General features: G+C 47.5%; 4 protein-coding genes across 5 annotated transcripts in view; 2 read left to right on the top strand and 2 right to left on the bottom strand.

Moving 5' to 3' along the window:
• The window catches only part of LOC134037565 (dexamethasone-induced Ras-related protein 1-like), a 1,112-nt gene extending 509 nt beyond the window's left edge, over positions 1-603 (top strand). The window contains exon 2 of the mRNA XM_062482930.1: positions 1-603. This exon is cut by the window's left edge and continues 13 nt beyond it. Coding sequence (XP_062338914.1) covers positions 1-514 — 514 coding nt within the window. The 3' untranslated portion in view covers positions 515-603.
• A 571-nt stretch (positions 604-1,174) lies between these two features.
• On the bottom strand, positions 1,175-2,005 carry LOC134037559 (mediator of RNA polymerase II transcription subunit 9-like). The gene is made up of 2 exons (XM_062482918.1): positions 1,889-2,005; positions 1,175-1,650 (listed from the first exon to the last, which is right to left on the bottom strand). The coding sequence occupies exons 1-2, from the start codon at positions 1,987-1,989 to the stop codon at positions 1,431-1,433; spliced, it is 321 nt and encodes a 106-aa protein (XP_062338902.1). The 5' UTR covers positions 1,990-2,005; the 3' UTR covers positions 1,175-1,430.
• Positions 2,006-16,239: 14,234 nt separating this feature from the next.
• LOC134008483 (ubiquitin carboxyl-terminal hydrolase 22) lies at positions 16,240-40,945 on the top strand. 2 transcript variants are annotated; one of them, XM_062447881.1, is made up of 14 exons: positions 16,240-16,666; positions 17,668-17,700; positions 29,240-29,372; positions 31,076-31,189; positions 31,305-31,406; positions 32,214-32,380; positions 34,082-34,241; positions 34,973-35,078; positions 36,090-36,248; positions 37,512-37,638; positions 38,331-38,422; positions 38,870-38,932; positions 39,345-39,494; positions 39,863-40,945. In XM_062447881.1, the coding sequence occupies exons 1-14, from the start codon at positions 16,547-16,549 to the stop codon at positions 39,903-39,905; spliced, it is 1,569 nt and encodes a 522-aa protein (XP_062303865.1). In that variant the 5' UTR covers positions 16,240-16,546; the 3' UTR covers positions 39,906-40,945. The 2 variants fall into 2 exon arrangements, with proteins under 2 accessions (XP_062303865.1, XP_062303872.1); XM_062447888.1 differs by lacking the exon at positions 17,668-17,700.
• A 4,105-nt stretch (positions 40,946-45,050) lies between these two features.
• LOC134008477 (somatostatin receptor type 2-like) lies at positions 45,051-48,837 on the bottom strand. Its single transcript, XM_062447870.1, has 2 exons — positions 48,341-48,837; positions 45,051-46,589 (listed from the first exon to the last, which is right to left on the bottom strand). Exon 2 carries the CDS (start codon positions 46,467-46,469, stop codon positions 45,366-45,368), a length of 1,104 nt encoding a protein of 367 aa, XP_062303854.1. The 5' UTR covers positions 46,470-46,589; positions 48,341-48,837; the 3' UTR covers positions 45,051-45,365.
• Positions 48,838-70,699: the final 21,862 nt, after the last annotated feature.

Raw genomic sequence — 70,699 nt, 5'->3', positions numbered from 1 at the left:
TCTGGTGTTCAGTCTGGACAACAGAGATTCATTCCAGGAGGTGCAGCGCCTGAAGCGACAAATATACGAGACCAAGTCATGCCTCAAAAACAAGACCAAGGAAAATGTGGACGTCCCGCTGGTCATCTGCGGCAATAAGTGTGACCGGGACTTCTACCGAGAGGTTCAGGCAGAGGAGATTGACCAGTTGGTGGCCGGCGATAAGCAGTGCGCCTACTTCGAGATATCCGCTAAACGGAACTCTAACGTCGACCAAATGTTTCAAACTCTCTTCACCATGGCCAAACTGCCCAACGAGATGAGCCCAGACCGTCACCGCAAAGTGTCCTTGCAGTATAGTGAAGTGCTGCACAGAAAGTCGTTCAGAAGCAAGAAGTTCAAAGATGGGGATGCTTACGGGATTGTGGCACCTTTTGCACGGCGACCAAGCGTGCACAGTGACTTGATGTACATAAAAGAGAAAGCTATTGGTGGAAGTCAAGCCAAAGAGAAAGACAGGTGTACTATCTGTTGAGGACTGTGCAAATATAAGCACTTGAGAAATAGACTGAAAATGAGACGCAACACGCGCACGAAGCCTTTAGTGTTCAAAGTACGGGAATTATCTTCCTCAAACTTTGTAAGTGCTCAAACTCTGAAGGCGAAGTCTGAACAGGGACAGACAGTCATTCGTTTGTCCCGATGAAGCTAGCGCGCTAGTACACTTCAGCAACATAGGCCTACTGAATCTACATCTGCCTAATGAATGAAGAAGTGACACTTTATTGACAATCGTTTACATTTTTTACAATTTTCTAAACCGGACTGAACTTGAATGTTTGTTGCCTAATGAACAAATTAGATTCTGAATGTATATTTATTCTTATGCGTTTACTTTTTCAAAAAAGAATTGATGGAAAAAATAAAATATGAAAATCTAAACACGTTTGTGCTCATTGGTCACAAATATGAAAGCAATGCAAAGCACAAACACAATGAATTTGCTCAGTCATACAGATACGCCTACAAGGCTACTACATCCCAATCCCTAGTCTCGTAAAACATTTAGCCTCAATGTAACCATGACGTGTTGTTGATTTGTGAATTAACAGTAGATTACGTTGCTTCAGTTCCTCAATATATTTTACATTGACAAAATACAAGACCGGAATAAAAGACACAGAATAGCTTATCTCTGGACATATTCGTTTATTGTATAGACACAAAGTATAAAATAACATTGTAAAAAAAAAAGATTGGTGGTGCAAAGAAAATATTGCCCATTAATAAACCCATTGCACATAATTTAGTTGTGTGTGTGTGTGTGTGTGTGTTTTCTTCAGGAATCGTTCCGTTTCGGTCATTAATCAAAACCTGTCTTCGTAGACAACTGGAGATCCACACTGCTCCACCCTGCTTGTCCGCGAGCGTCTTGATGCAAGTCTTGTAAGTCACGACGCTTTGGGTACGTCAAACATACACAGGCTCTTGTACTTCTGTAATAACTGGTTCTTGGTGTGAACCTGCTCCCTTAGTGTGGCCAGCTGCTGTTGCTGCTCTGCTGGACTTTTTTCAATTCCGTGCATGGTTGAGATTTGCTCGCGCGCCTCCTGGATCTTTGCTTTTAGTTTGGCCAGTTCTTGATGCACATCCTGGCTATCTTTATCCATGCTTTATCCAACATAGAAACAAGGAAAATATAGATTAATATAATTTAGTAATATAGGACACATGACTGTAAAAATGTAAACAGTCGGAACCAACGATGACACTGTAGCATGTGGTTTGCCAGATGAGAGTCTACCAAGCTACTAAATCATGTTTGCTAAAGCGTTCAACTAATCGCCCTGTCAATTACATTACGGATACTGAACATATTTTACATGTACATTATTTGCGTGAAACGTACCATTTTATAATTGCATGGACTAAAGGCAATACAGAACAATCTTCGTTATCTTTCTCTCTCTTTGTCTGAGCCACCGCCATCATTGTCGCTGTACGTAGCATGGCGCGTACGATACACGTCATCAATTAAGAATGGGGGAGGTGTGGAAAGAGATTACAAAAACACCTTTAGATAATTGTTTTAAATCTTTTTTTTTACATTTTATAACAATACAAAAAAACTGCTAAGTGACTAGTGTGTGAACAAGGGTTTGTGACACTAAATGTAGTTGCAGGTTTTTGCAATTATGAACTTGACCTTTTGAAGGGTAGCCTCCTGATAGCCTGCTCCTTATAACAGTCCCTAGCAACTGTCAGTAGTCTTATCCAAACAGCTATGTGCTGGTGTGAAACGCCACAATCTGCAATCATGCGGATTGATAAACCATCCTAGCCTGTGCAAACACAAGATGAGTAAAATGTGTAGGATGAGCATAGATATAGGTCAATTCTGTTCAACCATCCAATAATGTTTACAGTTTAGAATAGATTGCTGCCAAAGTTGTATTGAGGTCATGGATGTGAAGATTTGCTCAGGCCTTGTGAGCTCATGACTAAACCTGAATACTTCAAACCTGAATACATGAAATCAGGAAGTAAGTGACTAAATGTAAAATGACAAAATTTAAGTAAGGAAGTTCCGAAACAGGTATGTTAATCAGTGCATGTCTGTGTTTATGGCAAATGTGGAAGTCTTACATTCAATATTTTATTAATTTAGCAGATACTTTCATCTAAAATGAAATACAAATTGTGCATATAGTAAAAGCAGCAGATAATCAAGCACCAGAAGTGCACAGTTCTACAAGTAGTTTAGTGGAATTATTCTGTGGGAAGCCTAGTTTTCCTCAAATTTGAGCAGAAAAGGTGGCCCATTTTCAGGGGCAGAAGTCAGGTGTTATTGCTGCCCTCCTGTGTCATAGTCACCCTTATCTATGCGTGTCAATGTCTCTGGTGATCATTACCCTATCAAGGGCCACCTATCTTAACCTAGTGCACTGGGCTTTCAAGTCACATTGACCCGATTCTTTTCTTTGTGCCCGTTCGAAGAGGATTGAATAATGTCAAGATAATGTGTTTGAAGAATGATAACCATTTTGATAGTATTTCGGTATGAGCTGATTTGTTGGCTAATGGCTACCAATTTGGTGATGTAGTTGTGTCTTGCAAAAAGGATGTTACACAAATACACAAAGATACCTGGCCATGTCCTTGTTCCCTAGGTGACCAGTGTTTCCTAGAGGGTTGGTGGGATCTCCTGTGTCTTGTGTCTTACCTGACCCACATTTGATCTGGTGCCTGTTCTAATTACCCAGGGAAAGAATCCAATGGTGAAGCTAGCCAGCATGATGTCCAAATCAAATCAAATCAAATTTATTTGTATAGCCCTTTTTACACGCAAGCATGTCACAGAGGGCTTCACATATGCCCATAGAACTTCCCCTCAACCAACCTAAACCCTCAAGGAAGACAAGGAAAAACTCCCAAAAAACTCTCAACAGGAGAAAATAAAATGGAAGAAACCTTGGGAGGAGCAATTCAGAGAGGGATCCCCTCCTCCAGAGACGGTTGGTGGGAGAGAGGAGCAGAACACAGGCTAAACATAGTCATACAGTGTCGATGGGTTTTTAAAACACCAAAATCCATTATTCAACTTTATAGATGTAGGACAGGACCGGGAGACTCGCGACCAGGTCCAGCGTTGGCTGACCGACGACCAGGCAGGTGCTGACAACTCAAACCCCCCACACCACAAGGGATGTGTGTGGGGGGGGACAGAGAGAGGAGAGCAGGGATTAGAGAATGCCAGGAGCAGCTAACAGTTACAGTCATAATAGAATGAGATCCCCACCGGTCAAGTGTGGACTGGTGCAGCAATTTAACAGAGCAAAAAAGGGGAATTTGATGCAACCCCACACACCAAGACAGCGACAGCCCCCCTCATTTGGAACATGAAATCTGTTCCAGGGGAAGAGAACTCTAAAATAAGTTATACTTAAAGAATAAGGATGGAAACAACCCGTCCCCCGTTGCCTCCAACTAGTAACATACTTACCTTTAACAGTCGTAGAATTGACTAAACAATAACGTTTTTAACCTAATTTTAAACGTCGAAACAGTATCAGACTCCCTAATTGAGACAGGTAGTTTATTGTCCACACATTCACTCACACACCTGATGAGGTTCAGAAGGTGAAAAAAGAAGGGAGAAGGTCATATAATATCTCTTTGCTGAGACCACCCTTACTGGTTTGGTGAGTTATATAAGGAATATACTGTAAATATTGAATGTTTGTCATCTTTTTGTGTGATTCAGACTGGGGCAGGATAGACTCTCATATGTAATACCTAATGGTGACATATTTTACAAATTAGAAATGGACTGTTGTAATTACCCACAGAATGGATCCAGCGGTGAAGCCAGCCTACAAACACACATGCACGCACACACTCACACTCGCACACATACATCTCATACAGCTGGCAGAGATGGAAACCACAGGTTGTGTGAACCAGATGTGATAGACTATGGCATTATGCTTTTCCAGAAGCATTTAGCTGATCAAAGTTATGGTCAATTCTTACACTTCATTCGTCCAAAAACTGGGTCACAGTATGCAATCCCCGCCCGCGCCTCAGTCCCTCCAAAGGTCATTTAGTTGCTGTTTGGACGTATGATTTGTAGAGAACTAAAAGGATTTATATCATGCTGAATATGGCCTGAACCTGGTGTGTAATGACCTACTTCTGTGTCATTGAATAGGAACAGGATGTGTTGATTCAGGTCAAGAGACAGAATAAGATTAATCCAAAGAGTGAAAATAAGATTTCATATTACATATTTCATTTATCTCCTTCCAAATCCAGGCATGAAAATCTAATCAAAAGCCCTATCATTGTATTCTGCAAAAGTAGCCGTGCTCACAAGAATAACATAAGACATGACAGTATGTAAGACAGTTTGACAGTAATTTTGGAGTGTTTTTGATGTGTAATTCTATTTTTGTAGTGGTCAGTTCATGGACAGCTATCAGACACTCTGTAAGTCTCTTTGTTGTTGTAAATCAGTGACCATAACTCAGGAACATCCTCCTGGGTAGTGTTATGGGGCCCTTCTGTGTTTGTGCTCTGACTGAATGGACTTTATAGTACATGCTGACTATAGTATTAAAATTTAACAATGACCATGTTTTTGTGAAACTCAGTTAATGGTTCAGGAAATTATAGTTACAACATCACCCATGAATAGCAACATATAACAAGCGGATGTTTTTCTAGGAATGTTTGGTAACACTTTATATAAAGTCCATATGCTAATAAAGAGTTACCGAATGTTTTTCCATACATTCTGCTGAGAGTAGAGGGCCTTTCAGATTATATAAAATATATACATATAAAATATAATCTGATGCAATTTCTAGTTTACCAGTATTCAATTACGTGTAGGAAGTTTAAAGGATTGTGCCAATTGATGACTCACCTCTACTAAAACACACAATGAGTTCACAAGGAATGTTGAAACTTCTGGGAGTGAGTAAAATAGATCATACATAATAATAATAATCAATAAAATATTATGTTTTTCCCAGTCAAGATCTATTTTACTCACTCCCTGAAGACAGGTGGATGCAGACAAGAGAACATATGAATATTATTACTGAAATAACTTAAATGTGAATGTGTAGTGAAGGCTCCAATAGCCAGTATTCATATTTTACCTCAAATGTTTGGTGTTGTGAGCAGTTGAGGGTGCACCTGACACTGTCAGGGGAATTCAAACTGCTGGTGGAACAACCTATTTAAAATTCTGCAGTGTTGCTGGGGATTTGCGTAGGTAGCTCGCTAAAACAAAAGGTTTTATTATTTGACCTAATTTGTGCTTCATGTTTGTCACATAAATGGTTTGGTGCAGAGTTCTTTGAAAACACCTGGAACCAACACTGAACCTCAAATTTGGACCGAACTACAAGGGACCTTCGTGGCAGTTGAATGACAACTACTCTGGATGACAAAGTCAATCTTTTGCCGTTTTAAATTCAGTTGTTATCATGGCATGCCTTTAAAAAATAGGGATAGAGTGACTTTACACAAAGTGTTGATCTGTTACACTTTAATTTCAAATATGTCCTCTGACCCCTACATTTTAAAGGAATGCAAAACAAGACACACACTTTGACACTCTTACTCCAGGCAACATGAATTGCACCATCAAACACCTTCCAGTAGCTAGTCATCGTTTCCTGCCCTCCTGCCCTCTGACCCCTTAGCCCCTCTCATGCAACTGTAAGTGAAAGCTCTGCACTGTCAGTCCAGAGTTTCTCAAGTATGAGCTCGACCAGGGTCTCAGACATCTATGTTGTGTGTGTGTACGTGTGTGTACTACCTACAGAATTGGGGTTCACTAATTCAGCTTGATACCCTCTATCTTTTTTGCCTTTCTCCCACCGTAGGAGTGTAACCCCCCATCAACACTTTCGATTGTGCTACGATTATGCACCTTGGCCCTCGGGCTTGTCAGTGTGAAAAGAGAGGGTATAGCGTGAACGGTGCTGAACCATCATGCTCCTCTACCCACTCTGCCTCTCCTCGCCACATCTTCCGTAGGAAATGACTCACTCCTTCTACTTTGGCGGAAGACGTCAGAGGCGTCTTTCCTCTTAGGCAGACAGAGTGATGTTAGGAAGCGACACACACATGCAAACGACCGATACAATAAACGCTTGTCATATTTTCTCCATAGAAACAAGCCGCGTCATTGGGAGGAAGGGCTCTCGGCGGCCTTCTTGTTGAGGAGTTTAGAGCATAGCATTGTGATGGGATCCAGCCCCTATGCAGGATCATCTGGGTGTGGCCCTTGGTCTACAATGTAGAGACCAGTCACATGGTTGATCGTTAGAGTGATTAGTGACTCTGAACAGCTTCATACTGCTATCTATGACCTTTAGAGGAACTCTGTTTAACATGACAATGCCCCATGCCTCAACATTTAGCATAAGGTGGATAACACAGTGCGTACTATTTTGATGATTTGCATCCCAGCATTCCTGTGTAGGCTGGATTTATAGGAATTTGTTGTGGAAGCTGTCAGAAACTATGCTTGAAGTCGACATACAGTAAATTTAGTTAGATAGATATATATTATTCATCCCTTCCTTGCGAGCATGTTCAACTTCACTATGAATTTTATAAAAGCGTTGCTCGGTCAGAGAAATGGTTGTCAGGAAGAATGGAGGAATTCATAATTAACCAACACTAGTTTAGCTTCATTTGTCTTTCTGTATACCCAGATTGGCTTTTCAGGGAAAACCCATCAGTGTCAATGGGTGTTCATTTACATTTAGTCATTTAGCAGACATTTACTCATTTAGCAGACGCTCTTATCCAGAGCGACTTACAGTAAGTACAGGGACATTCCCCCCGAGGCAAGTAGGGTGAAGTGCCTTGCCCAAGGACACAACATCAATTGGCACAGCCGGGAATCGAACTGGCAACCTTATGATGACTGGCCCGATTCCCTCACCGCTCAACCACCTGACTCCACATTTACCATGGGGAGACCGGCTACTTGCCTTGACGGGCTTGTTTCATTATTTCTTTCAACCTCTCCATATCTCAGGGCATGCAGAGTTAAGCAGCTGAAAAGGCCCATTTCTATAATAGAACAGTTTTTGCCTTTAGAGGATAATAGGTCCACCGCTGCTGTCACACTTTCAATTTTTCCCGAATCAATTTGATATCGATATAATTTGCCAAAAATGGGCAGAATTCATTCGTTTTACAAATAGGTCATTGTAGATTTGCCTATTCCTTTGAACAACCAGTTCTTTCACATTGGTCATCAGTGTGTTATCCTCGACAAGTTTGTGGATTTTAAACTGGTCATGGGTTGCCTATATCCCTTTTATGTGGGTAGTAGTGGTAGTTTAGGTAGCCTACAACATGGCAAATACGTTAAATTGCCATACATTTATGAAACCTAATGTCATAAAACCTTCTTACGTGAACCAGTTTCTGGGTAACTACTGTCATCGCAGTTTACAGACCCTTAGAGATGAAGAGGGCACCTCCTGCCTCTCCTCCACCATCTGCCCCTTATTCCTGAACAGTGGGCTTTCCTTTGTACCCCCTCCATCTTTTCCTCCTCTCTTCCTCCCTTCCTCCTGCTCTCCGCTCTGTTCCCACGCCCTCAGTCGCCCAGCGCGTGTCTCCAAGCCCGGCCTCGTGTCTGCCTCTGACCCTGGCTTGGATCCTTGGCTCTCGAACACCTGCCTTTCAGCTGCTCTGGGTGGATGGAGGGGGAGGACCCTCAGCTGCGGGGTGATTGTTAGTTTTGTGCTGTGCTGGGTGGGTGTCATCACCCTAGTGAAAGGTGTTTCCCCTTCAGGGTTGTGTTTCTTTCGCAGCCAATAGGGTGTCTACTATTTAGGATTTGAAATGTGCCATTTATTAATAGAAAAGTGGATGAATGCTATTGCTTTGACTTGGTGGGGAGGGGAGCTCAGGCAGATATGGGAGTAGAGCCCTTGGGAGTGGGGTTGGGGTTGGGGTGTTAAACAACCTCAGAAGAGACAGGGAGGAATCACGAGTTCACTACCATGTCCGGGAGATCAGTGTACTATCTCCAGACTCATTAGCTTATACAGCCACAACAAATTAAGCTGTCTTTATAAATACTGTCAATCATACCCACACATCTTATTCCTTTCAGAACAGAAATGATCTTAATTCAATATCCAAACACAGTTTTCATTGATGGCTCTGGCGAGCCTGTTAGAACTAGTTTGAGGCAGCTGTGCGACAAGGAGGCAACAGAGCCTGTGGAGAGGCATGCTTGCTCTCGGAGAGGAGTCACCAGCAGCAAGCTGTGCTGGCCAGCTGTCCCCGATTGGGAGCGTGTGTGAAGTAGCCTTTCACCTTCTCTGGCCACACTGACTTCAGACACACTGCCCGGGAAGGTGCGTCATGTTGGACACTGTGTGACGCGTGTGTGTTGTTACAGTAGACCGGTTTGAACCACATTTGTCCAGTGGACGATGCTTGAGTGTCTGGTTTGGGTTTTGCTCTGTTTGAACAGATGTTTGCAATCTCCTTCAAGGTGCACGCGGTGGTTGAAGAGGTTCAGGTGTGAATGTGTAGAGATGGTCATAAAAACAACTTGATGTTTTGTTATACAACACAAGTACAAGAAGTCTCTATAAAGAACACACAAATAAATTTCTGTAAACAGTGTGTTGAATACCATGGATAGAGAGTTGAATATAGATGGCTGAGCGGTTAGGGAATCAGGCTATTTATCAGAAGGTTGTCGGTTCGATTCCTGGCTATGCGAAAAAATTACGTTGTGTCCTTGGGCAAGGCACTTCACCCTACTTGCCTCGGGGAGAATGTCCCTGTACTTACTGTAAGTTGCTCTGGATAAGAGCATCTGCTAAATGGCTAAATGTAATTCCGGCCAGTAGTTCTTAGGTATCTCATCAGTGCATCAGTCTTGAGTCATAACACTCTGTCCTTTACTACTACTCTGGGACTACTTGTCCATTCCGGGGTCTTGGTGATCTTGATCCCCAAGCCCCTCCTCCCGGCCCCTCGTTGCACTCCCTCAGCGGGCTCCCTCTGCGTCCAGTATGACGTCCCTGGCATCCCACAGCATACCCTGGGTGTGTCATACTCTCCGAGCGCATCCTTCCTGAATTTTCTAAGGAAACATTGCTGCTCATATCAATTCATTTCGGATTCCCTATGAAATCTTATTAGCAATGCTGACACGTTATTTTGTGGCCTTAACAACGTGTGTGGGTAGAAAAGATTATGTCTGTCCGTGTAAGAGTGTATGTACGTTTGCGGCGCGGGGGGGGGGGGTGAATACTCTTTGTGTGTTTATGTGTGTGAGCGTATGACATTGTGTGTGTGTGCGTGTGTGTGTGTGCCTGTGTTTGCTCCTCAGACAAAGATCCTTGGTCCCTCCAGAGCAGTCTCAGTGACCTGCTCCATTGATGACTCACCTCACTTCACCACCCCCTTAACTGATTCATCCAATAACCGAGCTGGCACACGACCCCTGAGGGGCACTGATTGGATGATTGGATCATGTGTAATGAGTATGTAAGGTAAATGAGTTTCAGGATATTTGTTATTGGTTAGAAATAACAAAAGACAAATGAGTGTTTCATACCAGAGTTGATCTTAGCTACTGTTTGACGAAAAGGGTGATTACATTTACATTTAGCAGACGCTCTTATCCAGAGCGACTTACAGTAAGTACAGAGACATTCTCCCCGAGGCAAGTAGGGTGAAGTGCCTTGCCCCATTACACAACGTCAGTTGGCATGACCGGGAATCGAACTGGCAACCTTCGGATTACTAGCCCGATTCCCTCACCACTCAGCCAGCTGACTCCCCTAAGATAAATTAAGGGCCTCTACATTTACATTTAGTCATTTAGCAGGGGACAGGGACATTCCCCCGAGGCAAGTAGGGTGAAGTGCCTTGCCCAAGGACACAACGTCATTTGGCATGGCTGGGAATCGAACTGGCAACCTTCAGATTACTAGCCCGACTCCCTAACCGCTCAGCTATCTGACTCCCTAATGCTCATGCTGTGATTAGCACAAACCACAGGGTTGCATCACCACTCCAGCATTACAACTCAGTGAAAAGTAACAGTTCTCATGTGGGCCTACCAGTCTACTAACTCTTAAGGTCAATACGGCTGTACCAGGGCAACCTGGATCCAAAAAATCATATCCCTGGACTGTCCCTGGAAGAAACAGTCTTCAATCTAGCATTGAAAAACACCGAACAGATGAACCTTTGGGGGACGAGAGTGAAAGATGTCATCCTAGCCTGTGATAGTCCATTTGTCTCTCTCTCCAACAGCAGCCTCCCAAGGTGACGACTCAAGGCTCCCCTGGCCCTCACCCTGAACCCCAAGCTGGGGTATAAATAGATGTGGGATTGCTGGCAAGCAGCAAAGAAGCTTGTTTTGTCTGCCTCTAGGCTCCGAGGTTACCTCTATCATGGCATCTCCACTGTGGCATTAAGATACTGGAGCATGGCTGGCCATCTGTGCTGGTCCCAAGGACCCATTCTATTTTTCAACTTTCAACAGATCAACCTGGAAGTTTCGTCCTTCCGTTTTTTAACGTCGTACTCGAGAGCCGGAATGACGTCATATTGTAGTGGAGATGATGCTATTGTTGCAATGTGCCTGGTCAAAATACAGACCGTGCCTTGGCACTAACCACAGAAATCATTTTAGAACTGGGCTTCTGGTCCAGAATCTGTTCCTTGGTTGTCTGCTGTACTTATGTACAATTTGTACATCGCTTTGGATAAAAGCTGTAAGGTGAAAAAACGATAAATGCAAAATGTAAGTGAAGGAAGATAGATAGATTTGGAAACTTTAGGGTCATTGTCAGCTGCCTGTGGTTGTAGTCTACTTGCAGTGTTATTTTTGCAATGGTGAGAGGCAGGTTTAGACCAAGCAATATACAAAAAATACATCTGTTCAAAACAAGCAAGGTGGTTAGCCGATTTATTGAAAGTGCATTTCTTTCTTGGTCTTAGTAGTTTAGTGTTTGTGTGTTCATTTACTCTCAGTAAAACACCTAAGAGTGAAAAAAGGAAATGCGGGTGGAAGTGAAAAGTTGGCAAGGACTCCAGAGAACTACTTGTTTGTTGTTGTACTTGAGCTCGTATACAGACACACACACACGCACACACGTGAGGCATGAGCGGTCGTGAGCCCACCCTTTTTCACTCTTCTCTGAGGGCTGAGCTGAATCACTGCAGGGAGGGAAGCACCTCTCCTGTCCCCCTCAGTGAGCACATCACAAGGAAACAGATGACAATCTGGACATGGAGTAAGATGAACACAGCCGCAGCTGGAGAGCGACAACGGCAGATGTCATTAATATATTCTATTGGAGAAACCGAATTTGCGAGACACACCATTTGTTAGACAGCGTAGCTGAACCGCATACCCACTCATATGTTGAGGTCTCTCTAGCAAACCAAAACTGGTTTGCCAAAAGCGATTAAATGAGTCAGTCTATCAGTATACAGAGACATTGTCAAGTCTACTGATGCTGAAGTAAAACAATCCATAAATCATAAATGTTTGAGATGGGTGTTTCATCTCCACGTGAGCTCACCAGCTGAGCAGCTACAGTGGATTCATTCTAATCACCCCCCGGTCACGTGGAGCGGTTGGTGGATGATCAGACTTTTGTACATTCTAATTTTTATTTAAGATCCATATGTGTTTATTCGTTGCACCTTCCTGCCACAGTAAATTTGTCGTTTGTGTGAACTTACATGTCGAATAAAACAAATTCTGATTCTGACAATACAATCCTGAAGGATGGGACCAGCCAGAATCAAGCAGAACCCCTAATCCTCTGACTGTTGACGTCTGTCTCGAAATGGTCTCAGTGATATGCCTTTATGTCTACAGTCTTCATAGCTCTTTCCCTCAACAACTTTCCTTTGATAGGCCACAGAGAGATGAGCCCTCTCTATTTCCTAAAAGTGGAGCATTGACACACTTCTCAAATTATCCTGATTTAAGTGATGTTGTTTAACTAGGGAGTCAGATGGCTGAGTGGTTAGGGAATCGGGCTAGTAATCAGAAGGTTGCTAGTTCGATTCCCGGCTATGCAAACCAAAATGACGTTGTGTCCTTGGGCAAGGCAGGGCAATGTCCCTGTAAGTCGCTCTGGATAAGAGCGTCTGCTGCTAAATGACTAAAATGTAACTACCCTTGCGGGGACCAAATGTCCTCACGAGTATAGTGAAACGTGAAAAACTTGTAGGCCCCTTTAGCTGGGTCCCTTAACTTCAAATTCTGTGGGTTTTAGAGTAAGGATTAGAATTTGTGTTAGGACTACAAATACATTGAGGGTTAAGGTTAGGGTGAGACGTTAGTGGCTAGAGTTAACACCATTTTGAATGGAAGTGAATAGTCGGGCCCCACTAGGATAGAACTCCTGTGTTGCAGAAGCTGCTCCACGGGGTGCAGAAGTGTCAACAATAGCATGTGTGGCTCTCACACAGTCCATAATGGTGTTGAGTGGCAGAACCAAATGAAAAGTGACACATCACTAAGTTTGGCCTGACTGATTAACTTTAAGCAGGTTATGTTGGACCTTTGCATCCCCCTGTCCTAACTGTCTTGCCTAACACCTCCGGTCTGTTAGTCAGTAAACACACGCTAGATCCAGAGACACAGGTGGAAGGTCAAAATACATTTATATATAAAATACGGAGTAAGAGTTCGAGTCCTTTCAACCATGGTCCGTTTCCTTTAAATCTTTGTCTTTATACACACTTTTTGTGCCCCAATGCATGTTTCTGGGGTTAGCTAAAAGTTAATCCCAACTTTGTTCTAATATGAATAAAGTGCACTTTCAAGATAATAAAAAAGATATACAGTACATTTAAGTGTAAAGTAAAATGGCTTCTAAAAACTTTGTCTGAAGGTTCATGCTAACTTCAGGTTATTGCCAATTCGAGGACAACAAAGACTGAAAGAGCAGTGACTCAGTGACTAAAGTCTAGTTGAAGCATCTGAACGCCTTTAAATCGTTGGTCAAAATGTTTGATACATTGATACAATTAGTGGCGGTAAACAAAACAAGCATAAAAGCTATGTCCATCGATTGTAGCAATTTTCAGGCTGTTGGTTCAAATGTAAAATTGAGTCAACTTTACTGCACAACCGGGGACTACTCTAATTGTATACCGACTGCGCATTCTAGCGGTGTGTAAGTAGAACTACTCCATCCTGAAACAGTTTAGCAATTTGAATCGGTCGAGGAATCCTGCTATGCAGTGATGTATCCCCCTTGAAAAAATAAGTGTGACAGAAACGCACCTCTCTCTATAACAAATACTAGCGCCATCACACACACACTTACAATGCTTCGTCTACGTTTAGGCTATTACACATTTATTCCTAACAATCACTAGGACTATCTATTAACCTGTGTATGATCACTGGGTAAACGCTTGTTTGTTGAGACTTGTTTTAATTAGTGAGGTGATTGGTTTTGTTAGGGAGAAGCATCACTGTCTTAATCAAACCTAGAGTTACTTTCAGAACGTCTGTCCTATTCGTTTATAATTCCACCAGGTTCTATCAGGTCCGAGCACATATTTGCATTGGGAATGTATGGGGTTAAAAGTCTGCGATATGTTATTACCTGGAAGCAGGGGCGCCGCCAGGAATTTCGGGCCCCATGGCAAAAATTCAAAGTGCCCCCCCCCCTCCCCCCTCCCCTCCGCGGCGCAAATCGCAAATCGGACATATGATGTGTCGCGGTTGGCGCCCTCTGCTGGTAGTGCGGGAGGGTTAATTAATGGTTTGCTTCTTGGAGTTCGATAGTAATGGGGAGACTGGGGTGCTGCTGACTCATCTGTTGTTAAGTCTGTTAAAAGGGGCAAGGAGTCAGTAGCCTGGTCCTAACCAGACTCTCGTACGTTGCATTTGTACAGAGAGTCTGTCCTCGCTCCATTGACAAGCATTTCCTTGACTTCCTTGTAGGCGGGTACTCTGTTGAAGTTTAAAACTATTGGATCTGCCCAGAGCCACTCTGATCTGCCATAACCAATCGCTAGCGTTCGCCTTAGCCAATTCCTTCACCACTACTGTAACAGAGCTAGCTGCCGTAGCTGGAAAATCAAACTTTTCCCAAACCCAGTGGGGAGGAGGGCCACAACATCATGGCCACCAACAAAACTCAGCAAAATGTGTTTTTGCTCCGGCTTTAGCTGTTGGATATTCAGCAGCGTTGCCACAACGGACCGAATGGCTTTGCTCGAATCTGTCTCCGCTGCCATTACAGAACTACAACACAAACTAGCGCACAACATCAACGTCATCGTTCTCAGCCACTCCCTCTGTTTGCTGATTCGCCCGTAGAAAATCAACCTGAAAAATTTGACTTACGTACCTCATGGCCAGACCTAGTACAGAAGCAAAATGAAAATTGAGCGGAAGTACATAGGAGGGCAGAGCCAGGCTAGGGAGTCGGGACAATGATTTAATCTGAATATCTTGCTAAATTTTTTCGATAGCGAGATAGTTTATATGGACATTAAACCAACAGGTTAATACCACTCACCGGTTGGCTACCCACCTTTTTGGTAAAAAACTGTGTTACTGATTGAAACCCTCTCTTTTGTCTATCCTCTTTCTTTTTTCTCTGATCTTTTCCGAAACCCTGATTTGTGTTTACGGCCCGACATTCTAGCGACTAGCGCATCTACTGACTGCAACTAAACACCGTCACCGATAAGTGCGCTAAGGCAGGATCAAACCATTTCATGCAGATACAGGGGGATGGTCGGTCAATATGGATGTTTACTTTTTGGTCAATAGGGATATTTAACCTTTATTGCCAAACACAAGTAAAAACAAAGAGATAATTGTATTATTTTATTTTAATTATATACTATAATATTATTATTATATACTCGATGATGGTTTATATAATATAATATAATTTTATATTACTGTTTGCCAATTTTTGGGGCCCCTGTTAGAATCGTCCTAACCTTTCCCCCCTATACGGCGCCCCTGCCTGGGAGACTGATATTTCTTCCTGACATGAGGATTTTTAAAAGACTTTTACTCAATATGTCATATTAAATAATAACACAGCAGAGTCAGGATTCATTTCACTTACGTATTGAAATGACTGGAGCTCAGATGGACCTTACTGTGTCCAGTTATCCTTTAGTAAGTACACTATTCAACCACTAGATGTCAGTCTCTTGTTGACAAACTGCAGATGTACACTACTATGTGTTGTACCCTGAACAATCAATGGATATATTTCATATGAAATATATCCATATGGAATATAACAGTGTGTAGACGGAGAAATATCAGGTTCACAGTATGGCACAGAGCATTTCCTACCATCTATTCCCCCAAACTGATCCTGAGTCCTGTAATACAACACATAGGTAGGCCAACTTAAAATCTTGAGATCAATTTATATCTTAAATTCGATTACATAATACGGCAGAGGATCAATTTATCAATAAATAGGTGTCAACAATCTTTACTAAATGCTTTGACACGTTTAATAAGAAATGTGTTTCTTAAACTTAGCTATAGGTGAAATAAGATTGGTAAGAACGCCTACTCTTACCAATGGCACTAATTTACACCAATAACATTATTTTCATTGCTGCAAAGAGGCGTGGCCTTTACGGGAAACGTGTTCCCCAACTCTTTTGTATTAGCAAATCATGTCTCGCTTTGGGCGGGCTTAGTAGAGCTTGTGGTGTGCTGTTGAAATCAGCACAGTCCAGCTACCATAAAAAAAAAAAGAAATCTACGAATCGTGTGTAAGTGCCTAAGCCACGGATAAAGGCACTTTTCAAATAGAAAGGGAACACATGTATGAATTCAGAAATTCTAGCTGATATACTGCAAGTATACAAAGGACGTATGTGTCAGATGTCCGACACCGAGTCGTATTTTGGATATTGCCGCGGCTGTCCCCATTTCCAAACGGAAACCATCTCTGGACAGCCAGCTTGCGCTAGCTTCATAATTCTTTAGGACACGTTTCATCATTTAAAAAACAAATTGAATGTTGGTTGTGTCATGAGTCCGGCCGGGTGCTCCCATGTGAACGGTTATAAGGTGGACAATTGGAAACAGAACCTACGAGTCATTTACCAGTGCTTTGTTTGGAGCGGGAGTGCTGAGACCAGGAGACGAAAGGTAAAAACAGAGGAATGCAAAAAGCAAAAATTGAATATTGCCAATGCATATTCAAAGGAATGGTTATGTGCATATGACGCCCCACACAGTTTGAAGCACTCAAATATGGGATAAATAAGTTGGCCATGAGCATCAAAGCTTGCTGAATGTGTGAGACTGCTAGTGCTAGCTTGGGATGGTCTGTGATCAAGGATCAATTAGCCAGCTAGTAGCTAGCATCCCGAAGACTGCTCTGCATCGCTGGGTAACTTGTATTTGGCAGTCGAAGAAGCTAGTAGCCCTAACAACAAGCCAGCAAACGTTTCACGCTTAGATCAGACAGCCAGCTAGTTTGCAAGTGCTAGCTTTTTCCCTCCATGGGTGAACTACCACAATGCCTCTGTTTTTAATAGCTGGCTAACTAGCTAGTTGTCTATAAGAGCTAAACAACACATGATGCAAGCTTGCTAAGCAACTACTTAGCATGTTATATTGTAGTGATAATCACTTCAGTATTTTCTCACCGGGTCTAGTATAGCTAGATAATATGCTTACAAGTTCGTTTTAAAACGGAAGTATTGTGGTTTTTAGACGGAAACCCATAGCAGCTACACTTAAAAGGTTCCCTTTGAAGGTTAGCTAGTTAGCTAGCTTTAGTTAGCCAAATCTTTTGTGCTGCCCCCCACACATTGTTCAGTGAGACAGACCGCCCCCCCCCCCCCCATCTCTCATTCACCCAAGAGTAGTAAAGCAGGGGTCGTAAGCCGCGCACATTTACACATCTAGCTAGCTATTTAGTTCCACCATCTGCTGTCTTTCTACATGACAATGTCTGTATGCTAATTTCTTTGGGACAATTTTAATGCTAGGGTTTGTATAAAAAAACACGTAAATATGACCAGCCCAACATCATATCATACCAACTTGTCATGTTCATAGTTTATCATATTGTGCATTTCCACTTGCAATCCCAGCACATCTTACATGTGTCATACATTTTTATTTCGTTGTTGATGAAATAGGTGCTTCAGAATGATGCGGGATGGACAGCATTGGTGAGTTGAAAAACCCCTTTTCCTCCTTGCACTGACACAAGCAGAGGTCAGAAATGACCGGCATCAATCGTCCAAACCCATTCATTGTGTTTCCCCAAGGACGTTTATCCCTACAGGACTTGTTGCCAGTCTGAATCAGACAGACAGCCCTGATACAACGTAGATGGGCGAGTGGGTGGTAGCCACAGTGGCGGGGCCGAAGCCTCCAGCACGACTCACTCTGGCCATGATGAGCTCGATCACAGCAGAGTTCTGCCCTCGTTAAAGCAAACGGCTCACGCAGGGCCGGGTCGATGGATGACCCTTTGTTTGCACTGCGCCGTGGTCCCCCAAGCCTGGCTGTTAACACGACGCCCCGCTCACTGTTCTGTAGGCCGTCACGATTAACTTAGCTTTTTTTCGCCCCCTCGTTCTCAGAGTTCTCCTCTGAAAGTAATTAAGCCGGAGCTTCCTCTCCTGCCGCGTGCTGTGCAGGGGAGCGGCGCTCCCGGAGGTACGGTCTAGACTGGGCCAACGGCAGCGCAGCTACAGCAGCCCGACTGGAGCCTTGTCAGGAAACGAGAGCAAACGCAGCTCCGTGGATGGAAGCTGCTGGTCCGCGCCGCACCAGATCTGCTCTGCCTCACTGAGCCATTTGTTGGGCCCATCTTAACCCCGGTCAGAAACCCCAGTGGTAAAGACTGGACCACAGTCAGGGGTGCATTAGCCTTCCTATGTCTATCCATAGGCTGGGCTTAATACAGTCGGCTGCAGCCGGACCAGATTAGTGGGTTCTGACTGTGTGTAGGCCTTGACTGCGGAAGCTCTCCAGCCCTTTAACTCTCTGACCGTGACGCTGTAAGCATTTGGCACTTGTTTCTCGAGTTTGGCTTGATGAATCAGGGACACAGCCCTCTTTCAGTCCTAGATTATTGTGCGGATAGTTAGAGGAATTCGATTCATTGTCCCAAGTCCCCTCTATCCTGTGGTCCGAGTTGAAAGCCTCACTGTCACTGTGCTCGGCCCCTAAACCAAACACTGCCGTCTTGTTTATCGTCAGGATTCGTGGAAGCCGTTGTTGCGTCTGTTATGCAAACAGGACCAAACAACCAAGGTAGGCTAGTCTGTCAGTTACAGACAAGGGTTTGGAGGTCACCTGTGCCGTAAGGGCAAATGCTCTCCAAGTATGTGGTACCCCCAAATCTCTTAAAAGGTTAGTAGCATACACAAACTAAGGGTCAATGCTGAGCATGTTTGCATTAAGGATGGGACTAAGAACAAGCTGTAGTATTTTGTGTAGTTTTTAAAACGTTTACCCACATTTTAACAGAGGGATCCATGGCGTTATTACAGATTCATATGTCATGGCCATATACTGGATTTTTCATGACTCATGGCTTATCTGTTTATCTTGACAACAGTAACCAAACAAGGGTAGGAAACATATTCTGATCTGGGACTAGCTGGTGCTTGAGGATATCTTCCACAGGGCAGCCTCTCCTTCCAAGACACCACTGCCCTTGGAATATTCCGTAAATACAATTGCTGATGAAAATGAGGGTTCTGTTAGGACTGAGTTCCATAACCAGTTCCACTTCCACTCTCTGTCTATGTCTCTCTGCCTTCCCATCTCCCATAGTCTCTGACACGCTCCACGAGCACTAAGCCCTGAGGCTTAGAACCCCCCGAGCTAGCTAGCTAGCTAGCTGGCTTCCTCCCCCTAACAGGACCGCTGCATTCCCTCTCCACACACAGCCTCCCGGACACACCCTGCCTCTCGGCGCCAGCCCCTGGCAGGTGTAGATGTTTATCACCTCCGTGCTGGCAGGCTCTGTTGCTCTGGCGGGGGGCGGGGGGGGGGGGCGGAGCAGTGTCTAGGACACCTTCTTGTTAAACAGCTGTCCCGACACCTGTGCCATGCTGCTTGGGGCTCCAGGGGGACACTCCATATGGGGCGGGGTGGGCCGGTCACTGATGCCGACTGGGAGAGAGAGCGGTGGTCGGAGGAAGGCATGGATGGAGGGAGGGGTGGATAGATGGAGGGAGGGGTGGATAGATGGAGGGAGGGGTGGATAGATGGAGGGAGGGGTGGATAGATGGAGGGAGGGGTGGATAGATGGAGGCAGTGGGGGAGGGAGGGGCCGAGGGGAGGAAGGCGGGAGAGAGAGACGGCAGGTGACACCAGGAGAAATGATTTTCTCCTTCTGTCTCCACTCAGGTGGGCGGCTTGGCTGGTAAAGATGAGTGTTGGTGCATCCCTCCTCCCCTGCAATCGATTCACTTTCTCACCTAGCGGCAGCAACACTCTTGTGTATTCACGCACGCACGCACACACAGCACAGGCACATCTCACCAGATCATTGCAAACATCACTTATGATTTGGAACTCCTTCATTGAGCGAGGGATCGCGCTGGCTCTTCGGTTGTAGCGCGGCCATACCTCCCCCTCCGACCCCTCGTGGCTGTGGCTGGAGAGGGGAAGGGTGGGGTTTGATTGTGACACAGAGACCTTGTTGAATCCATACGGCCAAGCATAGCTCGGTTTGCTCGACTGGGTTCCCACTTGTCTGTGCGAGTCTCTCTCTGTCCTTCCCGACAGGTCTCGCCCCTCCCCCTCCGTTCTTATCAGCTGTCGCTGCGAGCTGTCGCCCTCGCTGCCTCCGTCTAAAATCAATTCTCCGTCGATGCAGGGGAGCACCGGCCGACATCTGTCCCGCTCTCCCAAGTGTCCTGAGCCGGGCGAACCAACATCGGAATTAACGGCCGATTTGGTGTGAGCGTGTAGTCATGGCAACGCAGCGTTGCGAGCGAGGTCACAGGCGTGCAGCAGCACAGCACGGCAACTTTGCGCCATTTTCCCGTGTCAGGGTTTGTCAACTCCGGTACTTTTTCTCCATGGGTCACGATGGAAACTCCTGGTCCGCGTAGCACCCCTGCCCCACTCCCTGTATTGGAACTAGCAGGAAACCATATCCTGGCAACCCAGCCTGGGTTTCTCAAATCCCAAACCGTTATCCTACCAAGTAAACTATGAACGGTATTGTTCTGAAGGGTTGTCGTCCCTCCCCCCTCCCCGGTCCTGAGTTCAGTCCATTGTTGTCCTCTCTAGGACATCACGGAGCCTGTCCTGTACTTTGTTTACACCCCGGGACCATCTCAGCAGTGGCACACAAACAGCCTGGTGTCCTGACGCTGAGCAAGGCATTAAAGATCCAGGGGAAAACAACAAGACGGCACCTCCACCCTAAGGAGCTCTTAATGACCCACTAACAGGAGGCCTATGTGATCCTGACGCTCCCCTAATCATTCTCTCTCTCTCTCTCTCTCTCTCCGTCTCCTGCTTTCTCCATCCGTCTCTCCCCGCCTCTAATCTTTCTCCTCTCTGCCTCATCTCTGCCTCTTCGAGTGGTGTGTGTGTGTGCGTGTATGTACGTGTGATCAGCATGACACCCAGCCGCTGGTTTCCATGGAGCTGAGGGAGAGACGGTCCGGGTTAGGGTTAGGAGAAACTCTACAGTGACGGTCCTCCCGGACGTCGCTTCACGACTTCCTGTTTTTTCGAGGTGCGAGGGAGGAAGTACAGCCCGTCAGCCCCCCCCCCCCCCATGCTTTCTTTAGGTTCCCATTTTCATGCGGCTGTGCGGCGCCAGCGCTCGCTGTCCGCGTGTTGCAGCGGGCCCGCGTTCTTTGGGAAGCCACCAGCGCTTTCACGACTCGATTCCGCTTTCGCGAGATTTAAACGCGGAGACGGCGGCGAGCCTCCTCGGCTTCAGGTGTGTGTGTGTGCGTGTGCGTGTGCGTGTGCGGTAGCGCTGGAAACGGTTCCTGGTGAGGCCACGCTGAAAAGCAGCCCGGGTGCGGCGCGGAACGGATCGAGCCTCGCGTTAAAGGAGGCCTCCGCCTTCCCCAGGTTCCGAGGGTACCCGCCTATTTTATAATTCATAGTTTATGAATGGGTAAGGAGGCGCGTGTGAATATTCATGACGGTCACGGTTATTGATGTGGCGCGCTTTCCCCCCCGTTCGTGCGCACACGGGGCCCATCTGGAGCACATGAGGCCTGGTGCCTGTTTGAGTCCTCCAAGGAACGCGTGCTTGCTCCTTGACTTGATGCTACAGGATTGTGAACTGCAGGGTGGAAGACCATTATGGTTTCCCCTGATCGGATCATGTTGCGGTGGGGGATGGACGGATGGAGGAACGGGGTAAACGGAGAAAGGAAGGAAGGAAAGGAATGAAGGGAGATGAATGGAGGGAAGGAAGGGGGCTTGCGTGGCTGTACGAGGCCCCGCTAATCTCCAGGAGGTGTTTGCGGTTGGCAAGGGGGGGGGCTGGCTGTGTCGTGGGAGACGGGGATCAGCGGGACGTGGCTGGTGATGAACGCAAGCAGGAGATGACAGCGTCTTCACAGCCTCGGCAGCTTTGAAGACGTCTCGGATGCTTTGATTTCCGTAGCTCCGCGATTAAAAATGACATCAAGTCTGACTGATTTTTTACCCGCCAAAGCCGTCCGATAAATAATCTAATGAACGATCAGAGGAACAGTGGTACTGTACTATACACCACACCCAAGCCAGCACTTTTCTCTCTAAATGGGGGGGAAACGAGCCGACGAGTTTCTTTCTGGAAGGACACTGGCTTTTCACCTCCTTCCGTCCAACGTATTACCGTCCTCCCACCTCCACCCCTCCATCACATTTGTTTATCCGCCACAGGGAACTCATCTGCATTTGTTTGAAGCATGGTGATTCATCGTGAGGTCATGGTCCATGTTCAGTAAGCTATCTGCATCACTTTCACCCGGCACACACCCCTCCCCCACCCCATCTTGTAGCATCCACAGCGGTCCGCAAAGAAAATCCCTCTTGCGAGAATCTGCTGTGCGTCTTCCTTCCTCTCTCTGTGTCTCTCTCTGTGTCTCTCTCTCTCTTCCCTCCCCCTCGCTTTCTTTCTTCCGTCTGTCCCCTCACCCCGTGTCCACCTCCTGTTCCATATCGCCAGTCCCCCACCTTGTCTTCCTACGCTCTCATCCGTGTGTCTCACCTCCTGCCCCCCCTCCTGTGTCTCATCCTTGGCTACACAGGGCCTAGCTGCAGACAGCAGACAGTGGTGGGTGGTATGTGTGATATGACAGACTTTGGTGTCTGGGCCCAGTCCAGCCCCCCCTCCCAGCCGGACTCAGACCCAGACCTGCCTAGTCTGTCTGCATGCCTGTCTGTGTCTGCATGTCAGCATGGTCGCGGCAGGCTGCTCCAGCCTAAACAAAGGCTTCTGTCCCTCGCCATATCCCGCCCCCTCCAACTTAGTTCCAGCCTGTCCGACCTCCCAGACCACGCCCGTCTATCCTCGAATGCCTCCAGGATCGCCTGATCTCACAGCACTCGGGGGTTAACGCGGCCGACGCTCCATCCCCTTCTCTTGGTGTCAGCCATCTTGCTCATCCCCGTCCAGGTGCTTGTCAGGTCAGTGGTGCCGGACAGGAGGGAGATGTATGGAGGACACGGTTCTGGCCACAGCCCAGGGCTTTGTCCGTCAGAAGCCATGCTTTGGGGATCTTCAGTTCCGGAGAGGACGGGGGTGGCAGGCTGGAGCGGCTCTGGGCGACGGGATGTTGACGGGGAACGCACGGCGGGAGGCTGGAGGGAGGGATGACAAAAGGGTTGGGGGAAGGAATGGGAGGGAGGGGGGGGTGAAGGAGAAGGGCAGGAGGGGTCGAAAGGAGGAGTGGTTGGGGGGGGGGGGGGGGAGGTTGAGGGGTGGGGAAACGAAGGCAAAAAGGGATGGAAGGATGGTGTGATGGGTGGTGGTGGTGGTGGTGGGCGGGCGGTGGCTGCGGCCTGGTTAATTGGACGATGTTAAACATGGCACCCTCAGCAGAGGAGGAATCATGAAACATGCATGGTTCAGGTTCAGAGGGTTAAGCGGCTTAAGCTCCTTTTTAAACTTGCTGTGTGTGTGCGTGCGTGCGTGCGTGCGTGTGTGTGCGTGCGTGCGTGCGCGTGTGTGATTTATGTACGTATGAGCACATCTCAGGCCTGCTCATTGTGACTGTATGAAACATGTTTTTTGTGGGGGGGTTTGTCCAGTTAAAGATTACGAGTGTGTGTATGCATGCGCTCATGTACATTTGTCTGTGTGACTGGAGAATTTAGATTATGTGTGTGTGTGTCATCCCCCCAATGTTCACACTTTACTGGATGAGCTCACTTCCCTCCCTCCCTCTCAGCCAGGGACTGAACCATGCATCAGTCCACAAGACCACAGGAAGTCATCTTTACCGCAAAGCATGCTGGGAACAGACGGATGACTGGCGTAGGCGCCGACCGAGGCCCCTTTTTTTCAGATGTGCTTCAAATGAATCCCTTCCATCCGTACCTTCTGCCTCCTTTCATTCCTTCCTTCCCCCTTTTCGATCTCGGATCGGGGGGGACGAGCGTGGCGGGAGGAGCCTAGCTCTCTTTTCTCATTCGATTGCGTCTCCGTCCTCTTCCAGGCTGACCATCTGGCTAATGACCTGTCAATCACTCACCAGAGTCGTGAGTGAGGGCGGGATGGAGGGAGGGCTGAGTGAGTGAGGGCGGGATGGAGGGAGGGCTGAGTGAGGGCGGGATGGATGGATGGATGGAGGGAGGGAGGGAGGGCCCAAGTAGAGGCCATCCATCAGCTCCAGTGTGGACACTCCATTACTGCCCATTGTCCTGGCTGTCCCCTAGCCCACGGTGAGAAGAGGCAGAGGCCGGCCTCCCCCTCTGTGAGTCAGCGGAGGGCCGCAATTAATGAGGCCCGGCGAGGCCAGGCTTCATTAGAGCCCCATGGGGCTGTCGTCCTGGTGCTGTTGCCTCCCAAGGTGATTTAAAGTGTTAATAGTCCCTCTGTGGGGGAGAGGGCTATGGAAACGCTCTATAGATTTTCGGCCCGATAATACCTTCCTGTTTTGGAGCTCTGCGGCCCCTGATTGGTGCCCTGGGCATTCTGCCGAGGGGGTTGTTTGTGTTCTCATTGGTTAGGTGATGATGCTCTCAGGAGACCATTCGCTCACTTACCAGGCGGCTGCTGGTGTGTGTGTGTGTGGGTGGACACAGAGGACGGATTTGTTTGAGGGCATCTGGTATCTTTTGAATCTTGACAGATGACTGGTACAACCTTTGTTCAGCTGGGGTGTTTTTGTCTGTACACACAAAACGCGCACACGCTGATGCTGCTGCTGCCGCCAGTGCTTTCCTCCCTCCTCATCGTGGGTCGTCCTTGTTGTTGTTTATCGTTGTGTGTTTGTGTCCTCCCCACGCACACAGCGGGCTGCTGTTCCATACGCCCACAGTTCAATTGGATAAATGTAGGTTTGGGAGCGGCTCCACTTCCTGACTCGGTGCGAGCTGGCTGTTCAAACAGCCCCAGCCTCAGCGCCCTCCTCGCAGGGTGGACGAGCACACGGCCACGCTCACGCTGCCTGGATGGGACCTGCTTTCAGATCAGAGCCTGCAGGTTTTGGCTGCCTGGGCGTCAATGTAGCCTAATTAGCTTTAGCGGTGTTGTAGCTGCCGTCGCAGCTTCACCTCTCTTAACTTTGCCTTTGTGATATATTTGGGGCACGGAGATCTCCTGTAATGCGAGGAATGTTCTGCTTTGGGTTGCTCACACACACGCGCGCACACACCCTCCTAGCCTACCTTTTCAACAACCAGGTTGCATCGTACACATGCACCACACACACGCTCTTCGCCTCGTCGCGAGTCAGGGAGGGAATCGGCCGCCTTTTGATCTTCCCCGAATCAAAAGATGCAACTTGTGCCCGATGCTGCTCACTGGGAGAGCCCACGGCATCCATCTGCTCATCCATCCAGCCATCCATCCGCCCAATCATCCATCCCGTCCCCTGTCCCCGGGTGTCTGGCGGGTGGAAGATCCGAGCGGTTGTCTGCCGCCGGGTGCGAGGGCCGCGGCGCCCTGGATGTGTGACAGTATGAGGCCATGTTGAACATCCTCTCCCGCTCTTTCATCTCCTGGCTCGTGCTCCTACAGCACAAGCCAGGGCTCGCCGTGCGCCCTGCGCGCGCGTGCCGTCGGAGAGCCCGGGAGTCTGCGGGGGACAGAGGGCTTTGCAGAGGGGCGAGAGGGGGGGGGGGTCTGTGCCCTTGGGGGGGGTCAGTCAGCACACTGCTGGAACATCTACATCGCCATCAACAACGCACTGCAGCAGCTTCCGGTCTGCCTCCTCCCCGCCTCCTCTTTTCCTCTGCCTCTTCCTTTGCCCCCTCTTATCTACCTTTTGCTCCTGCCCCCTCTCTGCCTCTTCCCCTCTGCCTATCTCTCCTCTCTGCCTCTTCATCTCGGCCTCTTTCTCCTCTCTGCCTCTTCCCCCTCTCTGCCTCTTTCTCCTCTCTGCCTCTTTCTCCTCTCTGCCTCGTCCTCCTCTCTGCCTCTTCCCCTCTGCCTATCTCTCCTCTCTGCCTCCTCCTATCCTCTGCTCCGCCTCATGCCTTCGGGCCCGGCCTCACTGCAGTTCCATGTCGAGCAGCAGGAAGAGGCAGGAGAGGAGCGTGTCGGAGAGCGTGCCTCGTGTGGCTGCCTGTCCAAACAGAGGGTCGACTTTTAATGGCGCCTGTGTGTCGGCCTGAGACTCTGTGGCTTATTGCATGTGAAGGGATGCGATGACTCACTGCTCTAATGTAGCAAAGGTCTTCTGGTTTATTAGCTAGACCTCCCTGGCTGTGTGTGTGTGTTCGCGCAGCTTGAGCGCGCTCTGTTAAATCAGGACTGTGTCCACATCGTTATCACTCAGCCTGTTCACCGTCTCAGCCCAAGACGGCGCAGTTGTGCATATATGAATGTTTTGGCAGAAACGATGAAGAGGAAAGTGAGGAGATTCCCACACCGTCCCTCTCTCTCTCCCTCTCTTCTTTTTCTCTGCTGCTAGCTTGCTAGCTTGCTACCTGTACAACACTTGTTCCAGTCATTAGAGCCAGCTCCTGATCAATAGGTGATCTAATAAGACATTAAAAGCCCAGAGGGAGAGACAGAGGGAGAGAGGGAGAGGAGAGGAGAGGAGGAAGACTGCTGACACTGAGGAATAGAGAGCCTGGGAAATGGGTAGAGGAGGAGGGGGAGATGGATTTTCCACCCGGGGACGAGGGGTGGGGTGGAGGGTGGGATGGGTGCAGCATTGGCAGGCCCGCTTGTTTTTGACTGGAGCCCTGGTGCAATGCAGGAGGACAGAGACCAGCAGCGCGCACACACACACACACACACACCCAGAGGAGAGGACAAGCGGCCCCAAGGCTCTCAGGCTCACTTCCTTCCACAATTGTGTGTGTGTGTGTCAACACGTGTCTCGATCCCCACCGTTTTCTCTCCCAGTCACTCTTGCTCGCTCTCAGATCCCATTCATCGTGCTACAAGCCCCGCCCACACAGGCCAGACTGAATGAAAACAGAGCTTAGTGTGTGCAGCGCTGAATGTCCCCTGCTCTGCACCGTCATCACAATCCTCCCGGCCTCGTAAGGCCTAGCCAAAACACCGGCCCATGTCTGTCTGCGCGTGGGTCTCTGTATGTGGGGCCTGGGTAACAGTGTGTATGCCTTCCCTAAAGTGTGTGTGTGTGTGTGTGTGTGTGGGGCCTGTATGGAAATGTGTGTGTGTGTGTGTGATGCATAGGCGTGTGTTATTAATTGACATGGACTGTGTGTGTGTTGGTCTGGCGTTTTTGCTGTTCTGCGACCATGCAGGCGTTGATTCTCCGAGCGAGCACTTTGTATTGTGCGAAGCGGTGCGCTTGAATGCTGTCCCCTCACCTCCCAACTGCCACAGTCTGCGTTCAGCACGGTGCAGTCGCAGCAGAGGGCTCTGGAGAGGAGAGAGATTCATGTCGCTGCTCCTTCCTCCCGGCACTCCCCCTACTGGTCGCCACTTGAACCACAGATTCTAATATCCAACCCTAAATACCCTGTGTACCCCATCGTTTTTTTTGTAGTTTTACTGCTGCAAATACCACGTCATCACATCAATCCCGGGTCGTTGGGCCCGGTGTGGTCGATCACCTGACCAAGCTCTCCCTGCCCGTCGGTGCGTTGCGGGGAAATGTGCGGCCCCTCTACAACAAGGCCTTCTGTTGGGATTCACTGTGAAGGTTTCCTCGTGTTCCCACAGACCAGACGGCGTGTGGCGCGCGCACACACACACACACGATGTACTAGTACAGTCATAGTGTCACCCTCTCAGTTTCACTTCTTTCTACGTGTGTGTGTGTGTGTGTGTGTGTGTGTGTGTGTGTGTGTGTGTGTGTGTGTGTGTGTGTGTGTGAGAATGGTGTCAGGTTTTCCCATTGTGTCCCAGCCTGTCCACCAGCCTGCCTGGTGTTCTTTGGCTGTCCCTGCTGGGCAGGAGGTGGGTGGGCACACAGCAGGTAACCTCGGGTGTGTGTAGACAGGGTTTTTTGGGGGACCCGAAATCATCCTAAATGGATGATTGTTGTGGTGCAACTGTTTTCTCTTTCCGTTCGGCTGTGTGTCTCTCTGCTTCCTCCCTCCCTCTCTGCCCAGTGGCTGAGTCTTGATGACAAGCCTGCACCCTGATAGGCTTTGATTAGACCAATTCACCAAAAACTCCCCCTCTCTCTTTTTTCTCTCCCCCCCCCCCCCCCCCTTTGTCAAGTCTCCCCTTGACTTGACTGTCTGCTCCCTCTCCCTTTCTCTCTGCTCACCGGCTATAGACGGTCTCATATTTTGTCCTCCTAGACCACAACGGCCCTCCCATCTTTCTTTGTTTCTTCTGTATCTTCTCATCTCCTTTCTCCTTTGCTCTCTCTCTCTCTCTCATGCTCTCTCTGTCTGTCTCTCTCTCATGCTCTCTCTGACTGGATCTGTCAAAAGGAGGCTGTATGGAAAAGCTATGGCCTGTGCTTTCTGCTCCCCCCCTACACACACACACACACACACACACACACACACCTACTCTACGCTTCCCAGGCCCTGGGACATGCAGAGCTCATTTTAGCAGCTTTGGTAAAGACGTGAGGCATTCTAAATGGTTGTGCAAATCCCTCGGTCACCTCTGAGCGTTGCATTCGAGCAAATTACACCCTCCCTCTCTCTCTCTCCGGGCCGCTGTCAGTATGTGTCAGACAGACTCTCACACCCCAGTGGGCCTGCCATGCATGAAATCCAATCATGGACATGGTGTGTGTGTGTGTGTGTGTGTGTGTGGACAGAGAGTGCGTGCGTGTGTTAAAGCGGACTAGTGCTTTATGTCCAACCACACGGGGGCTGGTAAAGCCTCTCTGTCTGTGTTTTCTTGTCTCTCCATCTGAATATTAAGCCCCCCCCCCCACACAACGGGTCATCAATATGGATTCCCTTTTTCACGGACTCTGTCCTTTTACCTCCCTCCCTCCCTCTCTCTCTCTACCTCTCTCTACCTCTGTCCCTGTCTCTACCTCTCCCCCCTCTCTCTCTCTCCCCCCTCTCTCTCTCTATCTCTCTACCTCTACTTCTCCCCCCTCTCTCTCCCCCCTCTCTCTCTCTATCTCTCTACCTCTACTTCTCCCCTCTCTCTCTCGCCCCCTGCAGGCCAAGTCGTGTATCTGTCACATGTGCGGCGCCCACCTGAACCGGCTCCACTCCTGCCTCTACTGCGTCTTCTTTGGCTGCTTCACCAAGAAGCACATCCACGAGCACGCCAAGAACAAACGCCACAACCTAGGTACGACGCGCACGCACACACACAATTGCACGTGTGCACACACACACGCATACCTAAATACCTCACACACACAGCATACCCGTCAGCAGACCGTTCTAGGATGCTACAGCGTTTTTTAATAATAAACGGTGTCCGGCATACAGAACGAAGGTCGGGTTGAGCCGGTCACAGTGTCCCCTCACCTGACGTCGCCCCAGAACACACGAGAGGAAGAGATAGAGACAGATGGAGAGAGAGACAGATGGAGAGAGAGACAGATGGAGAGAGACAGATGGAGAGAGAGAGAGAGAGAGAGAGAGGGAGACAGACAGAGAGAGAGAGAGACGCCGGGCTGTCCAGCTCAGCTTCCGGGCACTTTTGCAGGGAGGGCTGAGCGTGTGAGATGTCATGGTTTTTAAGCTGTGTCCCGTCTCCCGTCCAGACGCTTGTAATCCCGCTCAGCTCGAGAGGACGGGCCTCCCGGGCTGATGGTCACACCCCTGTGTGAGCGGAGGGAGAAAGAGAGGCGTGGTGTTGTCTTAGGAGAACGCTGAGCCGGGGGGAGGGGGGGGGGGGGGGGGGGTGGGGGGGGGGAGGGGAGGGCGGGCGTGGGAGTTGAGCTAAGCGTCTTGCAGGGGTGTGATGGGGTTTGAGGGCCATGCCGCATGGGTTGGGGCAAGACACAAACACACACACACATACTCATACTCTCACTCTGATACACACACATACACACATCCGTACAACTGTCCAAGGCCTCCTGTGGGTTGTAGTGTTTAGGCCTAGGTTAGGGCTTCCTCCATCCCTTCCTCTCTTCTCCCTCCCTCCCCCCTTCCCTGCCTTGACTTCCACGCTCTTTTCTCTCTATCTCGCGCTCTCTCTGTCTCTCTCGCGCTCTCTCCTCTCTGATCTCACTCTTCCTCTCCTCATCCCCTCTCTGCCTATTCATCCATCTGTCCACTTTACCTCATCGCTCTTTCTCTCTCTCTCAGTCCATTTACCATTTCCCTGTCTCTATTCATCCTAGATTTGTGTTTTCCCCTTCCATTCCTACCAGCCCTGCTCCCAACAACAGACACTTTCACAATGTGGCTTAAATATTCTCACATTATATGTGTTGGTTACACTCATTGTCACGTGACTCATTCACGCAATAGAACACACACACACACACACACACGCCATTCGTATGTTGCTCGTTGATGTACTCTGTTTGCAGTGGTACCACCTCCCTCATCTTTCCTGTCTTGGTTCTGGTATTAAAACGTTCAAGGTCCTGCCGGGCTAAAAATAGGTTGTCACGGCAACAGAACTCAGGTATTGTTGCCAAGGAGTTTGAGAACATGGAGGGGTCTTGGCTGGTTGAGAACGCTTCAGCGGTGGTTGGGGACATGGGACGACGCAATCACACACACACACACACACAGAAACACTAAACGCACACACCCAGACACCCCTTACCTCAATCGGCCCACTCCTATCTGTGGCGATTGTTCAGTGTGAAGCAATGAGTTGGAGAGACAAAAGTCCAGATCAATAAGAGTGAGTGGATGAATCAGGAGAGGGAGAGAGTGTTTTGTCTTCAGGCCTGGCCACATCATCCAGGATGAGACCAGGCCACATAGAATCCCAACCTATTGTTCCGCCAAAGAAAATACAAATCCATATCTAATTACTGTGAATCTCTGACTTGTTCTCTCTCTCTCTCTCTCTCCCCCTTTCAGCAATAGACTTATTATACGGGGGGATATATTGTTTTGTGTGTCAAGACTACATATACGACAAAGACATGGAACAGATTGCCAAAGAAGAACAGAGAAAAGCCTGGAAACTGCAAGGTGCGGAAACGTGCTTGTGTCCCAATGAACTTTCCTATGTACCTCCCTATGAAAGGTTTAATGTAAACAAGCTGCCTCGATGATGATGATGGGGTGTGTGTGTGTGTGTGTCAAGGTATAGGTGAGAGGTACACTACGTGGGAGCCTACAAAGAGAGAACTGGAGCTGCTACGACACAATCCAAAGCGGAGGAAAATCACTACAAACTGCACCATAGGTGGGCCTCCGCCCCTGGCCGCTTCAGCGTGCGCGTGTGTGTGTGTGTGTGTGCGCTGCGCGCGCGCGCGTGTGCTCGGTCTACAGGCGCCGCCCGCGGGGTGTCTGTATAGTCCAGGGTTACTCATGCGTCGAAGTGGGTCAGCAAAGGTCAACTGGAGTGATGGACATGACGAGGCAGCCCACCAGCCGCACGCTGGGAGGCTACACAGCACGGCACGCTCTCTCTCTCCCTCCCTCTTTTCTCTTGTTTCTTTCGTTCTTTCTTGCCTCCATCTCTCCCTCCCCCCCCCCCCCCCCCCCCCCCCCCCCCCCCCAGTTGTAACAGACTGGTTGGGAGTACTAGCAGCTGCTTGGGGCCCGGGGGCGGTGGAGAGTGGACCAGGGCCAGTCTGGAGCGTTTAAGCCCTGGCTGATCCTGCTCTCTCTCTCTCCTCCAAGCAGACCCAACCGGGCCCACCTGGACCCAGACCAGAACCACACAGACTGTAGCCCTCCCCCCTCCCCTCCTCTCAGCTTAAGCTATGCACAACATTCTCCAACCCCTTCTCCCCCCACCCCCATCCACCCACACACACACACACAGGTGGTAGGCCTTGCCCGTGTGTGTGTGTGTGTGTGTGTGTGTGTGTGTGGAGGCAGAGCCTGAGGCGTGGGAGGAGCCTGCTGAGTCATCAGGGCTCTGCAGGTCTGTGAACAGCCGACGGAACAGACTGGGTCGAACCCCTCGCCCTCCGTCTCCCCTTCGGTGTGTCTCACGCTCTCTCTTACCTCCCCCCCCCCCCACGCCCCCCGCTCACCCACCCAGGTTTACGAGGGCTGATCAACCTGGGCAACACGTGCTTCATGAACTGCATCGTCCAGGCCCTCACACACACCCCCCTGCTGCGGGACTTCTTCCTGTCCGACAGACACAAGTGCGAGATGCAATCCAACTCCTGTCTGGTGTGCGAGATGTCCCAACTCTTTCAGGAGGTAAGACGGGGGGACGGGGGGGGGGCTGGCCGCTGGTGTGCGCGCTACGAGCATGTGGACTAACATGGTGTGTGAGGGGGGGGGGGGGGGGGGGGGTAAGGGGGTCTTCCTGGCTCATGGTCATGGATCGAGAACAGCCGCTCAGTCGTTTCGCCCCCTCGTCCTGCACAGAGCGTGTTCCCCCAGTGTCCAGCACTACGGTACTACAGGCCGAGTCACCGTCTTCCGGGGGAGGGAGAGAGAGAAATGTAGCGCCCTGGCTGAAAGGAGCGAACCCCAGGGGGAGAGCGCTCTGTGGAGCCTTCACACAACTGTTTGGCTGTCTCACTCGTCACCTCTCAAATGTATTTCAGATTCGTCGGCGTGCGCGGCGGTGGTGTGGGAGTGAAATGCGTGCGTTCAAGAGGCCCGTCTTCGCTCTGTTCCTTCCTGTTGCGTGTAATAGCCTTGGCGCCCCCAGGATATTACAAGAACTCTCAACGTACCGTTTTTTTTTTTTTTTTTTTTTTTTTTCTCCCCACCCCCCCCCCTTGCTCCTCAGTGTGCTCAACCATTCCGCTGCAACGCTGGGCGGAAGCTACCATTCACCTCTGAACCGGAGGGGTGGCACTCTTAGTGTTGACTGTAGACTGAGACATGGGGGGAAGGGGGTTGCTAGAACCTTCACAGGAAGAATACACGGTAGTTCAGCGTGCGGGATGGACCACTACTGTATCCTTTCCCAGTCCTAGTCACGTCTCTCCTGCCTGTGGCTCATCCTCTCGCTTTCCCCTGCATCTCTCTCCCTCTCCCCCTCTCTCTCCCTCCATCTCCTCCTTATTTCATCCTCTCGCTTTTCCCTGCATCTCTCTCTCTCTGCCTCCATCTCCTCCTCTCTTCACCTCCCACACTCTCCTTTCATCCGCTCTCTCCACCTCTCCATTCCTCCGCTCTTCACCCCCGTCTGTCTCCATCTCCTCTCTCTTTCCTCCCTCTCTCCATCACTCTCTCTAACATCTCCCACCTCTCTCGTCCCATCCCACCCCCCCCCCCCATCTCCCCTCCGTCTCTTACAGCCTTTCGAGCCACACTGTCAGGCCGCTTCAAATGGTACAGAAGCACCAAAGAGCCTGTAAGATACAAGATAGAGGTTTTATGCTGCGTTTCGTTGAGTCTCAATCCCCCCGTCTTCAAAGGGAGAGGATAAGAGAGAGGGGGGAGCAGGGTGTGTGTGTGTGTGTGTGTGTGTGTGTGTGTGTGTGTGTGTGTGTGTGTGTGTGTGTGTGTGTGTGTGTGTGTGTGTGTGTGTGTGTGTGTGTGTGTGTGTGTGTGTGTGTGTGTGTGTGTGTGTGTGTGTGTGTGTGTGTGTGTGTGTGTGTGTGTGTGTGTGTGTGTGTGTGTGTGTGTGTGTGTGTGAGACGTGTTTTTGCACGTGAGAGGGGGGGCAGGGTTCCTCCGGCATGTGCAGAGAGGTTGGTGTTCACGGTTTCTGCTCCTCTCCTTCCTCCCCGGTGCTATTCCTGGCCGTCACCTGGACCCTGTCTCGCCACCAGTCCCCTTAGCAACCCCATCCTCCCCCACACCCCGTCTCACTGTTTGTCTCTTTCAGTGCCGGTCTCTGTGACCTCATAACAGCCCCACCCTCGAGCCGCCCGTCTGCCCGTCCTCTTCAGTTGTATTCGCCCCGCCTCTAACCGTCCCGTCCGTCTGTGTGCTCCGCAGTTCTACTCGGGCCACCGCTCGCCCCACATTCCCTTCCGCCTGCTGCACCTGGTGTGGACCCACGCGCGCCACCTGGCGGGCTACGAGCAGCAGGACGCCCACGAGTTCCTCATCGCGGCGCTGGACGTGCTGCACCGACACTGCAAGGGGGACACCACCCGTAAGCATGGCCCGGGTTCCTCCCCCAAACCCCCCCCCCCTCCCTCAGCACTAGCTGCTTACACGGACCGATCTCAGAGAAGGGAGGGGTTTTTTTTGGGGGGGGGGGGGGGGGGGTTGGTATTCCTCCGTGAGGAAGTATCCATGAAGACAAACGGCCCGGGAAGGACATCGGTGAAGTTGCGACCCAGTGTGTCCCTGGAGCCCCGCTGACTTTGTTTTTGACTTTTTTTTAGACCCATTTAGAAGGCCAGAGGGTATTGAGAAGTGTCAAGACACTGAGTGAGAGGGGGACGAGAGCGGAATGACAGAGGGGAAGGAGAGGTGTGTGTGTGCAGACAGAGAGAGAGAGTGAGAGAGAGAGGCAGAGAGGGGGATGAAGAAAAAGGGATCCACTTTAGATCAGGAGATGCTTCTCGCGTCTACCCACAATGCACTCTGTCCGCCTCAGTGGAAACACACTGAAGGAGACTAATACAGTCCAGCGCTGGACTTTGGGGCTATGTAGAGAATTATAATGTGCTCGCTGCAGCGCAGTGACAAAGCTGACTCATAGAGGGACCCGCCAGTAAGGAGGCCTCTGATTGGCTGGAGCGTCCCGGTGAGGTTATACGTATTAGACAAGCTCTACTGCAACACGGACTGAGAAAGTGAGGGAGAGAGGTCTTCAGGGGTGATGAAGAGAAGCTCTGTTTAATCTCTGTGTGTGTGTGTGTTTTCTTTGCTTTCTAGGAGACGACAATGGGAAGAAGGCCAACAATCCAAACCACTGTAACTGCATTATCGACCAAATCTTCACCGGGGGGCTGCAATCAGACGTCACCTGTCAAGTCTGCCAGTAAGAGCGTGTGTGTGTGTGTGTGTGTGTGTGTGGGGAGAAGGTGAAGGTTGCATGTGTCAAGACCACTAAAAATCCCACATTTGACATTTGCTGTCCATGGGGCCTGACAGAGCACCACCCCTGAGTGGCGTCCTAGCCGCCAACGCGCCCCTTTCTAGCCGCTAACCCAGCCCACCCCTTCCCCCAGTCATCGTGCCCTCCACCCACACACACACAGCCCTCTCCCCCTCGGAGAGCGTGCGAGCTAGCCCAGCCACGGCGGGGGGCGTCGTCCCCCCCAGTCCACCGCTCCCTGCGAGGGTCCCTGTGGAGCTGGAGGGAGGGAGGTGGCTGTCTAGACTGTTGTGCTGCCGCACTCCAGAGCTGTCCTGTCACATTAGCCCAGCGAAACTGCAGCGCAGCGCACAGGCCCAGCCTAGCACTCTTATCAGGCTAGCACGCTAACACACTAGCAGGCTAGCACGCTAGCAGGCTAGCGCGCTAGCAGGCTAACACAGTAGGAGGCTTGCTCTAACCATATAGCTCTAGGGCTAGCTTAAGCCTGCTATACTAGGATTATAAAACAACATATACACACACTTTTATTTATTTTTTTTGTCATGGAAAGGCGCATTGGAGTGAAAGACCCGGCTCATTAAAGCCTAGCTGTGTGTCACGTTGGTCCAGGTTACAAGTCTGTCTTCCTTGTTGATTCATGCGGTCTGAGGTAGAGCTCTGCAGGCGGAGCCGCCCTCCTCCCCCGCCCCGGCCTCCAGCCTCATCTGCCCCCTGCTGGGCACAGTTCACACTGCAGCACAATGACTCATCTCATCAACACTGTGGGAATGCATAGGAGTGTGTGTGTGTGTGTGTGTCCTGAAAGCAAAGTCATGCGCGCAGGCCTTACGCATGTTTCTCTGATGGAACAGTTGATTGAATTGGACATGGGGAAGGGAACAGTGCGCACACGCGCACACACACGCCACCCTGCACTCGTGTTAACGGGTTTCCTCTCTTGTCTGTTTGCAGCGGCGTTTCCACGACGATAGACCCGTTCTGGGACATCAGTCTGGACCTGCCGGGCTCCTCCACGCCCTTCTGGCCGCTCAGCCCCGGGGGGGACGGGAGCTCCGTCAACGGGGAGAGCCACCTCCTGGGAGCCACCACCCTCACAGACTGTCTGCGCAGGTACCACACACACACAGACACACACACACACACACACACAGGTTCGCTCTCTTTCTCTCTCTCTTTCGCTCACACAAACACGAAATCACGCACTCCTTTTCTTTCTCTTTTACAAACACACCATCTCTCATAGAAACACGCACACACTCTCGAGGAGAAACGCTCTCACACGCTCTCCCTTCCCCACACGCAGACACTCACACCTCTACTCTTCCACTCGGCTACAATGGCGCTGGTCCCTCCGGGGGAGGGTGCAGTCTGTTGTTAGTGTTACTCTTTGTCTCTCTTTTACCCTCTCTCTTTCTATACTAGTGCAACTTTGGCACCTCTTTCCCCTTCCCCAGCCCTCTCTCCTCCTCCTGTGTCCACACAGGTGTGTTTATCCCTCCATCTCCCCATGTCTGTCTCCACACTCAGACTGCCGGGGCTGGCCTGTCTCCTCCTCACTCTTCCTTATCTTTCTCCTCCCCTTATTCTTCATTCCCCGCTTTCCCCCCTCTCTCTCTCTTTCCCCCCTCTCTCTCTCTTTCCCCCCTCTCTCTCTCTTTCCCCGCTCTCTCTCTGTCCCCCCTCTCTCTCTTTCCCCCCCTCTCTCTCTTTCCCTGCTCTCTCTCTCTTTCCCCCCTCTCTCTCTCTTCCCCCCCCCTCTCTCTCTCTCTCTCTCTTTCCTCATATCTATTTGTGCTGCAGCCCTACTCACACCCTGGTTGCTGCAGCACTTCTCTTAAAGGCGCAGGGTTGAGTCGGTCCTGTTGCCGTGGTGATGCGTGTGTGTTTGGGCAGGGCTGTGGTTCAGACCGCACCGACCATCACACACCAGCAGCCTTTGTTCTCCCCTCCCACAGGAGCTCCCACCTCGGGCCATATGTGCCCATAGACAGGACAAAAAAAAGATTAGTCCTGTCTATGTAAAAAAAAAAGATTTAAACAAACATCCGTTAGTGCCATATATATATATATGTGTATATATATATATATACATACACATCCACATCCGTTAGTGCCATATATATATATATATATATATATATATATATATATATATATATATATATATATATATATATATATATATATATATATATATATATATATATACAGGTTTTTGGAACCTGAACACGTAAAAAATTATTTCATGATTTGCCTTCTATTTAACCTTCCTGTTTCTCTCTTGTCATCCCTCTCCCTCCCTCTCTCGTCCTCCCTCTGTCCCTCTCTCGTCCTCCCTCTCCCTCTCTCGTCCTCCCTCTCCGCTCGCCGCAGGTTCACCCGGCCGGAGCACCTAGGAAGCAGTGCCAAAATCAAGTGCGGCGGTTGCCATAGTTACCAGGAATCCACCAAACAGCTGACGATGAAGAAGCTCCCCATCGTGGCGTGTTTCCACCTCAAAGTGAGCGCCCTCGCATTCTCCTCATCTAGGTTTTGCCGCCCGCGGCGACAAGCCCGCCCGAGCCGGGCCGTGCGATTTGGGTGTTTCCGGTGGCGAGTGACGGTGTTGTGTCGTTAGCGGTGACAGGTGCACCTGCTAGACGCTCACCTAGGAAGCAGGCTGGTTTAAACAGAACTCGGGGGAAGGAGACGCTTGGGTTCAGCTGAAGATGGGAGTTTGAATGGAAATAGCCTCCGGTATCAAATTTTGTGTGTGACACAATGAAAGGGAATTCCCTAAGCTCTTGCGGCAGAGAGACGCTCGCTCTCACACACACGCACACACACTCACAAAAACGCACACACCCTCCCTCCCTAGAGAGACCGGGATAAGGTTTGAATGACGGCATGTTTTAGTAATGCTCTACCTAAGCTATTAATGCTATTCATAGAAATGCTGGGACGGTAGGTTCTTAGATGTCTCCACGCCCGGCCGTATCCACGGGTTACAGTCTAAACGTCTGCCTGAACACAAGGAGTCAAGTCACACCTGTCTCTCTGCTGTAAATCCCCTCTCACAGAGAAACAGCATGGGAACCGAAGGCACTAAATGTTCCTCTCCTCCCTCCCCCCCCCCCCTCCTCCGTCTCTCACCCCTTTCTTCTCTTGCCCTCCTCCTCTTCCCCATCCTCCCCCTCTCCTGCTGGACGATAGCGGTTTGAACACTCTGCTAAGCTGCGGAGGAAGATCACCACCTACGTGTCTTTCCCTCTGGAGCTGGACATGACCCCCTTCATGGCCTCCAGGTGGGTACCCTGCCTCTCCTGCTGGTCCCCATGCCTGCCTGTCTGGCCTGTCTGCTTGTCTGTCTGTGTGCCCATCTAGGATGTGCGTCTGTCTGTCCTGTCTGTGCCTATCTAGGATGTGTGTCTGTCTGTCCTTTCTGTGCCTATCTAGGATGTGTGTCTGTCTGTTCTGTCTGTGCCTATCTAGGATGCGTGTCTGTCTGTGCGTGTGTGTGTGCAGGGACAGGGCTATAGGTCCGCCTCAGTGCCGCATCCATTAGATATGGAATGACCCATCATCACTCCCCCTCGTAAAGGGCCGGCGCCAGGGCCCTCGCTTCTCTCCGCAACACTCTGCCTCTACCTAGTGGACGCGCGGAGAGTTGCGGCCCCTGCGGCGTCGCTGCTCCGTGACAGAGATGGCCGAGGCTCCGGCCCTAACCCGACGTGTCTCTGTGTTCCCCACAGTAAAGAGAGCAGGATGAACGGCCAGTATCAGCAAACAGTAGACGTGTTGAACAACGACAATAAGTAAGTACCCCTTTCCTCCACCACCGGTTGAATACACCGAAATAGTTTCAATTAGTGGATTGGAATTAGGTATGGCTTTTTGAATTCCTTCATATTTCTTTTGCACCTTTTCACTTCGGAGAGAAATGGGAGGAAGGGGGGGGGGGAGGGAGAGAATGAATAGACGAATGATTATGTAATTGGCGGCTGTTTGGCAGAGGCGGCCACTAATGCCATTCGTCATCGTTTAGAAACTGCTGAAATGAAATGGCTGTCGGGCCCATTAGAAGCTGCTTAGTGCTTCTCCTCTGTGGCCCTCACTGTAGCCGGAGTTTACCAGGTCATTCATCAGCCCTCCACAAGCTGTCTTTTAACTGTGTGTGTGTGTGTGTGTGTGTGTGTGTGTGTTTGCGTGCCGGCGCATGGTTTTCAGGTATTCCTTGTTCGCGGTGGTGAACCACCAGGGCACCCTAGAGAGCGGTCATTACACCAGCTTCATCCGCCAGCACAAGGACCAGTGGTTCAAGTGTGACGACGCCATCATCACCAAGGCCAGCATCAAGGACGTGCTGGACAGTGAAGGGTGAGGAGGAAGGCACTTTTGATTCATTCATTCATACAAGTAATCAGTCAGACGCGCGCATTCCTTGATGCGCGCGTGCATACGTCGGGATCTCCCTCGTGTCAAACGGTTCACTAACGAGTCCTCGGGGAGTGACGCACCTAACCCGAGCAGCGTCTCACGCTGCCTCTGATTGGCCGGCGCAGGTAAATGATATGCCGGAGCAGGGGAACCCATAGGCCGAGCGAGTACTTGAGTACTTGCACTGACTAAACAATCTCTGTCCTGAATGAACCCACCAAAAGCGGCAGTTCTGTGGAGATGAAACGGAGCAACTCTGGGACCCAGACTCTGTGTTAAAAGCCGTCTTCCCCTTTGTGTCTCTGCAGGTATCTCCTATTCTATCACAAACAGTTCCTGGAATACGAGTAGCCTAAGCAGATCCCGATAGAGGAGAGCCTTCTAACTGGAGAGGTGAGGGTGAGGGGGGGGGGGGGAGACGGAGGACGAAAGACGAAGACACAAACCTACCTGAAACTCTGCACACCTGTCTGCTGCCCTGCATGGACCAGGGAGGACAACCAGACTGATGAAATCATGCAAACGTTCAAACACAGCACTGAGCTACCGGGCATCTACTTGACAAAGCTGTAAAAGAGGATTGGAGGAAGAGGAGGGAAGCGGGGGAGGGGGGCGGGGCCAAGGAGCCTCCCTCCCCATCTCCCCTCCTCCTCCCTGCTGCGGAGCCTAAGAGTGAGTGATTGACAGTTCAGTGGCGTGGGCACATGAGGACTGTAACTACAGTATTGTATTGAGATTAGCTTTTCTTTTTTTACCTGTATTTTCTCTCCCCCCCCCCCCCCATGGTGCTCTGGTATCAACTGACCAAGCATTTACCAAGTCACAATGGAGGAAGGACTGTTTGTTGTCATATGCATATGGAACTGAATGCAAAAAAAAAAAAAAAAAATGAAATGAAAAAAATATATACAAAACGTAAAAAGTATGGTATTATAAACTTTGCAAGGAGTTTCTTTTTTTTTAAGATATGGTTATGATTCTTATCATTTGTGAACTTAGTTAGGAATACTGTATGAATCTAGTATATATCTATATTTTTCAAAAGAGGATAATCGGCACGTAGGCAGAGCGGAGAGAGACACCATCCATGCTGCTGGCCGAGGAAGCGCTACCATGGAAACTAAGTGGACTCGGATTGGACCTGAGCGTGCACACGTTCCACCATTTTCTGGTGCCGTTTCATTTTGGTTGAGGGCAGGGAATATCTATTTTTTTAGCAATTCATTGAATTCTTGTTTGTGTTTTTTTTGTTTTTGTTATTTTTTTGCAGTGCAGTCATGTCCTTGCTGTCATGGTACTGAACGTTTTTGGCCGTATTATTCTTTATTATTGTGGAAATGTCGGTATAATAATGATGATGGTAATGGTGGTAATTAAATTGGCTCACTCTGGATGGTTGTAGAAAAAAGAAAGAAAGAAATCTCCACGTTAAAGTTGAACTGTGGGTGTTGTGGGGGCATTACGGACATGCTGTCGACTGCAGTGCTGTTCATTCCCGGTCACTCACCGCCTCCCCCCTCTGCTCTCACACCGCCGCCAGCCGCACAGCCAACACCTCCGACTCCCTGTTGCAATGAGGTGGGCCTCCAGAGGGCCTCCCTAGTCTTAAAGCTGTCTGTGCTCCGCCTGCAGAGCTGTGGGCTCTCACACTCTGGGGTTTCTTCTGTCCACCGTGATCAACGTACTGTAGTGATAGCCGTGTGGGGGAGGGAGGGAGGGGCTTGGGGGGGTGTGATTGGACGAGGGAGAGATATTGCACGTACGAGGGGGGGCTCTGTCAACTGCGTCCCGGGTTTGAATCCGTCAGTGTTCCGCTAACCATGGCAACGCGTGGCGTCCCCTCGGGGCAGCAGCAGGGGTGCGGTGAGGTCGCCTCTCCAGCGCTCCGTTCAATCAGTATACCGTCTCCTGAAAATACGACAGAATATATCATATTTACAAACACCAGGGTTATGTCTGAATATCACATGTTGTCTATGTAAAGAAAGTGAAATAAATAACAAACAAATGTGGGGGAAAAAAAGAAAAATAAACATTAAAAAAAAGAATAAAAAGCGACAGCAATGGTCACTCATGTTTAGATGATGGCCGGGAACCATCAGGGGAAGCGTTATGGATCCCACCTGGTGGTGGTCCGCGGCTTGTCAAGGTGAGGTCAACCCAGATTATACAGCTCGTCTGCTGCAGAAACAACTATTTTTGGAACTCTGAGCCGGAGGGGGTGAGGGAGGGGAAGGGGAGAGGAGGAGGAGGGGGGGGGGGTGACTTAGGAGCTGCTAAATCCCACACTTTTCGAATGGAGATACCGAGGCTTTTGCTGCATCGTGGCACCGACAGAGACGCCGCCCGAGGACATTCAGGGACTCAGCTGAAACCTTAAAGGACGGGGAGACCTTCATTGTCCGTTTCAGTGAATAAACTCGGAACAAAAAACTGGAACGTTTCTCTCTGTGTGGGTCTTTTCTGCGCCTGCTGCTTGGGCGTCCTCTGTCTCACAGGACAACTGTTATATAAGGGCAACAAAGACCGCGGAGGCTGTGGAGCTCATGCCAAGGCCGTTCAGCTATGTTCCTGGACAGCTGCCTTTGCTGTTGGGTTTTAATTTCTAGTTCCAACCCATTGTAATCATTTCAGTTTGTCAGTAAGTAGTTATGTTACAACTGGGCTTGGAGTGAAAACCTGCAGGAGGATAGATCTGAGGGAGGAGGGTTGGAAAGCCTAGTATCGTATGATTTGCAAATGTGTATGTCGTTGTACCAACTATCAAGAGGTACCTATATTAATTTTATATTACATCTACACATGCACAGTTTTCATTTTGAGTATTCAAAGTGTTAAGTTAGGTGAATTTGAGTCACGTCAGAAACTGGAGCACTTCTGCTTCCGAGGCAAGAAGCCCATGAACGAGTAGATATTGTAAATGGTATATATTTACCACAAGGGGGCACTCACCGACTCTTGGAAAAACAGTCAGTGGTTTATATTCTACACTGCACCCTCCATTGCATTCCCCGGATCAGAAGAGGACAAACAAACAAGGATGACGCAGTGTATTTAAGGAGCAAACCAAATTTTATCAGAACAGTTCATTTTACAAAAGCAACACATAGAGCAAAATACGCACACAAACAGAAATAATAAAATATATATATATATATATTTTTTTTTTGTTATTGGCTGGGGAACAATTGGGGGAAAAGAAAGGATACAGTAGTCTTATGAGCAGAATGGCCTAGACAGAATGGTAGCTATAGCCTTCTACTACAACGCTTGAAGCCCATTGATGTAGCTTCATACCTGCATTCATGTCAACAATGTTGCGGCTGTATTTGAATGTGCTGCGATGCCTGCTGCTATTAAGGAGGCTGTTTGGCTGAGAATGGGGAGACTTTACACAGAGCTATAATGTTTAAACACCTAAGTTGACTGTCGTTATGCTTTTTGAGACTGGTCCCATTTCATCCTCAAAGTCAAAGTGTAGATGAAAATGAGGTGTATATATCTAAATATATTTCTTGTTTTCTACTGTCGGCTATGTTATTATTTCTCCAAAATGTTTTCATCCATTAACTGTTACCTTAGAGTTATGCTCTCATTATCTTTGTAATGAATATTTGGAGGGGTCAGTTCGAGGATAATTATGTGCTAATTAGAGTCTTGGGGCAAAATTCTAGGTAACCGGCTGTTACCCAAGGTCATACAAAAATATGTTTATAATTGTTTTTTAAGCTAACTAAACGCTTATGTTGCCTAAACAGAGACCAGAGTATAATGCCCCAGCATTGCACGTACACTGCAGAAGGCCCCATGCAGCAACGTCACATAAATAGTACATGAGTACCATGAATATGTACAAGCAGGAACGTTTTTTTTTTTTCTTCTTTCTTTTTTGGAAAAAGTCAGTATGTGTAATCAGAGTGATGAGTCACGATTGGGCCGCTCTCTCACACTATTGGCCCTAAGGGGGGTGAGGCTTGTTCACGGGGGACACGCAAGCACACACACACAAGGCGCACGTCTGGAGGGCCAGCACAGGTTCGAAGGCACATCAGATCCATGACTGTCCCTGGGTAACAGCCCACCCACAAACACAAGTGCGAGCCTTTGACTCTTAACTGTACAGAGAATCCTGCCCACCACTACAGCAGGCCAGGGGGCCAGGCTCTCCTGGAGAGATCCAGGGAGAGTCATAAGAGTCCTGATGGACTGAATGGAGCCACGATGGGGATTTGAAGGAACACTGAACCCCACATAGGGGTATGTGTTCTAGTCCTTCTCAAATGCACATCTCTCTGGCTGCAGGGACGCCCCACATCTAGGGGGGCGCTGCTCTGCATGCCTGCAGGTTAGCGCGGGGATCCTGTCACATGGTTTTGTACTATGTACTTAAATGTATATACTCTTATGCAAGGAAAAGTGTTCATACATTAAGGATGTCTGCACTGTGCATTGCAAGAGATCTGAAATGGTCGCGTTACTCAGCTGATTGGTTATATACAGTTAAAAGCATGCAGAACTGCTGTGTGGCATACCTTGGCCCCTCACTGTTCCTATACTTTGTGTGCCGTACGTACATACGGGTCTGAGAGTGGGCAGGGTAGCAATGAAATCAGAATGGCAGTATTCAGTAGCGAAAATATATTATTAGCAAACACAAATAAGTCATACATCCAATACAAAATAATAATTTTAGACGTCAAGGAATGAATAAAACACATTTTAAACTGGACCTAAGCATACAGAATGTAATAAATATATTTTGCTTAACGGAACACCAGAACACAACTCTGACATGACGATAGGATGCAATCAAGCCCCAACTCATACAGTCTAGCAGCAGTTTGGTTAGTCGTCAGCCTGGTCAATACCATGGCAATACCATCCCACAATGAAATAGCATTCTCTATCTTACAAGTATACTTCAGTGAAAGTGAATGGCCTGTCTTCTTAGATCTGAAAGGCAATCAGGGGATGGATGTAGATCAGACACCATAATGTATTAAACTGTTTACAGTAGATAATCAATCACTCTCTCACTCGCTCACTCAGCTCATTTGTGAGCAACCGGCTGAAGGTTCACTCGTCCATTGTGGTATGAGACTCATTCACATTCATTAGGTCATGCTAGGTAAAGCATTAAACATTAAGGTCAAGTACAGTAACAGTGTGTTATTTTCCTCTTATCTCAGAAGCCAATATCTGAGCACACTCCTGTGCGTGCGTGTATGTGGGTATGTGCTTGGCTCTGAGATTGTTGAGTTCTGTATCTACAGGGTGCATCCTCTGCGGTGTCGGTCACATTATGGTCCAGTCTTCATCCTACTGTCAATGAGAATATGTTCATCTCCCCGTGAGTCATTTAGTATATGAACATCACAGTGAAGGGGAAATCCCCTAATCATTTCACTGTTTGCTTATGGAAAACAATCCGTGTTCATTTCCAAAAATAACAAAGGTTTTATGGTTTTATCCTCCTTAATTAAATCTTCTTTTCCCAATCGCAATTGAAAACAGGGCCTTGCGTGGCAGTACTGTGGTTCGGCATGCGCAAAGCATTCTGTCCATGGTGTGAGTTCACAGAAAGACTAAATTAAATGGTTGAACTATCCCACGTGTGTGTGTGTGTGTATAGTTTGTCTGTGTACTGTATGTGTGTATGTATCTTTGTGTGTTTGCGAGTGCGGGAGTGTGCATGTGTACTGTACGTGTGAAAAAGCGCGCAGGAGTGTGAAGATCCGAGGCGTCGCCTCGGCTGTTTGCTAGCACGTTCCGTGAGCTCGCCAGGGCGAACAAAGGAGCACCCTGGTCTCCTCAGATGCTGGTCTGCAGATCTCCGTTCAGCAGCGTGCTCTGAGTCTCCGTGGGGTCGTTCATCATCCGCGACTTATCGTGCCTGCTGTCGCTGCGCTCGATCTCATCCAGCCCCCCGACCTGTTTCAGGCAGAGGACGTTCTGGAAGCTCTTCTTGAAGTTCTCCGACAGGAAGGCGTAGAGGATGGGGTTGGCGCAGGAGTTGGCGTAGCCCAGCACCACCACGAAGGCGAAGGTGCTCCTCAGCATCGGCGTGGTGCTGATGGTGCCCGTCACCGAGGTCACGTTGAACACGTAGAAGGGCAGCCAGCAGAAGACGAACACGGCCACCACGATGGACACCATCCGGGTCACCTTCCTCTCCGAGCGCTTCCTCTTGCTGGAGCCCACTCGGAGGCCGGAGGACTTGACCTTGATGATGATGAGCAGGTAGCACAGGCAGATGACCATGAGGGGCAGGAAGAAGCCCAGGATGAAGGTGTAGAACATGAAGGCCGTGTAGTAGGCCTCCTGCGGCTCGGGCCACACGATGGTGCAGAAGCAGCCGTCGTGCTTGGTGATCAGGCCGCTGTAGATCACGATGGGCAGGTTGACCAGCAGGGACACTCCCCACACCGTCAGGTTGATGGTCTTGGCCACGCGCGGCTTGCGCCACTTGGTGGACTTGATGGGGTGGACCACGGCCAGATAGCGGTCGATGGACATGACCATGAGGCAGAAGATGGAGGTGAACTGGTTGAGGGAGTCCACGGTCATGACCACCCGGCAGAGGACCGGGCCGAAGGGCCAGTGGACCAAGGCCAGCTGGATGGCGATGAAGGGGAGGCCCATCATGAAGAGCACATCGGCCACTGCCAGGTTCAGGATGTAGATGTTGGTGACGGTCTTCATCTTGGCGTAGCGGAGGATCACGTAGATGACCAGGGCGTTGCCGCCGAGCCCCACGGCGCACACCGCGAAGTACAAGAAGGTGATGACCACCGTGCTGGTGTGGTTGAAGGTGTGGTCCGTGTAGTTTCCCGGAGGGTCCGAGTCGTTGAAGCCATCGTACATCAGCGGCTCTGACAGGTTGGGGGGCGAGGAGGGGAAGACCCAGGAGTCCATGTTGACGGAATTTTTCTTCCTCTGTCTCACTTTCTCTTTCTCCCCCTCCCTCCGTCTCTCTCTCTCTCTCTCTCAATCTGCCTTCTCTGATCAGGAACGTCAGTCAATATCACTTCCCGCCTGTAAAAAAGTGTGTAGAAAAAATCACAGCATTGGACAAAATAGTAAATTTCACAACCTTCATACAGTATAGTATGTGTGACATATTGTCATTAGCCCACAACATGTCTACCAGGCTTCAACCTCTGGGTTAATCTGCACAAAGCCCTGGGAGAGCTGGACCCAGAACAAGGAGCTGGCATCAACCTGTGCAATCTATAAACTCAGAGCCACGTTTGAAATGAAGAGGGTCCTTTTACGGCTAATTAAAGATTTCTTCTGAAATCCCTCTGGTTTTAAATATGTAATGGTTTGAGTCGTGGCTTATCTGCAGTTGTGCTGTGACTGCAGTGCAGGTCACCTGGGAAATCAGTCACCAAAACCTCTCCAGTCCCTGTCCTGTGAGCTCCCTGCCCTTTCCCTCACACTCTCCTTCCATAAGTAAATAACAGCCAAAGGTTGCCCAGAATGACTCTCCAGTGTTGGTAAACTTTTATTTATTAGGGGGTGGGACCCAGATGTAAATGAATCATGCCTAAGTAATTGGAAGACAGGACCACAGGCTTGTGGGGTGTGACACAGTCAGATTGAAGAGCTTGTTGTTGCCGATACCCGTCAGAAGTGAGGACCTGACAACCTGCAGTACTGTCAATATCATAACCCTGTTTAATGAAGTCACTTTGTCACCACTTCCTTTTGCAGGATGAGATGGGCCCGCCTGAACAGGTTGCGATGTTCAACAGGCAGGTAACACATGTGCTCAGAACCGGGTTAGGTGACAAGAGGCAAACAATATATGTCTCTGTGTCGTACCTACATGAAGCTACAGTCACAGTGATTAAACACTGAAAAACATATCATGTAAGAATGATTAAATGGACACCCGTGTCATAATACTGTATCTGCCAAACCAAATAGAGCACAACAAATGCAACGTTTGTGGTGTACAGTGCACATAGTGACAAAGACACTCCAGAAAGGTCAACACAAAACCTTGCAATGGTGGCGCTATGCTGTGTCACCCAGGACAACACAAGATGACCTGTGTCCCTGGCATACCAAACCTGTCACTGGGGAGGAATTATTGATTGGAAAAAGTCTGCCTCTGCACCAGTTGATCTTGCTTGTATCTTATATACCACAGATCCAAGACCAATTATACGATGGAAAATATCGCCACATAAATCCATCTGCATAGGCTCTAAAATGCACCAGTCTGCGGTTTGGATTTAATACAGCAGTGGCAAATCTGAGGGAGAAGATGAACATGTAAGTCACTGAGGCTGCAGCCCCTAGGCTGGCCATCCCTCATCGGTAGCCCTCTCTGAAACAGGTCAGGCACTGGAATAATGTCACCAAAAGATCCACAAAATATTTAAATGAGGTATGGCCCTGACAGTTACAACATGTGGAGTTTTTATTAAATTAATTCTACATGAGATGAAAGGCTAGTCACATGAAGCCACATGTTGTACTCATATGAAGAGGGAAATTAACTGCATTTTTTTTGCTGCTATTAATAAACATATAGCAACATTCTTAAATTGTTTCATTATGCCTATAGGCTAGTTGTAATATCATAGTAATATGTCAATTTATTCTATATGGTTGACCATTGCAGGTTGACAGTGCTTAACAGTTATGCCATATATCAAATGTACGATCACTTTTGGTTATGAGGGTAAAACAATTAGTTAAGTAGGCTAAAACCATAATACATATCTATTTATATACCTAAAAACATTTATCTGACAAATATTTATTTTCCTTACCTGCAAATTGATGTAAAATCAGCTTAAATTTGAATTTGTCGATAAATCGAATCTAAAATAGTGAATCATAAAGAAATGCATCTTTTTAAACATTGGTTCCTTCCTCACACCTGTTCCGCAGTCTAAGTTCTGCTCAGTCGGAATGAACTAAAACAGAGCGTTGATGTTTGAGTTTTCCTCTGAAACTGAGAAGTATTTGATAATATTCCATCTTACAAATAGTCCTTTAAAAACAGACCCAGTACAAGAAAAAGAAAAAAACTACGAAGAAAATGCATATATTCACAGAATGTCTGTTGATTAACGCCTATGGCAGAGGCGCACGGTAAATGTCGCGGCTGAGTGACTGGAGTCGAGTGAGTCGAGGTAGCGCGCGTAGTCGGTAACCTTAGCAGAGATAACTGGGGCAGAGCATCTTTGGACGCAGTCGTTCGTTAGTTTTCTAGTTCAGCACACAGATGGAGCTACCAGTCCATAATTCCCCTCTCATGGCAGCAGCAGCACTGAAGCCTGTGAGCTTGGACGTCGACAAACAACTCATGATGCAGGGGTGATGGTTGTCATGTTCAAACCATTACAGATAGATAAACGTAGGCAACTTCTGAAGCAAATTTAGGTTACTTTCTGTTGTGTTTTTTGAAGTTCAGTTCAGTCAGTACACGCACGTATTGATTTAACCATACAATGTAAATAGTTTTAGATTTATGTGGAACGGTTGTATAAAGGTGAAGCAGATAAGACAGTAACAAGGCAGGTAGAATATGGGATCAATAATATACAGGAATAGCACAATGATATGAGCGACGGTGGTGGGTGGCTGCAAAATGCACATCGATGTCAGAGAGCATGTGTGGCCATGAAAGCAAGCAGCGACTAGCCTTATTAGTTTTAATGAACAAAACACACCTGCAGTAGACTGGACACACCGGCCGAGTCCTCTGCCAGAACTAGGTTTCACACATTTAATGATACGTGTAGCCTACAACATGGTGTTGTATTCCACCATTAGAGCAAATAACTGACAGAAGGTAGCTTCCTACAATACTACTAGTATAGGGGGGTCAGATGGCTGATCGGTTAGGGAATCCGGATATTAATCAGAAGGTTGTTGGTTCAATTCCTGGCTGTGCCAAATGATGTTGTGTTCTTGGGCAAGGCACTTGTGTGTTGTCCCTGTACTTACTGTAAGTCGCTCTGGATAAGAGCGTCTGCTAAATGACTAAATATAAATGTAGTATTGGCCGATGAAAACTATATTTGTTTTTCTCTCTCATACAGTAGCTACAGTGCTACATAGCACACAGTGCTCTGACTGTAATACCAGCAGATTAATGTCCAGGATTTTATCCTTAATACTTCTTCTGACAGAGCGACTGGGCATTGGATATGGTCATCCAGATCCTGCTGTTTCACCTCCAATCTGGTGTTATTGTCATGGGAGCTTGGCAGGGCGTACGTGTGGTAACATGTGAGTAGTTCTCTCTGTTGTACTTGCGTCATCTTTGGCTAGCAACAACAATTGGATGCAATGCCATGTCTAGTGTGTCAGAGGTTAGGCTGTGAAGTTGACACTGCAGAAGTGATATAACAAGACTCTTCATAGTGTGGGCGACTGTGCATGTGTTTATCTGCATTTCTACAGTATTGGTGTCTGTGTGTGAATGTCCGCATGTGTGCATACTGGTGTGGCTGTGTGCTTGTTGGTGTGTGTCGTCATTAAACTACAACCTCACCGAGTCTCCTGATCTCACCTCTGACTGTCTCTCTCCTCAATGCCTACTGATGATTCCAGCTGTGCTGTGTTCACTGCAAATGCCCAAATCTCCTCCCTCATTTGAACTCCCTTTCCTTGATTGCTCTGAACGGCATTTAATTGCATTGTGAACAGAGTTTTAACTTCCCACCTGAAATCTAATTGCTTCCAAGTAATGGCCTGTTTGAGAAGGATGTTGACTTTTGCGATTGATGAGCAGCCAGCTCTAGCTCAGGCCAAGACAAGGGTGTGAGCAGAATGACTTGGCAGTCGGGTGACTGTGCTACAGTTTGTCACCTATGTCGCTCTAATTGATTTCCCCCTCAGTGCTCCACCATCTGTCACCAGACAGCAGAGCTCTTTGTTGTCTGTCCATCCCTGGATGATCAGTGGTGTGTGAGAGCATGTGCATGCTGTTTTGTTGTTCATTCATCATATCCCCGGAGTGGCCATTAGAAGAGAGACCTCACGGAGAACTCGGTGGTCACCGTTTGTGATTGTGTGATTTCTCCAACCACACACACACACCAACACCAACATCCACCATCGCCACCAAGTCATCTGGGGGTGCTTTGAATGATTGCATTTTTTTTCTTTTTCTTTTGGTTCCTTTCTCTGATTGTATTTACTGTATATGAAACCATTTGGAAAGAGATGGTTTGTGGTAGACCTGTTCAACCGAAAAGTGTGAAGCCAGATGTGTTCTGTGTTGTCGGAACAAAGAGTAGACTAGAGAGGAAGAGAGTTTCTGGGTTGAGCAGACTGTTCTGAGCTAAGTGGTCGTCCCTTATCACCCTGGAGGTGAGGCAGAAATGTTTGTGTAAGACTCCTCACTCTGATGGACTTTCTGGACAGACAGTTGTTTGATGGGTCTAATATCAGACACAGTGCAGCAAAGGCCCAGACTAGCTGGTATTAGTCTCCCCCTTCCCTCTCAAAAGCTGTCTGAACTCAAGAATTTAAAATGTGTTTCTTTGGTCTGTTTTTGAAGGGCATATAGCTGGTTTTCTGCTCCCTGGCATTACCCCAAGCCAAGTAAAATGAACACAAGCTGAAGTCTGACATTACCAGCATATGTGAGTTGATATGCTAAACAGTGTTTACTGTACAGAGTAGTCTTTGAACATGTGTCTCCAAGGCATTGCTGAGGGGAAACGGGAGTTTCTGCTTCAATGCAACACAGAGATGACATAGGAAATCACTATCTGACCGACCATGGAAAAATACTAGAAAATCACCCATGTAAAATACGAATATAAGAAGAGACCCCGAGACTTTACAACTGCCCTGTCGGAATATAACATAAGTAAATGAAAGAGAAGCAAAAATGTGCAGCCCGTGTTGGTGTGCCCATCCCCCACGGTGTGCTCCCCCATGCCCAGGATAACAGATGGCATCTGGATGGCATGGTGCCTCCCCATCTCATCCCTCTGGTCTGTGTTCCCAGCGTTGGCTAATTCAATAAGCGGTTGTCGGAGGCAGGCCTTAGCTGAGCATCCCCCTGTCTGCGGTGAGGGGGCTGAGTGGAGGAATGTTCTTCTGCATAACAGGCCATTCCCTACACCACTGCTCACGGCTTCAGAGAGAGAGAAGTGACATCTCGAAATAGATCTAGAAAGTGAATGTCCACTGACCGATCTGTTTTTGCCACGCTTGATTTTGGTGACACAATATACAGATCTGCCTGTCAGGGCGCACACTCCAAACTCGACACTCTATCACTCTGCTATCCGCTTTGCCACAGACGTCCCTTTCCACACGCACCACTGTGCTCTTTACTCCCTGGTCAACTGGGCCTCACTTCACACCCGTCGTAATATTCACTGGCTTGTCCTCATCTGCAAGACCCTTCTTCACCGGACCCCCCCTTACCTGGCTCACCTGCTGCATCCGCTTCCTGTCACGATCAACACCCGGTCCTCTCTCCATATCCAGTTGCAAATTCCAAACTCAAATCCACCCATGGTCTTGCATCATTTCAGTCCGCTGCCGCCTCTGACTAGAATGCTCTGCAAAAACACCTCAAACTGGACAAATTCATTTCCATCCCATTTCACTCATCCTCACCGAATTCTGTAAATGCTTTCTCACCTTTCAACCCCTCCCCTCAGTATCTTGTTGTCCCATTCTTCCCCATGGTTTGTCATTATTGTCTGTTGCCAACTGCCTAGTTGGTCCTCTTGTTGCACCTCTGTTGCCTGCTTTGTTTTCTCAGCTGCCTGTATCCTTTGTTCATACCTGCCAGTGTCAGTCTGTGTCTTGATTGTGGTTGTTGTTTGGTGTAAATAATCTCTGTGTCTTGCTTTGTGCTTTTTGTGCTTTTAACATTTGTATCCCCTCTGACTCTCTATGCTACTAATGCCCTGCTTTGTTTAACCTGCTTGTTTTTAGTTGTTGCTTTTTTGCTTTTTTTTCTGTATGTCTGTACTGCTGTGATTGTGTGCTTTTTAACCTGATTGTTCTTCCATAGCCCCCTTCCCGCTTTTTGCCAGGCCATCACTGTAAATAAGAATTTGTTCTTAATGATTCTGCCTGGTTAAATAAAGGTTAAATAAAAAAAAATACAGTGGAATTGATGGGCAGACTCGTGTTAGCTAAAAACATGTGTTTTCAGTGAGCTGTACCTTTGTAGCTCTGCACTGACACTTTGATTAGATTACAGAGCCCATCAATCTGACTGTCGCATCTCTCTCTGGCATTCTCTCTCTCTTTATCCCTCTCTCTCCTTTTTCTTTTACCTCTCTTCCTCTTTGATTTCTTATTACACTCTTTGTCATCTTTAATTGTCTCTCGGTTTTATTTTCTCTCCCTTTCTCTTCCATTCCCTCTCTCTCCATCTCTCTTTCTCTCTTTCACTTTCTACCCGTAGCTTCAAAGAATAACAAACACGCACACTCAGCATATTGACTACGTTTCTTCATTTTACATCAGCGGTACATGAATATTTAATAATATAAACATTTGTATCAGCAATTCTGTTATCTGAAATTGATATGAGGAAGTCAGATACCATAGGTCACTCCAGAACTCAGCCAACTACCATGGCAACAGGTGACAATGTTTTGATGTTCTCTATCCGTGCGAAACGTCTGAGAGAGAAGGAGCACTCAGGAACTGAGATTGATGCTCATACTGAGATGCTATCTGATTATACGACGTGCTTTTGTCACGGTTTCTGCTCTTCCCCTGTATAAAAGATGAGAACGTTGGCACCTCTTATGGTTCAAGGAATAACTCGATTCTTTTGGTGCTCTTGAGTTGCAAACCTTTGAGACGAACGCATGGGACTCTTTCAGGGTTTGAAGGGTGCCTCTGCACTTGACACACAATGCCCCATCTCCGGCAGGCCCTCTCCACAGCCTTCACTCGGAAGTCACAACACTATTCGCAGCCTGTCCATGTCTGGTGTTATGTAAGACAAATATTGAACACCTCTCAGCTTCCAGACAACACTCATAATGGAACAGGAGAATCAAATGATGTCAGGTATTGGGCCACCACATGGGTGACGTGACCTGCCAGACACTCCCAAGCTCAGTGATCACAGTTTGATATCGGCTTGGGTCTGACCCTGACCATGATGGGGAAAGTAAACATGTCTGTCATCACCAGGCTCAAAGTTAATGTCTGGGGATTTTTCTTCAAAACATGTGTGGACGTGCCCGTCAAAAGTGAGCTCTGTAGAGACAATGTTCCTATTCATAAAGAGAAGATTGGACTGCGCTCTTACACTATACATTTGAAAATGAATTTCTTTGTAGTACCTCAATTTACTGACAACAAATGTTTGTTTTTGTTTTTTTCCTCAACAAAAATTGTCTTTCTAAAAACGACGTGCCTGTTTAAAAGTAGGTTCGATTTTAGTGTCCTGCAGCTGAACTCAGCCATGCACTTTCCATGTAATTTAGAAAAATTGATGGTCCCCATATGGGATGCACACTTCATGCAAGTTAGTAAGGCTGCTATCTGGCTTCAATTCCCAAGGATAATTCCCCTTTTCTAATGAGAAAACAGTAAGCTGGTTTTGCATTCCCCACCTCATTGATTTCTCCGGTACCACCACATTCTCATTGACTGTACAGAACAGCCATAACAGCTTTAACAACTGTAAAATACAATTAGCTTAATGTGGCATCAGTCATCTGACAATTACTGTATGACATTTACGTGAACATCATTTGGAAATTGATTGGATTTTTGCCTGTAGATGTTCTTAAATAGGAGTATGTTTGTACTTCGTAATCATGATCAAATATTATTAGTAGTATGTTTTATGGTTAGAATGTGCTTGACGGAGTAAACGTGCATGCATTATATACAGTAAAGTTTGTATTATCTTTTTATGTTACAATGCAATTCCTCATCCATCAATACTCTCATTGTAGTTCCCCATACAGCACAGATTCTAATGCAACTAAATTCACTACACAGATTAAGTCTAAGCGTCTAAAAGTTTAGTTTCTAAACAGAAAGATTATCCTGTAGGCTAGTGAACACGGAAACCAGGAAAAAAATCATTAAGGAGAATCAATAATAATGAGATAGATCTGGTCAAATGAGACCCCCTTTGCACAGTGCAACCTTTAAACGAAAGAGGAATAGTCCCCCTGACGAATGATGCTCGTCTGGCATTTCTTTCCCTGTATTGCATCCAGTCAATATACCTGTCATTTTATGTCCAGTCACAACACGCCATGGGCTTGATTTATTTGACGAATCTCCATAATAGTTGTAAAGTTCTGAGGTTTTTGGTGGCTGTGTGTGTGTGTGTGTGTGTGTGTGTGTGTGTGTGTGTGTGTGTGTGTGTGTGTGTGTGTGGGAGGGAAGGTGGTGATGGTGGGGTGGGGGAAGGTTGGTACCAGGGGTGATGACAGCTCTATTAGAACACGTCAATGGAAAGAGACTGCTGCACCTGGGATCTGCTGACCACCACACAGAGAAGAAAAGAACGAGGGCACAGGATGGAGGAGGACAGAGGAAGGAGAAAGACGATAGAGACACGCTAGAGAGGGTCTGGAGGGATCGGAGGATACTGGAACACAATGGAGGCAAAGAGCACATCAAAACACTGACTCCACTGAACAGTCGGCTCCGTTTTGTCGACATTCCTCTGCTCGTGCTAGGGTGTTGTCCACGCGGGCACGTTGAGGAGAAATCAGGTTATTAGTTGATTTTAAATGAAAGCCTAAGGCCAGTCAGTGTAACCTCCATGTCAATTAGTTATTTCCAAAATGTATAACATGGCCGCATTGTCGGAGCGCAGCCCTCCATTTGCTGACTAATCACTAAGACATGACTGAGTGCTCAGTCCTCCCTGCCCAATATTGAGGGCATTGATTATATCCAGCCTTGATAAATTGACAATCAGGTAGTCTGTATCCAGAGGCAACACAGTGATTCCTGTTGGTGCTTACAGCATCCAAATAATGGCTACATTTATTACAAGGACCAGGCCAGGTTCTCAAACCAATGGATATGTGTCATTGGTGTTACTACCAGTAATGTAACTGGATATCGAAAATACTCGATGCTATAATGACTTGATGAAGCCTTGGACGTCTGATAAGCTGGGTTAAAAAAAAAGAAAAGGTGCAACTAGTCATCCCATTCAGTCTTTCAGCTGTTCTGAACTGGTTTGCTGCTGGATGTTGTAAATGTCAGGTGGTCAACCCTGGGACAACCCTAGCACCCCCTGCTGACATCCTGGATGAGCAGTCACACAGGTGTTGTTCCATTTATAAGCTTGAGCCCCCCGGGCAGCAATAGCTGCATGTCAGACTTGGCGGTCTGTCGATGTGTCCCTTGAGCAGTGTGGCCTGGATACAGTGTGTGTGTGGGGGGCTTCCTCTCTGCCTCTGACTGCCCTCCAGGTTAACCATGTGTGGAAGTCAGTCCTGCCCTCCAGGTTAACCATGTGTGGAAGTCAGTCCTGCCCTCCAGGTTAACCATGTGTGGAAGTCAGTCCTGCCCTCCAGGTTAACCATGTGTGGAAGTCAGTCCTGCCCTTCAGGTTAACCATGTGTGGAAGTCAGTCCTGCCCTCCAGGTTAACCATGTGTGGAAGTCAGTCCTGCCCTTCAGGTTAACCATGTGTGGAAGTCAGTCCTGCCCTCCAGGTTAACCATGTGTGGAAGTCAGTCCTGCCCTCCAGGTTAACCATGTGTGGAAGTCAGTCCTGCCCTTCAGGTTAACCATGTGTGGAAGTCAGTCCTGCCCTTCAGGTTAACCATGTGTGGAAGTCAGTCCTGCCCTCCAGGTTAACCATGTGTGGAAGTCAGTCCTGCCCTCCAGGTTAACCATGTGTGGAAGTCAGTCCTGCCCTCCAGGCGTGTTCCCCCTTATGCCCGTGATCAGTGGTTCCTTTACGGTGCCTGTCATGAGTTTCTATCAGGGAACTCTAAACCATAAATCCACAGTATGTCTTTTCTTTTTCACATTAGCGTTGTATTCATTTTGGCAGACTATTTTATCCAAAGTCACACACAAATAGTGCATAAAGAAAGAAGGCTACAGCAGAAGATCAAGGATCCGAAGCTACCAGGCACAGTAAATGAAAAAAAAAGGTCAGTTACTTCAGTACAGTGCAACAAAATCTTTATCCTGTCTTTGCTCTGTTCATTCTAACCTACTATACACATCATGATGAAATACGTATTTAGTAGTTGGGTGAAAATGGAAATGAAATGCCCTGGATTGGCTGGAGAGGCCTGAGACTGAGAATGTAGAGTAATGAGTTGAGACAAGTGTAAACAGCAGTTCAAGTCCGAGGGGAGTGGTGAGTGGCTAGTGATGCAGGGCTGAGGCGAAAGAGAACGATTGGAGTTACAGTCAATAACAACTGGAAGTATTATTTCTCTACCTTCCATGTACAGCTCCGCTCATCACAGACCAGAGTCAATATCTTTAGAAGCAGGGATTTTCTGGAAGACAAGGTAAAAGCTTTCACAAGTCCTTGTGGTGAATGGATTTAGCTTTGACACGCTCTGAATGTTTCAGCTCTCTGCTTCTCAGCACTGTCAAATATAAAGTATGATTGGTTGATTCTCCCAGTGTGCTTCAAGTGTTTTGCAGACAATTGTGTATGAACTGCTCAGAGGTGAAACAGTTTGCATTGTGTAATTTGAGGCAATTTCCCACCTCCAGTGTAGCAGCACCTAGTGGTAAGTGTTTCTGAAAGGCAGTAGCAAGTGTCTGATTGCCTTTCATCTGATCTGTACGGATCTTACGTTTTTTGTTTCGGGTACTCCGATAATAAAGAGCAAACTTAAATAAAACATTCTGGTCTTTCAGTCCGACATATTTGGGCCACGTCAGTCAGCCCCACGAGAGAATGCCATGCATTTCCAACAGGCACAGAAGTGACAGAAGAGCAGCCATCTACAGATACCATCAATAGAGTGGCACATAACTGGCAGTTGCCACGGTCCCCATATGCAATTCTCTTTCCAGGGTGCCTGGCTGACTGACTGCAAACACACATCACAGACGGTTTCCCTGCATCTCAATGCCAACTGCAACAATCCCAGTGAGAAGGCTTTATACCTGTTTATATGGAGTGGGTTGAACCTATGTCAGACGCCAAATCCACAGCACAGATATTGACACTAAAAGCTTTTCATCTTTATATGAACATATACGGAATTCTACAGAAATCCTGGCGAAAGCAGGGCAGACACTGACAATTCAAGACACAAAACCAAAAGTAAGGTGTGCCAAATGAGTTAGCTCTTGAAATGTTGATTTAATGCCTTGAATTAGCATAGGAGGTCTGATACTGCTTATGGTCATTGAAGACTATGGAACTCATATATTCTGACATGATATAAAGAGATTGACCTTGAAAGTGGACATTAGAATAAATTATCGTTATTTAGTGAGTTATCCGACACTAATATCAACTATGTTCATCATAAACTCTACAGACTTATCCCCTGTTTATGTAATTACGTTAGTGGTCCTTCCTTTATTAAGGATGCAGTGGTAGCATAATCAATGTAAACGTACTATATTTTGTTGTATATTGTGTGGATATATTCAGCCCTGGCCTTCTGTTAATGAACCAAATTCAAGTTTGCTTTGTCTGAGGTGATTTGAACCCCCCCCCCCCCCCCCCCTCAAACTCTGATGTCATAAACCTTGTTTGTTTCTAATTGGTGACAGCCAGTCTGTGCCTGGCATGCCTGTAACCAAGCTGAGGATGCCCCAGTGGACACTATCGTGTCACAACATATTTACTGGCCTCAGACCAGCTTCTCTCCACCCTTCTGCTCACCATGCAGTGTGCAGAGCACTGAGGTAACTTTTTCCCTGATCCGTATGTCCAGGAATATCGGCTTATTGTCCAAAACCAATGTTCTTCTTTTATTTTGATCACTGAAATATAATCCTATTGCATACTTCTTAGGCGGCACTTTCACAATACATTTCTTTGAATCGTTAAGTCTTTACGCCCTCGCAAGTCAAATATTGATGTCAAATAATATGTTTTAATTCCCCAGCTACACCCTCCTTAGACAATATTACCATAACAAATCCATTCCATTACCATGGTGTCATTGTGTTTGACTAACTCGTCAAGATTGATAAATCATTCTTGACACTGTTTTCTCTGAAACTAAATAGCACAGTACAGTCAATGCATTGCAATGGGTATCTATTTACATCCATAACTAATCAAGAATTAAGAATAAGGCAACACCGTTTCATATCCTTTGGCTTGTGAGGACATTGACACTGAAGAGGACTGCACGATCTCCTGATCAGTCCTGGTTTATGTCCTGCAATGTTGCAGCCACCGTGGATGGCATTCAGCTATTTTGGTACTTCCGTTTTTCCCTTCATCTTTTGTGGCACAGTGCTATTAAAGTGTTTGGCAACGCGTTTAATTATGCAAATTCAATGTGTGGTTTCAGAGGAAAATAATTAATATGGAGATTAAGCCTCTGAATATGGATCTATTCTCAGACATCAATTTGAGCTTGGCAGCGGCCGAACCCACAACCTTTTAGATTTTGTGAACATGCGTAACTCTGTGTGTGTGGATGTGTGTGGCTGAGTTTGTGTGTGGCATGAGAAGAATCCAGACGAAAAGTTCTTTGAATTGAGAGCAAATCCTGAAAGTGTCCCTAAAAGTCATTCCTTTGCTATCTTTTTTTTCCAACGAGACAGACAAGTTCAGGAAACCTTGAAAGGCTTTCAAAATCCTATCTCTGTTCTAAGCTCTCCTGGACAAATTGAGCACTCCCACTGGTATTCTAATAACATAACGTTTTAAAACGTAACGTAAACTAAAACACTTTCCAAGGAGGGACAAGTCCAGATGCATACAAGGAAACGGTTTGGAAAGGAAACAGTGCTGCCTCTGAGCACTTAGCCCTCACACTGAGCATCTTCCTGATTGTTTGTTGGGATGGCTGATAGCAGACCAAATGCACATATTAAAACATAATGAGGGTCTTACTGTGGCATTGGTAACCATGGGTGCGTACGAGTGTGTGTATATGCTTTTGTGCCAGCATGCATACTTGTACTGTCAGAGCAGTATTTTATATATTCAGGTTCCTAAGATCACAGCACTGATGTTAATAGTCGATAATTTCATACTTGAAAATGCCCCTCGGTCCGCATACTATCAGGCACGAAATGCATAACCCTGATGTCACATTAATGTTGTTAAGAAGTCTGAAGCCTGCATAGAAACCCTTGTATGTGTTTCTGAAGTCTCATTACAACCCTCTCAACAGATCAAATAATAATTCTAGTAATGAAAAAGTGATTAATGTATGGGGCTCCAGTAGCTCTGAAAAGCTTTTTACACACAAAATGACTTTTGTTGTTCCCAAGACAGGCGTCGCTCAGATAAGGGGTACTGATTGCTGGGATAAGGAGTTTCCACAGCCTCAGTGCAGCTCACTGAATGAAAAATAAATGACTTTTCTTTTCTGGTCCTCTCTCTCTCTCCAAGTCCTGTGTTCCATTTCAGAGCTCTGAGATGATAAATATGATAGATTATGGTCTCCAGGGAGCAGTCGAGGGTGTTCTGCCTGGTTGAGCTGTCTTAGACCCCCCCCCCCCCCCAATCGCCCCCTTCCCCCTCCCCTCGATCAAACACTCTTGTTTGCCCCTATCTGACCATGGAACCCAGAACTGTCAGTGAGGCTAGAGGAGGTTTCTCTTCATCCTTGGCCCTCAGGACAAGAAGCTGCAGCCAGGTACCTCCATTTCCTCTGGAGTTAGAAATGTGTCTGAAACGGAATGTAGCTTGTGTATCCTCCACTCCATAATGCCGTCATTTCATTTATATATAAATAAACATAGTTTTTCATTGATCTGTGGGATTGAAAGACTCAGAAAGAGTTTGGGGGTGTTTGAGTCAAGACTCCAACAGTTTCTGCTACTATATCTACCGGTGCTCCCCACAGACAGGCCTCGGGAGAAATCAGTGTTGAACTGCAAAGCACGGATGACTGGATTGTGGGGGTCTACTAACGGTGACCATGCTGTTAACCCCCGGTGGACATGAACCGTGAAGGTTACTGAATCATATCTGCCAGTTAACATCCTGCGCCTCCTAGGGGTTGACTGCTGAGTGCCTCATCACCCCTGAGTGTATCCTCTCGTCACCTCCCAGAGCCTGTAATCCACACCCTTCCCCGTTCTCCTTCCTCTCCTTCTAAATCAATAATACTGTATAAACTTTACCCACCAATACGAAGTCATGCACATCCTTATCATGCTCAAATGATTCGGCGGGTGAGTCACCCCGCCGTCCGTGTTCATTTGGATGCATGTGGAGTATGTGCACGTAGGATCGGGTTGTTCTTGTAAGAGATTGTCCATCAGCGGATGTGTTCCGCTTTGCCGCCTCAGTGATTTGCCTCAGTTGTTTGTTACAGTGGCGGAAATGAAGATGAATTGCTCTGTGAGCTTCTGCTCTTGTCTGAGTCTTGCCTGCCTGCAGATGGGTGAAGTAATGGAGTGAAACACTGGGTGATAATAACTGTCTTAAGTGCTGGATGAGACTAAGGGGCACACACACACAAATACGTTGTACATGAGTAAATGTATATCTGGAATACAAAAATACAGTCTGCTGTCTTTGAGGTTCTAAGATGCTGTAACAGCTGATCTTTTGTAATGCTACAACTTTGAAGTAATCAGGTCCAGGTTTTGGATGACAGTGCCCCATGGTGTTGTTGGTCTATACGTCTAGGCTGAGAGCATTATTACTAGAGTATTCAGCAGGGATTTTGAAGTGAAGCAGCAGCATTTTGCCAAGTATTCTTCAGTCATTTCCACACACTGTTCTTGTCACCATTGGCCCACCAAGTCTTTTCAAAAACAGATGTAGTCTTGTGAATTAACATCTGCTCTGTTCTTGTCATGGGCCGCTTTGTGATGTATTCAAATGTTCTATGCTCTTAAGGGCCTTTGTCTACTATATGTACTTAAGTCTTTCAGAGGATTTTCCACTCTACAGTGTACCTGTTCAGACATTCTGTTTGGTAGAGCAGCAAAAATTCTCTAGGGGCAAGATTATATTCTGAGATTAAGACGTCCACAGTGCTTTTCCCATGTGGCGGATTTACACTTTACACATACTGTTATCCATTTCCCTGAATTGATTGTGTGTCATTTAGTTTTCCCGGAATACTGTATAAATCTGTTGAATGTCAAAACTCTTTCTTTGGTGGGATTACGGTCAAAAGGGTGCTTCATCTACTGTTCAAAGAACAGAGCGTGTCATCTGTCGTTTTGATAGATACAAATGAAGCGTTTTTAAGATTACGTGTTTAGCAAAATGGTGACCTATTGTGAGTTTCTGTTTTGTTTTACAGTACAGTCTGTAAAGTAATTCTGTCATCTGTATTAAACTTTTGAATTTGAATGGCTCTTATTAACTGCTGGATGCCTATTCCATTCAGTGGACGTACAGCTATGTAATTGTCAGGCTAACTGTTTTAAATTGCTTGTACTCTCAGTAATTACAGCAATCTGTTGGTGAAGTAAAGCAATTATGTGCTGTTGTGTAAGTGCTCATGTCTCTTTATCATGTATGGTAGCCGACCACATTGTGATACAAATATCGGACATCAATTTATACCTTGGAGTGAAAATATGTTGCAATAGACACAGGTCGATCTTGAACTACGTCACATAATGGAAAATATTTTGCTGTTGTAATGCATGATGCCACAACACATGCTTTTTTTCTAATACTGGCCACATGTCATTATAAGTAACCTTACTGTTGAGTTTAGTAACCATGTCAACATCAATGTCCTGATATTTGGGGTTAATGTTCAACTGAAGTCGGGTTAGTCCCCTCGTTTTCCTCTTGAGTTTGAAATGCGTCTGAAATAGAATGTAGCTCGTGATCCCTCCATTCCATATTCAACCCGTGTCTCAACTACTCCCTGTGAAACAGCCTGATATCTCCTCCTCTAGTAACCTCCCTTGACTCCACAGCGTGTAGCTTAGCAGCAGTCCTCTGCAAACCCCTGCCTCCTGTCTGACCTAAATACCCAGAGGTCATGCTGCAAACTGGAGAGGCTCGTCTAAAGCCTTTCTTCCTCAATTCGATCGGCTCTGTGTCTGTTGGGCTTTTCAGAGGACACAAGGATCCTATATGGAACCCGTTTATGGATTCACTCCCATTTCAGTCAATAGTTTAGGATTTTCCCTTTTGTTCCCTGTTTTGATCAATATTATATGCCTGTTTTATATATAGACAAACCTCATCCATGCTAGTGAAGCACCGTGTCATTGTTTTCATCACACAATGCTTCACTTCTACCTGAGGTTTGAACATGACACGACATCATGCCGACATCCGTCCATGATGAGGATGATGAGGATGAACAGGACAGTTGTACAAGTGCAAAAGTCTGTATCCACAAAGCAGTCATGACGTCAACGTGACACATTACTCTGAGATGACGCGACTTTACTTCTCTGATCGTTTTGAGGCCGCCTGAGGACAAGCCCTTTAAGCTTTGTTGTTGACAAAGCTTCTGTGGAATAGAAGCGTTTCCAAACTACTCTAGCTCTGAGATCGGCAGGCCTTGTTCCCATGCTCCAGATTCCATAGTCTGCTGATCGTTGACAGCCTGCAGACCAAGTGAATCGAGAGGGCTTGGCTGCATATATTCGGTCAGGACAACAATACCACTGTAGCAAAACACTAAAACAAACCGTTGGCTGAAATCCCACAAAGCGGCGATTGACGGTGCGGGCTTCTTAACTCTGCAAATATGAGTCCTTTGCTTTATCAGGGATGGGATTCTTTTGTTTACGCTCCGCTGGGCCTGGGCTTGGCAGTCTATTTGGAGACGAGAAGAAATCAGCCAGGTTGTAACAGAAGCGGCCGCTGAACAAGGAGCTGATGGAAACAAATCAGAACTGGAGGAGGGTGGAAAAGCATCTGCTCTGGGAATTGGAGGCTTAAAAATACACTGCAGCAGGAAAGCAGTCTGTCAAATGTGCTCACTCCACCTCCCCTTCTGCGCTACCTCTCTCCCCCCCCCCCCCCCGTTCCTCCTTCTCTCGCTCCTCTGCAGGTCTTCAAAGCAGCCTCCTCCGTATCCCAATGCAATTAGCAAAAGGATTGACTGTGCAAATGAGGCGTTGATGTAGCTTTCAATTGCCGTACTTTCCGGAGCCATAGGCTCCCTCTGGAAAACAGCCGAACAGCAACTAATCCATTTAGTGCACGATACAGCTCAGTGAGATTCAGGAATCTGCATTGAGGAAGAAGTTCTCCTTGAAAAGCAGTCGTGAGATCACTCTCTCTCCAGCCTACAGGCTCTTGGTCAGCTGACCTTGCTGACTGTCCTCCCTACACCCTCCCAACAGCAAACATCTGCTTATTTCGCACCTGGAATTGGGTCGGATGCCCTCATAAATGGAGGCTGATGTTATTACCTTGAATAATAAATCCCTACACGAAATTGCACTCGATGTAGCATTTCGGTGGGTTTCTGAGAGCAGGCAGGTGTTGAGAGTCAGACTGAACAAAGTGGGAGCAGGTGCCACTAATCAAATCCAATGAGTCAGCTGGTGGTATGTTCAGTTGCTTTTTCTTTTCAACAAGACACAAACACTTTTGGGTCCACTCTCAATAGACACAGGTCGATCTTGAACTACGTCACATAATGGAAACTGCAACCCTCTCCATCACCGCTGGGCTGAGGTGAAGCCTAACAGAGGGCAATTAGGTAGCATCTCCCTTTCTGATTTATACCGTTCCGTATTCTACCCGTTCTCCCAGATCGGCTGTGGATCATGTGTGGTAGATGACCGGAATGTTCCTGAGGAAAATATGACAGTCATTCTCTCTTTCAAGCGCTGAAAGAACGATGGGATGAATTGTTGTCAGATCAGTCAATGTGGAGGTACAAAAGGTTTGTGTTTGAACTCTGGAACGTCAAGCCTCTTGAGCACGCTTCACATCGGTGTTCAGGAGCCATCTCTAAGATGGCGTGACACAGGGTTTAACACAGGCGGCATGCTGTGAGGAACCCTATTACTGCATGCAGATATTCCATAGGATGTACAATTACTGCACGTGAGCCTGTTATGCTCATTCAGGAATTCAAATGTTTGCGACGGGCAATTCAAAAGGCTTTAGAATCGTGTGTCCCCCCCCCACACGTCACCACGGTGATGCCTCGAATCCCCACGGGGCTGAAGGGGAACTGTGGGGGGCCTGTAATCGGTCTGTGTTCCCCCCTGGGACACCATTGAGCCCACTGTTGTTGGCTTTGCTCTGTCTCCCGGGCTTTGGCAGGGGATGAGACTGCAATCATCAGCACCTATTTAGTGTCTTTATCCCTGCAAAGAATGCATGGCTGGCTTCTGTGGTGTGTGTGTGTTTGTGTTGGCAGTCCTCAGAAATGGGTCTCTGTCTGTCTGCCTTGCTCTTCCCCAACCCCCCCCCCCCCCCTCCTTGCAGTGGAGAGGCGTCTCAGATGTGTCACTCGCACAACCACACTGCATCTTCTCCCTGCCTACGGCGGGCACCTCGTGGCCTTGTTCACACTGTGCATGTAGCAGGAAAGGAGGGAGGCCTGGCAGGCAGACAGAAGACGGATGTCCCTCTCTCTCTCTCTCTCTTCTCTCTCTCTCTCTCTCTCTCTCTCTCTCTCTCTCTCTCTCTCTCTCTCTCTCTCTCTCTCTCTCTCTCTCTCTCTCTCTCTCTCTCTCTCTCTCTCTGTCTCTGTCTCTGTCTCTCTCTCTCTCTCTCTCCCCCTCTCCCCCTCCCTCCCTCTCTATCTCTCTCCATGTAGTCATCCAGTTGAAATGCACAGTGTAGTCAGGGCTCCTGGAAGTATGAGGGGGCAAAGGGAATTTGACAGTTTATCAGATACAAAAAAGAAGGCTATAAAGTCCATGAGGAACAACGTATAATGGTATTCAAACCCCTGGGCAAGAAGGAATTGTGTCAGCTCTGACGTGTGTGTGCATTTTTGTATATTTTTGTATTTGGAATGCTTGTTTGGGTCTGGGTCAGCCATGTTTGTGGTCTCTGTATGAAGAGGATTTCTACAGTAGGCTGGGGAGGTGGGGCCGGCTTTGACTCTGTCAAAGGCCTTGACACTTTTTAAGGGCACATGACTAAACAAACACCCTTCTGGGGATTTTTTTAACTGTGTGGGCTCTATCTTTTCAATCTGACCTGTTGAATGTGAATGCATGTGTGCTTGTGTACAGAGCACGAGTCATACTTTGCAAACAGAGTGAAAGGTATTTCGTTCTGAACTGTTCTACACACAATTATTTGCCATGGCGCCATCAAAGGTCTGGTGAAAGATGGTGCCACTCCATACTGTAGATACAAAAACGCAGATAAACCCATCTAATTCATGCCTGTTATCAGGCCTACGCAGTGTTCAAACAGGTACAGGGCAAGGGCAGAGACTAGATACTCTCCCTTCGCACACCCACACTCAGGAACGCACACACACACCTCACACACACACACACACACACACACACACACACAATACGAACATTTGTGTTGCCAGAGCTTTAATCACACTCCCCCAGGCAGAAGGGCGTGAGCAGGGTGTTTGGAGCGATGGAGAGATGTCTTATTCACAGAAGCTGAGTATGCAGCAGGCTACAGAGAACCTGTTGCACCAAACAACAGTTTTCCCCACATTAAACATTCATAGAGAACAATTTATTGGATTTGCTGTGGTGTGTGTGTGCTGTGTGGGTTGCGTGTGTGTCCGAGCATGTAATCTGTCTTCCAAGTTGCGTTTTAGCACCCTACAATGTAAAACCTCCAACACTGAGCTGTGTTGGAAGCTATTAGCACATCAAATATAATTAACAGCAAATCACACCAGAGGCCCAAACACAAACACATCCCAAACAAATTTGGCCATGTTCTGTGTTGAGAATTAGGGTTATACATCACAGCTGCATAATTCAGATTGTAAACACGTCATGAATGGCCAAATCTGTACCTAACGACTGGCCTGACAACCCACTGGTGTGTTGTTTTAAACTGCCTTCCCAAAACTGAATTGAAACTTGATTCCCTTCAACTTTGACCCTGTTTGGGCTGTGTCTTTTACACTGCAGGAGGGACTAGCAATGGCCATCCCTACATGGCATCAATCCAAATTGAACGATGGGCTGGTGTCTTGACCTCCTCACCCTATACGATCATATTAGTCCATCCAGGATTGTGGACAGATAACGTTTACCAGTTTGAACCCAGTGAAATTATATTTGAGGAGTCAACCTAATCTATCATCATATACAGATTACATGGACAATTTAAACAATAAAAGTCCCACGCACCCACACACTATCTAAAACATGTGTCTTAGTAAGGAATTCATTTGAGTTACTTGCTCTGCTTGAGATGAATTACTTTTTCGTGATCCAACAGATGGAATCTACGAAGGGATCTTTCGACGAGTCGGGTTGCCTCTCTTGTCTTCGACCTCTCCTGCTCTCGTGTCTCGAACCTCCCCTCGTATCTGAACACGACATAGGAGTGGACAGCCATGTCCAGCAGGCAGGTGAACTGAGATCCGCAGTCAGTGCACACAGCTGAGGACTTGGAGCACACACACAGCACAGCACTCAAATAACTGTCATTAGCCTTAGTGAGAAAGGTAGCATAAAGGTAAATTGATATCTAGAGAAGCTTTCATGCCCTGAATAGAGTGAAATATCAAATTGGAACGAGAAACAGAGGGCTGAGTGTCACGGACATGAGGGGATACTGTGGTGAGATTGAATTTCTCTGAACAATATGGAGGCAGATCTGCCATATAGCACTGAGGAACAAGATCATTAGATTAGATAGATCTGATCAGGGTGTGTTGTACAGAATGTACTGTGGTAGAGAAAAACACAGCCCGGGAACGACCACAGGCTTTTGGTAAACATATAGGGTAGGGGTGGGGTGGTGGCAGGGGACACTGTGTGTATTGTATCAAACAAAAACAAGATGGAACTTACACTGAAATTCGGGGACAAACTTATGATTGTGTTTAGACCGTAATCTTCTGATGATGTTTAAGAGCATTTGCTGAAATCCTTTTGGATCTACCATTTACATTTATGCATTTACATTTACATTTTTGCATTTAGCAGACGCTTTTATCCAAAGCGACTTCCAAGAGAGAGCTTTACAAAAGAGCATAGGTCACTGATCATAACAACGAGATAGCCCAAAACATTGCGAGCAGCCAAAACATGAAGCATACATTGTGGAAAACCAAATAAGTGCCAAAGGGAAGAACCATAAGAGACTGCAGTTAAACAAGTTACAATTGAACAACATGAAACTCCCAACAAGAGTGCAAGAGTGTACCTGTAGAAAAAACAATCAACGGTAAAATATTTCACAGCGAGTACAATAATTTGAAACCGTTACAACTAACCAACAAGAGCAACAAGTCTCTCAATACGAGTCATTGTGATCCTGGAGGAAACTGACATCAGGTCCAGCCAAGCATTCCCAAGTGCTGTTGTACTCCCGGAACAAGTGCGTCTTGAGCCTTTTCTTGAAGGTGGAGAGACAGTCAGTGTCCCTGATGGAGATGGGGAGTTGATTCCACCATTGAGGGGCCAGACAGGAAAAGAGCTTGTGTTGGGACCGGGCGCTCTTGAGCGTTGGGACCACCAGACGGTTGTCAGAAGAAGACCGTAGGTGGCGGGGGGGGGGGGGGGGGGGGTGTTTGGCTGGAGGAGAGACTTGATGTAATCAGGTGCAGTCCCGTTCACCGCTCGGAAGGTCAGTACCAGAGTCTTGAATCTGATGCGGGCCGTGATGGGAAGCCAGTGGAGGGAGATGAGGAGCGGGGTAACATGGGAGCGTCTGGGTAGATTGAAGACCAGACGGGCCTGGACCATGTGTGATTAGTTTTTTACAATTAGGTCCATAAATATTTGGACATTGACACAATTTTCATCATTTTGGCTCTGTATACCACCACAATGGATTTGAAATGAAACAATCAAGATGTGCTTTAAGTGCAGACTTTCAGCTTTAATTTCAGCGTATTTACATCCAAATCAGGTGAACGGTGTAGGAATTACAATACATTTTATATGTGGCCTCCCCCTTTTTAAGGGACCAAAAGTAATTGGACAATTGGCAGCTCAGCTGTTCCATGGCCAGGTGTATGTTATTCCCTCATGGGAGTTCGTTATTTCATTGACAAGGAGCAGATAAAAGGTCTAGAGTTCATTTCAAGTATGGTATTTGTGTTTGGAACAAACCTATCAGAGAGATAGCAAAAACATTAGGTGTGGCCAAATCAACTGTTTGGTACATTCTTAAAAAGAAAGAACGCACTGGTGAGCTCAGCAACACCAAAAGACCCGGAAGACCACGGAAAACAACTGTGGTGGATGACAGAAGAATTCTTTCCCTGGTGAAGAAAAACCCCTTCACAACAGTTGGCCAGATCAAGAACACTCTCCAGGAGGTAGGCGTATCTGTGTCAAAGTCAAAAATTAAGAGAAGACTTCACCAGAGTAAATACAGAGGGTTCACCACAAGATGTAAACCATTGGTGAGTCTCAAAAACAGGAAGACCAGATTAGAGTTTGCCAAAAAACATCTAAAAGACCCTGTACAGTTCTGGAACAACATCCTATGGACAGATGAGACCAAGATCAACTTGTACCTGAATGATGGGAAGAGAAGAGTATGGAGAAGGGAAGGAACTGCTCATGATCCAAAGCATACCACCTCATCAGTGAAGCATGGTGGAGGTAGTGTTATGGCGTGGGCATGTATGGCTGCCAATGGAACTGGTTCCCTTGTATTTATCGATGATGTGACTGCTGACAAAAGCAGTAGAATGAATTCTGAAGTGTTTCTGGCAATATTATCTGCTCAGATTCAGCCAAATGCTTCAGAACTCATAGGACGGCGCTTCACAGTGCAGATGGACAATGACCCGAAGCATACTGCGAAAGCAACCAAAGAGTTTTTTAAGGCAAAGAAGTGGAATGTTCTGCAATGGCCAAGTCAATCACCTGACCTAAATCCAATTGAGCATGCATTTCATTTGCTAAAGACAAAACTGAAGGGAAAATGCCCCAAGAACAAGCAGGAACTGAAGACAGTTGCAGTAGAGGCCTGGCAGAGCATCACCAGGGACGAAACCCAGCGTCTGGTGATGTCTATGGGTTCCAGACTTCAGGCTGTCATTGACTGCAAAGGATTTGCAACCAAGTATTAAAAGTGACAATTAGATTTATGATTATGTTAGTTTGTCCAATTATTTTTGGTCCCTTAAAAAGGGGGGGGCCACATATAAAATGTGTTGTAATTCCTACACCGTTCACCTGATTTGGATGTAAATACCCTGAAATTAAATCTGAAAGTCTGCACTTAAAGCAAATCTTGATTGTTTCATTTCAAATCCATTGTGGTGGTATACAGAGCCAAAATGATGAAAATTGTGTCAATGTCCAAATATTTATGGACCTAACTGTATATCTAGCGTGCCTCTTTCAGATCATGATTTATCTGGATGATAAAGATGCTGTCCTGTTCTCTGGCAGCCTACCGGAGGTTGGACCCGGGCCGAAACCTGAGCAGATGGCTGTCAGGGTCAGGTTCAGGTGTTGGTAATCCTAGCATAGTATGAGGAGGTGGCGTTGTCACATTGGGTAGATAATGGGACACATCTTGTGTAGTGCCTTACCTTTGTGAAGTTGACTATCAGTTTAGGTTCTGGGTTTATAAGCATTAGACAGCCAGCTGATTGGAGAGCGGGTTTAACAAACACCTCAACGTAAAAATGACTGGTTCAGAGGTACTAGCAGAGTCTCTCTTTAACATGAAGGTCAGAGTACAGCATTTAAAGTAGGGAAACAGAAAAAAAGACAGCCAATACTGTAGGTGTTTGTTATTCAATTTACCCTGGTACAATTGTTTTAAGTGGCCATTTTATGTTGGATGACAGTTAAAAGAGCATGTTTTAAAGTGAAAATATTATACCTGTGCAGAAGGAAAGTGCATTTTTGTGTGGGTTTGTGTGTTCTTGTGTGCGTGTAACCCACAATCACAGGAACTAGAAGAACCTTCAGATCGTACAGCAATTCCGAAGCAGAGACCTGAATCGG

Source organism: Osmerus eperlanus, chromosome 2 (assembly GCF_963692335.1).
Source record: "Osmerus eperlanus chromosome 2, fOsmEpe2.1, whole genome shotgun sequence".
NCBI classification, from domain to species: domain Eukaryota; kingdom Metazoa; phylum Chordata; class Actinopteri; order Osmeriformes; family Osmeridae; genus Osmerus; species Osmerus eperlanus.
Note: the sequence above shows the minus strand (reverse complement) of the source record. Positions and strands in the feature narration are given on the sequence as shown.

Coding starts and splice junctions, on each gene's coding strand:
- LOC134037559 (XM_062482918.1), bottom strand. CDS start 1,989: ATGCTACGTACAGCGACAATGATGGCGGTGGCTCAGACAAAGAGAGAG. Junction 1,651..1,888: donor GTCCATGCAATTATAAAATG/GTACGTTTCACG, acceptor TGTTGGATAAAG/CATGGATAAAGATAGCCAGG.
- LOC134008483 (XM_062447881.1), top strand. CDS start 16,547: ATGAGTCCGGCCGGGTGCTCCCATGTGAACGGTTATAAGGTGGACAAT. Junction 31,190..31,304: donor AAAAGCCTGGAAACTGCAAG/GTGCGGAAACGT, acceptor GTGTGTGTCAAG/GTATAGGTGAGAGGTACACT. Junction 36,249..37,511: donor CTCACAGACTGTCTGCGCAG/GTACCACACACA, acceptor CGCTCGCCGCAG/GTTCACCCGGCCGGAGCACC.
- LOC134008477 (XM_062447870.1), bottom strand. CDS start 46,469: ATGGACTCCTGGGTCTTCCCCTCCTCGCCCCCCAACCTGTCAGAGCCG.